Source organism: Takifugu rubripes, chromosome 21, assembly GCF_901000725.2.
Source record: "Takifugu rubripes chromosome 21, fTakRub1.2, whole genome shotgun sequence".
Classification (NCBI taxonomy): domain Eukaryota; kingdom Metazoa; phylum Chordata; class Actinopteri; order Tetraodontiformes; family Tetraodontidae; genus Takifugu; species Takifugu rubripes.
In genome coordinates, this window is record NC_042305.1 from 15,273,522 (window position 1) to 15,324,462 (window position 50,941).

General features: G+C 42.6%; 1 protein-coding gene and 1 long non-coding RNA gene across 14 annotated transcripts; one reads left to right on the forward strand and one right to left on the reverse strand.

Moving 5' to 3' along the window:
• Nucleotides 1–200: 200 nt before the first annotated feature.
• On the reverse strand, nucleotides 201–40,974 carry kcnt1b (potassium sodium-activated channel subfamily T member 1b). Of its 13 annotated transcripts, none has more exons than XM_029829091.1 (37): nucleotides 40,826–40,974; nucleotides 37,776–37,824; nucleotides 36,993–37,160; nucleotides 24,099–24,137; nucleotides 19,916–19,995; nucleotides 18,532–18,640; nucleotides 18,261–18,317; nucleotides 18,117–18,165; nucleotides 17,867–17,926; nucleotides 17,228–17,302; nucleotides 17,043–17,126; nucleotides 16,010–16,104; nucleotides 14,987–15,167; nucleotides 14,471–14,635; nucleotides 13,927–14,063; nucleotides 13,265–13,328; nucleotides 13,001–13,109; nucleotides 12,814–12,922; nucleotides 11,905–12,054; nucleotides 11,564–11,799; nucleotides 11,356–11,376; nucleotides 10,698–10,911; nucleotides 9,255–9,360; nucleotides 8,959–9,131; nucleotides 7,726–7,797; nucleotides 7,394–7,528; nucleotides 7,076–7,187; nucleotides 6,773–6,874; nucleotides 6,373–6,456; nucleotides 6,164–6,292; nucleotides 6,033–6,053; nucleotides 5,547–5,844; nucleotides 4,582–4,644; nucleotides 4,292–4,342; nucleotides 3,332–3,343; nucleotides 2,772–2,856; nucleotides 201–2,689 (listed from the first exon to the last, which is right to left on the reverse strand). In XM_029829091.1, exons 1-37 carry the CDS (start codon nucleotides 40,890–40,892, stop codon nucleotides 2,569–2,571), a joined length of 3,882 nt encoding a protein of 1,293 aa, XP_029684951.1. In that variant the 5' UTR covers nucleotides 40,893–40,974; the 3' UTR covers nucleotides 201–2,568. The 13 variants fall into 13 exon arrangements, with proteins under 13 accessions (XP_029684951.1, XP_029684958.1, XP_029684955.1 ...); XM_029829098.1 differs by lacking the exon at nucleotides 40,826–40,974 and adding an exon at nucleotides 39,527–40,249; XM_029829095.1 differs by lacking the exon at nucleotides 24,099–24,137.
• A 4,957-nt stretch (nucleotides 40,975–45,931) lies between these two features.
• LOC115247601 (uncharacterized) lies at nucleotides 45,932–47,713 on the forward strand. Its single transcript, XR_003886645.1, has 3 exons — nucleotides 45,932–46,103; nucleotides 46,207–46,957; nucleotides 47,029–47,713. It is a non-coding gene; the product is annotated as an uncharacterized lncRNA (long non-coding RNA).
• Nucleotides 47,714–50,941: the final 3,228 nt, after the last annotated feature.

A 50,941-nucleotide genomic window follows, 5' to 3' on the forward strand; every position in this document is an offset into this window, starting at 1 on the left:
CTGCTGTGACCTGCTGCACCAAGTCTTGCAGAACAGCTGCTGGACCCCAGGGAAGTATGCCAACAGGAAGTGACCTCAGAGCAAACTCAGGAACATTTAATCGAGATAAAACCTTTCCCGTTACTAGCTCATCTCATCTGAAAGCAATGTAAACCGAAATGAAATAAATTCATGACATGAAATAAGAAAAGGTTTTGTTCATTCGAGCTGGCTGCATGCAGCATTTATTTGTTCATATTTCATGTTAAAGCACATGTGCTTCCCATAAGAAATAGTACAAAATGGATCATCTCCTTTTTGACGACATTTAAAAACAAAGCGGAGGTAAACAGAAGATTTTCCTTAACACCAAGACGACATGCATGTTCCATTCATATAAATACACAGTATCAAATAATGGCTCCAACTTACAAGCAGTTGATTAGATTATAAGGTTCGTGGACATTTTAACACCGAGAAATGATCATTTTTTTCCCCCGGCGACTTTGAACATCGACACATGCTTTGAATTGTTTACATGCCTCCGCTTGGTTCTGTGTATATGGACATCGAGGGGTCAGAGGAGGGCGCTCGATATCAACATCCTCCTTGACACTTCAGACCTTCTGTCCTGTAAACTGACCTCTAAATAAGCAAAGACACCATCTGGGTAATAAAAAAACCGGACAGACAAGAATGGCAACAGGAAAAACGACAGGTCAGAGCACACGGGGACTGTGGGCGTCACAGGAATACTGTCCACTGGTGCAAGGGTTCGGTTTAAAGGGTCGTGCTGTTCTGCTCTAGAACATCCTTGTAGTGCAAAAATTGTTCAGGTCCACCTTCCTTTTTATCAAGGAACTACTTTCCAAAGAGCTTTTCTAGAGTTTCTTCGGCCTGTTGTTGACGGACAGAGGGAGGTAAAGAATCTGCTACCTTATGACTGCTTTGTTTTTTCTTCATGCGACTGTACAATAACGCGTGACCTCTGCTGTGATAAATGCGCCCTAACCTGTCGTACCTTCCTTAGACCCTGGTGCTGGACATCGCTTTAGAAGGACACTCGTTGCTAGATGAAAAAGGGACTAATTAAACATACGGTTGAAGAACTAATGAAGATACTGACCGATCATTGAGGAGGCAATGAGAGGACTGACAATTCCTCCTGCTTGTTAGCTTAGCTTAGCACAAACACAGGGAAGAGACAGAGCACCCAAAGGTGTAGCAATATGACACAATGATTTTAGTGGTGTGATACCGGTAAATGTTCACACTTGCATTGCAACTTCCGTTGCAGTTAGAAAACTGTTTTCTGGACATGGAAACTGTCCAACCCTCCAAATATAATCAGGAAATACTGGGCAATCGTTGTGTAAATAACACGGCAGGTGAACACTTTAAGTATTTACCCCTGAGTCACCGCCACAAGCTCAACTTCTTTAACTATACTGGAGAGCTCCTGTAGCTATGGCAACACCATTTAAACACCACTTTCCCTGTTTTAATTATCTGTGGTAGGATATTTTTGTCAAAGAAGATCAAATGGCTTTAAAAATGAAGCGTCGCAAGAATTGTAGCCTGCTGAAAGCTGATAAAAGCTGATGCGATATGTGCGATTCGTGGCAGCGCAGGCGCTTTGCTCACAGATGTGGGAAACAGCTGGAAGATCACGTCACCTGTGGCGCGCAGCGATTTTTGATCAGTGTTGTGTCTCCTTTAGCTTTTGTGCAAAGCTAAGCTAATGTCTCATTACGAAAGACAAATGTGAAACAATTAATGTAAAAAAGTTGTCAAAACCCTCTTACTATAAATAGAACTACAAAATGATTCTAAAACAAACCTTCGATACTGTAGAACCCAAACAACTGTTCACAAAATTATACGCGATGGAGAAGGGACAGAAATTGCACTTTAAATAAACGGCATTTCAACTCTTAAATAATGAGGCCTTCAATGGCTTTAGAGACACATTTCTAACCTAAAAAATACTTTAAATCAGGCTATAAAGTACAACACTGATATCAATTTATAAAAAGGACAATGATGTTCAAATAATTTTAACAATATTTACAAAGTAAGAAACCAAATAACAGACATCCACTCTTACGGACATGACTTTGCACACCTTAAATAGAGAAAGAAGTGAGCGACATTTGCTCTTCACAGAAAGAAATGCTAATTTTTATAAAGTGGCAATATACTCAAAGAAAACTGATACCCGTCTTCTGAGAAAGACAACACAAAATGTATAGTATATAAGAAAAGAGTGGATCTCATAGCAAATGCTAGAAATTTACGCCTACAATTCTCGTGGGGAGGCTCGAGTTGACCTGCACTTCCGCTTATCAACGCTAGGTGGCGAGAGGCAGAGGAGAAGTAGGCATGATTGAGGGGAACGTCCGTGCATGTGCGCGTGTGTGCGTGTGTAGGGAGTTGGCGTCTATCATGAGGCACAATTCATGCATCTTTCTGTAGCAGCTCTTAGGAAGTCTGTCTTTTAAAACTGACCGACAGAGACACATAATAGCACATTCAGATATGAAATGCTTGTGTGTGTGTGTGTGTGTGGGGGGGGGGGGACCCTGGGATTCAGAGGTGAGTCTCATCCCTCATCTCTGTGCCAAAGTCCTGCTTGTTCTTGCCGATGCGTGCCTGCCCTACCTGCGAGTCCTCTGGCATGTGTGCCAGCGGGTCGGACCGGATGATGTAGCTATAAAGACAGAAAAATCGACATTTAATTACCAGCATCTGCTCTGATATCAGCAGCGAAACCATGGAGAGCCAGGACTTACACGATGTCGTTGAGCTCCAGCATGGTGTCAGGAGGAGGGTTGATAAGGACGTAGGACAGCGTGTTCTGATGGTCATTCATTTCGTCTAGAAGAGGAGACAGCAGAGAGCATCAGAGCTGCTCAGGAGGCCTCCGACATCGTCCTTTACGTGACGGTACGTCAGCACAGAAACGAGCTCTCGGGAAACAGGAAATATGGGCGCTCCTCGTTGGTAAAGCAAACCTGAGGAGTGTCTGATGGGAAGCTGCAGTGGCGATCTCCTCGCCCTAGGGCCTTAAATACTAACGACACTGCAGCCTTTACTTAACACGTGGGCTCTAATTATTTTTTTCTAACTAAATTTGGGGTGATGTAGCTATCAGAGCTGTTCCTTATCTTATGGACAGTTCATATTTTAGATTGTATTTAAAAGTCTCTTTATTTGAGATTACTCCCCAAACAAGGCTCTGAAAGGTGTGTGTTGTCTCTGTCTATGTGTTTTAAAAGTGTGTTTAATGTAGTCCTGAGGTGCGTCCCACATGGCGGGCGGGGGGAGGGGAAAAGATGATGTCACCACCCACCTGCTTGTGGCTCTTTATAAAGCCAGGCGGGGAAGGGGGGGTGGAAGAAAGAGAAGGTCTAACCGTTACTACTACCACTTTGTAGAACAAGGGGGAGGCCCATGCTGCCCGCTGACTCAAACAGCCCCCGACCCCCCCCCCGCATGCGCAGCGTCAGAAAGAGGTGCCAGCATGCAGGCGGCGTCCGCGGAAACGTCATCCACCTCCAATCGCATTCCAGGCTGGAGCAGCAGGCTTGGTAAAGCCATGCCAAACGGACGACACTCAGCCCCACCCACAGTGACACACGGGGACATGCTCCAGCATCCGCCGGTCTGCACCAACGCAGGGCCCCTCGGACCCAGAGAGCGGCGCAGAACGCATCAGGAGTGTGAGAGTGGAAGAAGCCGGCCTGCTGTTGACGGCCCCATCCGTCTGAACCGGTGGGATGGTTAAAAAAATTTAAAAAAAGGATCGCCTCCAGAACGGGTAACGGTTTTGTTTAGTGCTGCTCAAGAGAAAAAAACATGCACAGAAACCTGGAGAGAAGGCTCCAGTCCAGAAGTGTGTCACCAGCCGATCAGGCTCCAATTACACCCAAGAATTGAATTACTGTTGTAAAGTGTCACAGATCCTGAGTCCTGGGGTGTGTGTGGGTGTGTGTGTGGGGGTGTGTGTGTGTCCATGGGGCGGCTCTAAAACAGCCTCTGACACGGCGCGTGTGTCAACCTTCCATCCACAGACTGAATGAGTTCTGCACCGCTCTTGAAGCCAGACTCCGATGCCCTGCGGTACTTTAGCCGTTCGGGACGTCACCTCACGGGAACACAATGCAGAGAAGGACCAGATAGAGACAGGAGACAGTGAAGCGAGACAGTGAGAGGTTGGCTGCGAAACTCCCGTTCATTCTGGCTCAACGCGCACGCTCCCTCACACTTACGCTCACACACTCATGCAGTGAAGTTGCAGTAACCAGCTAACCTGGTGGCCTGGTCCCCTCTGTATACGGATGCTCTGCAATGTCCTGCAACTCTAAGCAACGGCATTCACTGTTAATGGCCGAATCAGCTCATTTATGACCGACTATAAACACACACACACACACACACACAGGGAAAAAGGACCTTTAAAGATGGACGTCTAACAACAGTGTGAAGGTGAACTGATGGTGCTACTCTTCGGTGGATGCTGATGAAAGGGTTAAGTCCTTTCTCTACGAGATGGATGGTCACTCACATGTGTACACGAGACACACACAGCACAAACATTACCTTGCAAATATCCTAGATTTACTCGATTCATGACATCGCTCGCAGTGAGATTAGAAACATCCTCTACAACCCAAGGAGGCGAGGAGAAAAGATTAGGACAGGTAGAGAATGAGAGAAGCAGAGGAGGGGGGGGGACAAGAAAAAGAACAAAAACAAATCAGGCAGGCAGCGTTTTGCAGTTTGATGAGGAATCTAAAACGCAACGGTAAAGATAGAAGCGATGCGGATGAGCCATGCGAGCGTGCGCGTCTGTCAAGCTAAGGTCCTGCTGCAGTAATCCTCACTGACACTCAGGGTTCAATAGAAGATCTGGAGCTTTTGGGGTTCCTGAAACGTATTTAATCGACACGTGGAGCACGATGGAAGACGACAGAACTCAAGAGACAAATCAGAGAGCAGGGATGAGATGACGCTCCTGCCTCTGCATGCGTGGGGGGGTTCTCGAGGCTGGTGGTGAGCTGGGGGAGTGTCTGATGTGGCAGCTTCAGAAATGATTATTTTTTTAGTTTTTAATGGGGTTTTTTTCCCCCTCATTAAAACCGATGTGATGATAATGGCTCCACAGATAATGAGATGATATAAAAAGAAATAGATTCGAGTCATTTTGATGCAGCATTTCTGACAAATTGAAATATTTAATTGGCTGAGACCGATTAAAGCAGGCCCGTAACAGTGCATCTTAATGACGTTCTCAGAAATTGTTGCCAGTTTGAGGCTTCCGCAACTTTCCTGATTTCTTCTTTGAGTTTCGAGGCCTCAATTTTAGTTTTTCAATATTTTCACACTTTAAAGCTGAGATTCGGAGGCTCTAATCACCTACTCAACCAATTAAACGGGTCCTTTATTCTTAATATTTACACAACTACAAATCTGAATCTTGTTCAAACTAGATAAATAACTAAATAACTGCTGTCCAATATGATCCCAGACTAACAGTCTCTGGACAAACTGAAACAACGGCTCACCGTATCCGACCGTGGGCAGACCCAGGTGCTTCATGCGGTTCTTCACCAGCTCGGAGAGCTCCTGCCGTTCAGAGCGTCGGTACAGGTTGAGTCTCTGCTGCGAGATGCGCTCTGCTCTGCTGGACGGTTTGGCGTTCTTCCTGCTGAGTCGCCGCGCCCACTGCATGCTCTTCTTCCTCAGCAGCGGGTGCTCGGACTGCTCGCTGGTGGTGGAGTTTCTGTGCGCCGTTTTCTCCTTCCGGGACTCCCCTCGCTCGCGGTGCTCCGCGCCGTGTTCAGCGTTGACGGACAGCTGAGACTGGGAGAGCAAGGCAGGAGCATTTATGCTGAATACGCCATGTAGAGTATGCAAGGTGCCTTGGCCTGTTCGTTGTTGTGCACACCATCACCAGTGCTGGGTTTCACATGTGGACTATTCTTTAGGACACGTTTAAAGTGAGGGTTAGGATTAGGGTTAGGTTTAAAGTGAGGCCAATTGGATCTTACCTGTGCATAACTGTCCTTGCACTGGAAAAAGAAGACAAATGGCTGGTAAATTAGTGTTTACATGACCTAATAGTATTTAGATTATAGAAAAAAGAAATAAGGCCAAGCAGAGCCAGATCGTCTGAACTTGCCTCCGTGTTTGAGAACATGTGCGACTCGGTGCGATAGATCCCAATTGGGATCTCGGCGCTTGAGGAACAAAGCTTCTGGAAGAGTCTGCCGTAAGTCCTGATCCACAGATCCTCCTCTGTTATCTTCATCTGAGGGTGAAAAGGAAGCAGAAGCTGTCACGGCCTGTTTGTCCAATCCTAGAAGGAGCAGTCTTAGCTTTGAAACTTACAGCGCAGAGGTATCCAGATCCAGGTGTGGTGTCCAGACCCAGGAGAAGCCTCACGATTGCAATCATGTAGTCCTTAACAAAAGACTTTGAAAACATCACATGGATTAACAAGAGTAGAAAAGATAGTGTAAAAAATAATATGTGAAGCAGAGCCGATTTGATTATTATTACCAAAACAAGAGACTCATCGAAAATAACGTGGGGTTGTCGCCCCCTTCTGTTAGCTAATATAATTACACCAATAAGCAGTATTGTTTTATTTCTGAGGTGACTATATACTAATTCTTCTGCATACGTTTCAATAACACACCGATTTGCTTAGATTCTCGAGTGTTTATGACACTGTCATTTCTGTTTGTTTTAAATAGCAAACGTGACATGAATCAAAGCATCATCTCACCTGGTAAAGCAGTGTATCTAACATGCTAATGCTGAACACCCTGCCTGCTGCAAACGGCAGACGGAACATGAAAGCCAAGTTGGAGCCCTTATCGCGTTCTATCTGAAGAGAGGAATGCAAATAATATATTAGAGGTGGAACAGAGCAGGCACACGAGATAAGCCCTTATCCACAGATTTTGGTGGAACTACAAAGCCTGCTGAAATTCATTCACAGAGATGTTTCACCAAATAATCTTAGAACATCCTCTTTACGTTAAACCCAGGAGTGAGTTCAGAGTCATTTTCTGTCCAGAGGTCTCACCTTCTCCAGTTTAGAGAGAGCGAGTGAGTAGCAGTCCTTGGCTCTGAACTGCATGAACCTCATGTTGGACGGATGTGTGAGCTCAGTAATGATGCTGAGACTGGGAAACAACCTAAATGAGGGAGGTCGGCAGAGATAACAAACACCTTGTAATGACTGGAAAACGGCTGACAGTCAGAAATGCTTTTATTTTAAGCTGCTAGAACAAATACTGAAGGTGTTCTTCACAATCTCATCTGCGTTTCTGCATGCACATTTATCGCTGGCAGAATCTGGTCCAGCTTCTACAAACACCTCGTTGTGTGTCCGTGAAAGTACCTGAACATAGTCTGGACATTGACGATGGTCTTGGCGTCTGCCATGTAGTCCTCCTCGGCGCTCATTGTGCTCTCTTTGTCCACAACCACCAAATTGTCTGCGTAGATTATGCCACACTGCAGGAGGTTGTCCAAGCTGGTGCATTCAGAAAACAAGGAAATTACAAATTAACATAGCTCCTAAAACATATCTCACGTTAAACCTGTCCTGTACTACTGTAAATCATCATTAATCATTTGTGCCCAAGTCTTGTAAACGGAAGCATATCAACAACCAACACATATAGGATCAATAATACTTCATCAAATGAGTTGGTGTTTAATAATACATACTTGTCAATAGTTCCAGTCATGAAGTAAACCATAGGAAAGCAGCAAATGGCCTCTAAGAAGTGATTGTCTGGGCTGTGGGAAACGGGACACATTTATGAGAACCCCAGGCTTATTATCTCTGCAAAACTAATTTCCTTAAATCTGCTCCTCATTTGGGGCAGGCACAGTTGAAAGCAAGGCAATTAATGCTTTATGAACCTGCAAGAAAATATGTCCCTAATTAAAACACAACAACAACAACAACAACAACAACGGATGCACTCTATCGATGCGATAATGCCTGAATGCTGATCATAGCAGCGCCAAACTCGGTAGATTGGATTTTTGGGGGTTATTTCATGCTTTTACTGCTTGAAATGAATCCTTCATCTCTCCCTTTCTTTATTGTGGCTGACTGCTGTACAGCACTTTGGCAATAACTGTTGTTATTTTGATCATTCTATTAAATAAAATAATGACCTGAGTGATTTTGGGCAGTCAGAAGGTTTAACAGCTCGTTCAAACTGTCAGAACCTTCTGGCCTGTGAAGTTTCTGTTTCAGTGACCGTAAGGTTCAGTTTGAGTTAATAAAACTCAGTGATGTAGGACAGGGGAAGGTGTAAATCTCTCTCTCTCACTCACTCACACACACTCACACACTCACACACACACACACACACACACAGCATATGCAGTGTACCTTATGAATAATTTAAAAAGAAAAATAGTTGAAGTAACGCGTGCCCATATTGCCAGTTGTGATTGATTTTCTACTTGAATGCAGTTTGCATATAGACTATAACACTGTATTGCATTAAAACACATATATTTGATGCCTTGCACCTACACATGTCCATAAATGAATAAAATAACACAGTAATGGCCAGGGAGATGCACATTTCTTTGAAATTTCTATTGAGTTCTATGCATTTTCTATGTACTTCTTTATTTTTACATTAATAATGTATGTGTTATTTTTCTAGTTCTGGAGGCGCCTTGATTTTCTACACATTAAAAATATACGAATATCAGCAGAACCAGTTCAGGACATTAAAATGTACGGGTTTGTTGTCTTTAAGCACCACCTATATTCTAATCAGAATATTGGGGAGGGGAGGTCTGCTGCCTATAGCAATGGTCCCTGGTTAAGATGTAATTTCCTATAGAATGTATTCTGAACATTAAGAATATTTCAACATCCCTCTGATAAGGTAGCAAACTCATGGTTGGAAAGAGTTCATGTGTAAAACTTACGGGTAGTCCAACAGCAGCACTATTGGGTTCAGCTCCTTCCTGGGCCGATAGTAAGCGCGAAGAGGGACAATGAAATTGTAGAGACCATTTCCTGCCGTCTCAGCAGAAACTATAATCAACTTATTCTTGAAGCCGTAGGCCTTGGCATCCTCAAAGCTGTTATGCGTACAGCCCTGAATAACAAGGTAACAAAGTCATAGACAGACGCTGATCTGGTTACTCAACTTTAAGTCTGTGTGTCTCACTGTGTTGTTTCCGGTGTGTGTGTGTGTGTGTGTGTGTGTTGGTCAATTCACCTTGTCCAGGCGGAGGCAGCAGAATGGAGCTTTCTGTGGCAGGAGGTGGCACAATGTGGGAGAGCTGCCGATGTAGGGCGAGTTGGGAGGGTAGCCCTTCACAAAACTGACAAAACAAACACAAAAGCCCATCGAGCCCATATCTGGAATGATAATCTAACTTAGATGGCAGAAAATATACTGCAGGACTGTTACTGATGTGTTGGCGAGGGAATGACATGATGGTATAAATGTTGGCACTTGACAAAGAATCGATGATTGATCCCATTATTATTACATTTAGAGAACTACAGCGTTTCTCTTTTACAACAAGTTCAGTTTAGGCTGCTGAGTTGTAATCATTTTCAATTTGATTTGCATCAAAGCATGCCAATTTAGTTCAATAGCCCTCTGATCTGTCTTTTGCTATATGCAATTATCTAAATTGGTTATCAGGAAGCCCTCCAGACTGCTGTTCTACACGCTGCTTTCTGTGGAGATGCACCCACGTCCTGGCAGCCACATGATGGCGCTGTGGGATCTTCAGCTGAGCCGCACGTCTCCTGCAGACAGCCCATTGATTTCAATCCCTCCCAACTAATGAGGCTGACAACTGTTAAGAAGAAAACCCATTTCATGGCCCAGAGGAACGGAGACAGCAGATCAGGATCTGAGGAACTGTGTGTAACATCTGTGCTGCGAACAACAGCTTCTGTATAATTTGCTAAGTAGGAAAGGTAACGGTCCTGAATCCCTCTATATAGACCAGGCATGGGCAAACTACGGCCCGGGGGCCACACGCGGCCCGTTAAACGTTTTAATCCGGCCCGCCAAACTTGAAAAATTAAATGAATAAACCTTGTTAATGTTATATTTTCACTGCAATTCTGGTGTTTTCCCACTAGAAAAAAGACAGTCAGGAGGAGAGTGATGGTGATATCCTGAAGGATAACAGAACTTTCAGTGCTTTAAAATAGAAATGGTTATTAATTTTTTTTAAAAAGGCACATTTTATTCATTGGATTTTAAGTGTTTTAAGACTCATTCCAAAGATATTTTGTTGTAATGCTTCTCTTCATTTTCATTTGAAATTAAAGCACATGTTTTCTCCATATCCCAAGATGTGTATTTTTTCTCCAATGAGGTGAGGTTACCAAAGCACTCCATCCATCCATCTGCTCCTGGTCCGGCCCCTCTGTCAAATGTTAGAACCCATTGTGGCCCACGAATCAAAATGTTTGCCCACCCCTGATATAGACCCTACACACCTATCACACTCACAGCCTTCTTTTATACAACTGCTGGACATGAAGTAGGGGAGAAAGGGAAGGTTTGATCAATCATGTTCACGCTATCAAGACATTTCACCATTTAATCATCTGGGTTCATACAATTCTATACAGATCCTTTCTACTGAAGTATAGGTGGTGTTTCTAATATTCCACCCATGACGAAGTCACTTACTCAGACCCGACAGAGCCCTCCTCGTCTGACTGGTTGGCTTCATCCTCAGATTGATCACTGAGAAGGTCGCAGGGCAGAATGGCGGAGGAGTCTGCGATTTCTAGGACGGGTGCAATGCTCGGCCTCCGGCTTCCTGCGCCGTTCTCTGTCGGCAACGCCAGCTTGCCGCTTTCTTCTGGGGGATCGGGGTTCTGTAGATCTATGGCAACAGTCCCTGAAAATCACATCCAAATTAGCACCGAACTAGATGGTCGTTTAGAAGAAACATACAACATATAATGCAATATTCTGTCAGCAACAAGCATCAGCAGTCTCAGCTCAGCTTAGCATGACCTTGACAATAAAGATTCTGTCTATTCAATCTTCCTCAAATTGACATGCAAATGCTGACAACCCTTTTCATTTATATCGATAACAAACACCATAGTGGTAATACGTAGGATATAGCTAGAACAAATATATAACATATTTATACACATGTGATTGATGAAAATGTGATGGAAAAACAGCTCACTTAAAAAAATCTAATTTAGCAACTCGGAAAATAATTAAAATTACTGTGTCTTCCACATGAAATCTGTGAACTGTTCGATACTATTGAAATAATCGGGGGGGGGGGGGGGGGGGGTGATGCATGCATTCATATGCATAAACTTACCAAACGAAGCAGTCTGATCAACTTTCACAGGTCAAAGAAAAAGCACGACACGGTAACGTCAGCCAAGAAAGTAAGAATGCATGTCAGAAAAAAAGTATCATGCAGCCAGCAGAAGCATTCAGCATCCCAGAGACAGACACTTCATCCCCCTACTGTGTCTGCAGGACTGACAGCAGATATGTTTGGTGCCTCAGGTTTTCGATCTTACCCATGCTGGCAATGATGCTGTGCACTGGCAGTCTGGAGGGGGCGTCATAGAGGCCTGTGAGGGGGAGGCCCTTGTTGTGCTTTTCCTCTTGTTTGAAGATGAATGCCGAGTTCTCCTCCTTGGTGATGTTGATGTAGTAGCAAGTGTCGGTGGAGGCCATGATGTGCCGGGGGCCAGGGTTCAGGAGAATGCTCTTGTTGTCCTCTCTTTTCACTCCAATCAAACACACACCATACCTAGAGTAGGAAAATAAAATCACAGCTCTCATTGTTTTGTTCCCAAATATTAGCTACAAAGTGCCAACAACAAGACTAGATCAATGCAGTAAAGGATTTGCTAACTTCTTATGGGCGTGGAAGGATGCGTAGGTGAAGCTTTTCCCATCGTACTCCCCAAAGAACTTGCTGTCGCACAGTCGGATGTGATAGACCTCGTTTCCAGAGCAGCGTCCATACGTCCTTTGCCATTGCTCTGGTGACAGTTGTCCTTCCCTAGAATAGAATCACAAAAGTTATAGGCTAACCTGGAGAAACATGACATTTAGCTCCTTTAAGAGTCCATTCAAGTTGAATTAAATATTAAAATGAAGCATGATCTGCTTTGATTGATTGATTTCCCGTTGTTATAATGGCCCAATTCTGTTCTTTGAAGAAGCCACCATTGATTTAAAGGTATTACTAATGCAACTCTCATTTTGTCACAGACTGACAAATACGTCTGGACCTCCACAACACCTTTGTCTCCAAGAAATTGAGAGGGTGAGGTGAGAAAAAGGCTTGCATCTTTTAAGTCAGGTAGTTTTTATCCTCCCCCCACTTTAACTCGGTTTGAGTGTTTAAATTTAGAGCTGCCATAGAAAAATCTATACTCATTCCTGTCACCTTTATAGCCACTGGCCAGTACAAGTAGTGGAAATTAAAATGTGTGTGCTGACTGCAGCGGACAGCAGTGAAGATATATAAGGTGGTTATCTCACCCAGAATGCCAAATCATTACTGGATCTAATGCCTGTAGCAGGCTGATATTTATAAACTTGACAGTGATGTGTTTCTGTGGTGATAAATTTATTGTACTCATTTTCAGGACAGTAAAATCAAATCCAGTCTGCAGATGCTCTGCTAAAGGAGCATCAATCACCTCTCCCCTGTTAACCATGTGTGATGTACTCAATCCAACAAATCAATAATATACACAGTAACAGAGGAAATCATTGTCAAGTCACACAAGCCAAGAGAGAGTTTAGCACTCACTGTCCTCTGGAGGTGTGAACCAGGAGTGTGACTAAGGTAGACGTGGCCGGGCATACACAGTTCAGAGCCAACATGGCATATTTGAACTCCTCTTCGCAGACAACATGATCTAATGGAAACAATGACATCATCCATTTGATTTAGGACCCTCTATTATGCCTCATGGTGGCTGCGTGTTGGTACTTGCCTGCAAATTTAACATGGAATTTATTTTCCGGTTTGAGGATCTGGACATAAAGAGGACAGTTGGGAGCAAAGTCTTTTGCAGCCCAGGCTCTCAAAATAGTCTGGTGATCCTGCAGAAGAAGAAATGAAGAAGGAAAAAAACAATTTGTATTTCAAAGCAGAGGATACATCTTGACCTTTCATTGACTGATCTCTGCTGATTCAGGAAGGAACCACATTGTGAAGAAAACTATGTTTTTTTTTTACTATTATGAATATGACTCACAGCAGCAGTTCGATCGACCTCGTTCCTGCTGCTGAGGATGAAGCAGGCCTCAGCATCATCCATCCTGAGGATCGACAGAAATTAAAAACAGGCATTATGACGGGAAGGATCAGTTGTGTCTGCAGAACAAAGAGAATTTTGGAGGAATTTTAATGTCCCGTGACAATGGCTGAAACTCCCACAGTCGCTGAAAACAATCTGCTTTTTTCAGATGTGATAGGATCACGAGGGGGTGGCAGCAATTATTCTTGGTAGAACGCGGGTGCATTTACGGGACTGATATAGTGCCTTGATGAAGCTGGCTCCTAACACAGCAGCAGTGGAATCATTAAGGAGAATTCTGGTGCCAAGTCACATAGAGACATATTGCTGGGACAATAGCGTTCAGCTCACAATGATTTGTAGCCTGTGAGTCAAACAGAAGATTGTGTTGGATAATAAAAATCTCATTACACAAAGCACAGCACAGCAACAATAAAGGAGTTAAACATACAGTTATTTAGTTCTTAAAATACATCAGCTATAGATTTTCTGCTCAACTGAAATTGAATTGCCAGCACTTAAGCAATGAAAGAGTATTATTGGGCAAAATTGCCCAATTTTGTTAAATGTCTCAAATGTGCACAGTTGGTCGAATCAAATAACTGCACGCTTCCACTCACTTGGCCCTCATTAGATCCTGGTCTTTGAGGGCAGAACCTTGAAGGTAGATGACCCTCTGAGACCACAAAGGGATTTGGAGGATACGGCGAACCTGAATGTCCATCTCGGTTGGACACAAGATCACCACATAATAGTCCTGCGAGCAAGACATACAAAATTAAATGGAATTAAATTCTCCAGTAACAGAAGCGGCAAAAATTGAAACGTTCAAGGAAAATGCAAACGGTGTATATTACATTTAGTCCCAAATCAGATACTGTGTGGTGGTTGTGAGCATGAGAGGTCCATGTACATGCACATCAGTCAGAATTGGCAAAATATCATGGGGACATTTTTTTTCCCTTTTCTGGAACCCATTGCATGCAGCTGCTGCCTAACAGAAGAAGAAATTGCACTTTCCCGGGGCCAAATGAGTTGGTTTGCTTAAGCTTAAGAAGGATGCATCGATGCGAGCATGCAAGCAAATGAGTTCACATTAAATATACAACAGTAGCAGATGCTAATTTGTAAATACAGACACAGAGCATAGGTGAGCTTCAGTACCTGTAGTCTAGGATGAGCATAGAACTCATTGAGGAAATCCATCAGTAGGTCGATCTTCAGTGAGCTGACACATAACACCACATGCTTCTCAGTTTGAGCCCTGTGTCGGCTATAGTTCCCTCCTAACTTCTGGCTCTCCATCCAGAGGTATGCTAGTTCTTCAAACTAAAATGACGGAAAGACCGTGATGTTGTGACAAACTCAACAAAATCGGGAAAAAAAGGAATAAAAAGTTCCAAAAGTGCAGCTTGCAAAAAAAAAAAAAGGAGTAGAATTCTATTACCAATCCAATTTTCTCTGGAGGAACAGTAAATACACCAGAAGATTTGATATGAATAAATTGTACTAAAAAAACAATAACTCAAACAGTAACCATCCATGGATCACTTTAGTTCAATCTGGACATTTTGTTGGCGAGTAGAAAATTGCTGATGGAACTGTGATAGCAGCTGTAAAACATCATTTATCATTTGAAGAATAAATCCACAGAGCCAGCTCCAAATGCCCTGAGCTCACCTGCAGTGGGAGCACCACCAAGGCAACGCAAATGAGAATGACCACGAGCAGCTGGGAGGGCCAGATCTGGGGCGTGACGTCCCCATAGCCAACCGTGGAGAAGGTGACGATACAGAAATAAAAGGAGTCAAACAAGGAAAGTTGTTTTCCAGCTCTTTCCAAATGCTGGATGCCACAAGCTCTGTAGAAGAATTATACAAAGATATAAAGGCATTACTTCATCTCCTCTCTGCCACCATAGTCGCTTTACGTGAGAAATCTCCCTCATCATTTATAGTACACACTTGGGGATTACTTTTTCAGTGGAAATTCGTAATACTTTTGTGTTCGTTCATTTGTTGGATGTTATGAAATCTTGCGGCTTTGGAAATGTTCAATGTTCAAGAGTGGTAGAACAGAGGTAGCATAAAATAAAAGAGAACCTTTTTTTGCGACTGCTTTAAAAGCTCTTGAAAAATGGGAATAAATTAGAAGTGAAGAAAAATCCATTTTGATTCTTAATGGAGACACAAAGAACATGACACAAAGAGGCTGCCAAAAGTCCAAAATTCGAGTGACAGCTCAGATTCTGAGACTCATGTGTGCAGAACTCAGTCATTGTGATGTTTTTTTTCATTGCCCAACTGTGAATTCATTTGTTTAATCACCAACCTGTCTGCATTGCCATGAATAACTGGATTAAAATCAAGGCAACAAAAGAAAGAATTTGTACATCTACAATTAAAAACAAACCATATTCATTTTATTTTTATTTACCAGCCTGTAAGAGAACTCTTTATAGTATTAGCTACCATTCATGCTTTATATAGTGTTATGATTTCAAGGATTTTCCAGGCGTTTTTCCCTTAACCCAGCCAGCAAAACTGCACCGTGTGCCACTTTCAGCACAAGAAATATAATATTCTTCCAATTATACAGTCAATTACATGCGCTTAGATTGTTTCCCCGTCGGGCCAGCACACAGGCCTTAAAAGCCCCAAGGGTTAGGAATGTGTTAAATGGTGACAAGAGTGCTTTACTCACCCGGTGAAAACTAGACACAGCAAGGTGCAGATGAGAATGAACACCTGGTTGAACATAGCAGAATGGGTCCTCTGGATGGCCCGGTGGAAGTCATTCTGAGGTTATGGGAAAAGTTATTAGATTATACGGAGCCAACCGGCAGACCACTGACTGGTTTACAAAATATATGCAAGTTTTGGAGCTCTGTATTATAAATGTTGAGAAAAGTCAATTTCTTGCTCATTTGCATAATGTTTCGATATGTAGCTCATGGCTACTTTTCAGTTCTTCCACTTCCACAGCCCATCGGTGCCTGCACAAACTGTCACTCCAGTTTGACCATGTTTGGCGAGCTCTGCTTCAGACCACGCCATCTGTCAAGCTACAGCCTTGGAATGAGCCTGTACCGCTGTCGTGGGCTCATTTGAATCACAGCATACTACACCAGCTGGATGTCACCTAATTGCTTTCAATACCATGTAGCGAACATTTGGGCTTATCCTAAGCCCGGCACAATATTGATACAACACCAGACTCATGTGCAGAATTGGCGTTTTTTTTTTTTTTAATCGTGCCTTCTCTTCGAACCCCATCTGCAGTGTTTTTCTCTAAATCTAAGTGTGGACACTCACATTGACCGGCGGGCTGTCATTGTGCCTACAGAGCAGAAGGGGGCAAAACTGCCGTTAAAATCGCTGTTATGGTAACAACTCTGGCTTCTACAGCCCTGCAGCTACAGCAAGCAATTCAAGGCCTTTAGAAACAGTGAATTTAATTAGATTCATTGGCACAAGAAGGTGCAAGCTTGAAAATAAAAGAAAGTGGCAGTTAATGTAGCACACACACAGCACCCGCAGTACTTTAATAGCCCGGTATCAGTGTCAGCTGTGGTACACAATCTACTGTAGCTACAACTGGAGATCAGAATGAAGGTTGTAGATTGGTTTTTCTGACACTCTATCCTCACTCAGTGTCTGAGGACCTTCTAATTGGCTGTCTGAGGATATATCACGGAATCATGAAGCCATCGGTGGCTTTTGGACATTGCACTTACAATCATGTTCTCCAGGGCACCTTTGGCAAGCCAGCAATTAAGAAATACGGGAACAAATATGTTTTTCAAAGGATGCCAGAAAATCTGAAAGGACAAAGCCGTTAAACAATTTAATATTATATATTAAACAAATGTCCTTGGTAGGTTTATAAAGACTTTATAAATGACATAGAGTCCCCACTCACTGTGATTATAAATGGCACTGTGTTGATCATCTCCAATATGAAGGATATCTGGAACATCTGCTCGCAAATGTTCCCCTAAAGAAGTCAATCAGATGGAAAATAACCAAGAGTAACATTGTAGTGTTAATACAGCCAACGTCAAACAGGTCAGCTGTGAAAAGAATATATTACTCCATAAGAAACAGCTATACTGTGAAATATTCATTACTCAATTTAAAATATAAATCTCGTTGGTATATTTAGACTGAGCTGGATGAGAGCACCATTTAATAATGGGTCAAGAAATGGCACAGGGGCGCATCCTTAAATAGCTTTATTTCATAACATCAATATATTATTCATGATTTTATTAATCTTTGAACTTTATATACGACGCCGTGTTCTCCGCTGTGCTCTGATTTAGGAGATGTGTGCAGTACAAGGTTGCCTGCTGAATTATTTGTGTTATAAATGGAGGAAAAACCTATTTTTGTGTTCACATAATACAATATAAATTTTTTTTAAAAAGTTTGCACTGAGTTTTACAAACTTGAATGTTATCGTGTCAAAATGTCCTTTCAGACGCTCGGTAGTTGGAGAAAGTTAAATAAGCACTGATTTTAAAAATGAGAGGGTGCGTGCTGAGGACCAGGCTCTTACCTTGTAGCTCAGATAAGTAATAAGCATGGTCTCCAAAAAACTGATTAAGGCCACCGTCACCTGCAGGAGAAGATAAAGGAAACTAACAACAGCAATTTCACCACTTCGGGCTTTTCACCCGTCTCTGGGGAACCGCCGTTCTCTGTGATGTTTCATCCAATAAACGCCCCCCAACTGAATCGTTCGCTGCATTAAGCGTTGCAGTGGAATTTGATTTATGTTCAGGTTGAATGAAAGCGGAATCTCTCACCTGTATTGCCCACAGTGGATCTCGTCTGTTTACCCAGAAAATCAACTCCCTGTAAACCATGAAAAAGAACACATTTGTATGTAAATGCACATTAACACAATATCTTTCAGGCCGTCTTGAAGTGGATTTCTGAATGACACATACCAGTTTATTTTTGATGACTCTGTCACATTTAGCCCAGTGTTATTTCGGCACGCAGCACTATGTGGAGAAAGGTCGCAACCATGAAATATGAATCAAATATTAAATATAATGAACAATTATGTGATATATATGCATACATGTATGTTGCTGTGGACAAATACAAAAAAGCATTATTAATATTTAAAGCAAAATCATGCCTGACGGTATGATAACAGTGTAAGGAAATGATATATTTGTACTGGGATACGCTGTAGAGCATAAGAGGACGCACCATGCCCATGGGCTGGCGTTGAAGTTGGGGTTATCCAGGCTGACTCTCAGTATATAGAGGGCACAGGTCAGGATCTTCAGTGAGAAGTTGAAGAGACGGATTCTCAGGCCTGTGAGTTAAAATGCATTACCTGACACATCCACGTGTAGATATCTACATTTCAGACAATCCTCTTACTTCTTGTTCTACTGAGGGATACAATAGTTTAACTGTTGAAGGCCCCAAAGCACTGTGTCGGAAAACCACCTCCTATATCCTATATAGTGCACTCAGTAGGGTCTATGCCATTTTGTAGGGTGTCCAAATGTGAAGTAAGGATCAATTACTTAAGGATCATTTTTAAAAAGTATTGGCTCCCTAACAAAGCAATATAACCCACCATCCTTTGCAGATGTAGGCGAGAAGCTAGACACGATGCTAATCATTAATTATTAAGATAAGTAGTAATGACATAATAGCACATTGACAAGCGGCCAGAGAGTGTGTTATATTTATTCAATCAGTAGGAAAAAAATGAAATCACTCAAAAGGTGCATATAAGACGCACATAAGAGTCCCAATACTGAATTTCTGCTTATCAGCGAGTGCACCGCCGACTCCCTATGGAGAGAGGAGAGAATAGGGAACGAGTGTGGGGTTTCAGACACAGCCAGTAGAGTTTCGTGCTACTTTAGCTGCCTGTCACAACTGGTTTCCCCTGATGCACAACTTTTAAGTCCTCTCACGGTTGCACAGCATCACCATGGTTTCAATGCGACAAAGACCTGCAAGCAATTAACAACTGATGATGGCTGCGGACGACAAGAGCTATTGGTTATTTTGAAATCACCGTTTCCTGTTTGGAAAGTAAAGAAATGTACATATTTGTCTACCATGAAAACAGGAAGCTGTTAGCCCTTATGCTGCTTAGCCAGAGGGTGATGGTGGCTGTATTAAACCAAATTAACCATTGTGGCTCTCTAATCTGTCATGACGTGACCTATTCACCAGAGACCAGCGTCAATATCAAAATGATTTAAAGGTGGACTAACGGTTTTGCAACAGGCTACAGCGAAGATTCCCTGCAGCCAGGTCTGACATTTCCTTTGCACTCTTGTTGTGACATATCAAAGCGCAGGATGAGGAAAGACAGCGTCAGTGGGGCACCATCAAAGTCAGTTTCCTGCCAATCTTGTCAATCGACAGACAAATCCTTCATGTGGCTCTCACTTTTACTACATGTAATCGATCCACCAAAAACACTGAGCTGGACCACCAACGATTTGCACGTGCACACGTTTTCCTTTAGCCATTTATAACTATGAGGATTAGCATCAGCCAGTGTTAGGTATTCTCTCTTGGAAGAGAGAAGAATCTTCTGATACCTCCTGTCAGATGTACTTACTTGACCTTTGGTTTTTAATGAAGAAAAGCTTCAGCCTCTCCTTGAAGGTGTTTTCATTCACGTAGAACTCCACCTGCACCCTGCGGAGCACAGCCACATAGCATCAGCATAAACCTGGGCGTGCAACGCTCTCAGCCACATGCACTGAAATTTCTGAAAAGTGTAAAACAATAAATGAAAACAACGCAGGTGTTTGAGGAACGGCTCCTGTTGAGACTCAATTTAAAGCTTTAAAGGTCACTGCACATTAGCAAGCTTGGCACTGGGTGCAATCTGGCAGAGGTGGTCAGAAAATGCAAACAGATTTCCAGGATCGTGGCAAAGCTAATAGAGAGCGAAAAGCTGTATTTCCTTTTTAAATAACACAATTACCTTCCATTTAGCACTGGTCATTATCTACAGTTTCCCCTCATAGTGTAAAAAGAAAAAAAAAAAACACCAATGAAATTGAATTCTAATGTAAAAGATCCAAACAACAATAATCCAAATTACACCCATTAATGGAACACTTTATGTGATGCATATATTTTCTGAAGAGAATAGATATTGCAACCCGATGTAAGCGGTCTAAATTTGTCTCCAGGGACAGAAATCCATATTGGGAGAAAGAAGCATTGCAAATTGCAACCAGGAAACATCAGTCATCCTGTTTAGTCTAAATATTTTATACACATTTAGAACCTGCTCACAAAATAAATCACATTGCCTATTTGTTTAATGGGTGCAGCATTATCAACTGGATTAAATTCAAATGCATAAATGTGGACATTAATGAGCATTAAGACTCCCTCAATATGATTTGGGCCTTGACCAAATACCTGAGTAATGTGAATGCAAGCAGCTCTATAGGCTATTAATAGGTTCTGCAACGTATAGTGTTGACAGTAATGAGGAGGGCGAGGACTAATTGATTCAAGGTTACAACAAGGACTCACAGGGCCTCGATTCTTGTCTGAGAGAAGGAGAACAGGCAGGCAATTACAGAAGTTGATTCCTATGGAAGCAATATATGTGTAGATAAGGAGTATAGGCAGAAACTAGAACTGATGTATTTGCCATTCTGTTCCCTTCCTCCCGACCACTCTCCCTCCCTTTCTCTTTCACCATCGTCTCCTCGGTAACAGCTTCTAATGCATGAAATGTCCATGTTTTTGTGTGTAATGCTGCACAAAACCCAAGTGTGAACTGAGGCTACACATGTACAATTGCACCTACCTACTATTCAGGCACTAACCACAATTTTTATGCCGTGTGATTCCATCTTTCTACCAAGAGACACAGGTACTGTAAATGATGCTCCATCACCTGGTAATTGTGGAAAAAAGAGGGAGTAGGGAGATAATGTTCCAATAGTCTGCAATGAGACAGCTGTCATATAACCTTTTTATTTACCCAGCTTATCTACAGGCACCTGTAATTAGTTCAAACAGGAAATGTGAGCAGCTGAAACATGACTCCAAAATGAACCAAGAGAGTCAAATTCTATACAGCGAGAGCAGTTTATAGAGATATTCCCGATAACAAACATGCACAGACCCCCGAGTTTGAGTCATGTTTGTATTGCATGTAGTCGTAGATCCCTGCTCCTATAGCACTAAAAACATGTTATTACTACTTGACTATTTGCAGTCACAACAGTAGAAAGATGCCACAGGGCTTATATAACAGTGTCTTCTTTTCGTATATACTATAAATATAACTGTTTGGATTCAAAATAAAAGGAAGACAGATGCCTTTTTTGCCCCCTGCCTGAAACAAACAACCATCAAAAAGAGCTTGTTGACATGGGGATAACCTGGTTGACAGGACAGAACTATTCAAATCCCAGCATTCATTCTTGTTGGAATTGCCAAACAGCTGCTAGATGTTGTGTTCCATATGGTGTCTGTCAGAGCAGCGCATGAGCAGGTGTAGGTGAGCAGGTAGACTTAGGGGGACATCAGGAGACCTGGAGAAATCAGTGGAATACGTGTCAGGCTAGAATCTAGCATCTAGCCACTAGGTGCTGCACAACGACACATCTGGACATCCTGCACACAGATTTAGAAACTCATACAATATATAACAAGGTTGCTTGATTTATATTTTAAATTTACAATAAAAGCAGCATACAGGTGAATCATAATAAAGGGGGAAACGGGGCCCCAATTAATAGATGCAGTTAATTCTGAAGGGGTTTGCAAAAGCTTTATATCAGCAATTAATATTTCCCAAAGTAGCTGTTTTAGATATTACTGCTCCTGTTCATGCTAAGATATGGTGCAAAGCTTGTTCCACGAGTTTTAGGCAGACATGGAAGGAAACCTTAAGAAAATATGACGAGTTAAGGATTTCTGTTATTCCCCACACTCCAGTTAATATAACTTAATGAGACTGATTGACAAGATGTTCTTACATAAATAGAGTTTTTCTGTATACAGAAGCGGCTCCGCTTCCTCTTTACTCTTGAGATTGTCATGAAACTGTATCTTGCGACAGAATATGCCAGAGCCCAGAATCAGAAAAACATAAATACAACCTGTTGCCATACGGAAGTCTCTGTAGCACAGACATGCACGCTTCTAAATGTGCTGCTCACTTTGGGATATGCTGAGAATGGAATTACTACAAGACCTACGCAGTAATACACATTAAAGATATTGATCCAAAGCATCTCAAGCTTCACACCTGAGCAGATGAATGGCGCCTGACAGGGTCGAATCCTCATAAATCTCTGCTTGGAAGCGGGTCTTCGACTGCAGGTGTCACACCTGATCCATCAGACAACCCAGTGCCAATGACAATCACATGACTGACAGCTGATCAATGGAGATATCCACAAAGACTTTGACAGGAACGTCTTATATAAATGGAAAGTAAATATGAAACTATTTCCCCAAATTAAAATGGTCTGGTCCCTTTTTTCCTGCCAGGTCGAGTGGGCAGCAGTGCCAGTAAGGAAGCCCAGACCATCCTCTCCCCAGCTCCCTCCTCCAGCTCCACACTAATTCCAGGGCTAGATGGGAGACAGTATCCTTGTAGCATATCCTGCATGCGTCTCTGGGTCTCATCCAAGCTGGACATGCCTGAAACACTTCCTCCATGAGACACCCTGGGTGTAATCTAACCCAATATCCCTATCATCTCAACGGACTCTTAAATGTCAAGGAAGGGCAGCTCTACTCTGAATACCTCAATAATAATTAAAACATATTAAACTATTAAACCCCCAATTAATCTTATTACACAATGCTGCAGAAAAAAAAATGTTTGTTCTCATAAAGTTGATATTGCAGGACATTAAATACTAATCAAATAATAATTAGCCTAGAAGTGAACATCTTCTGCATGAAGACAGACAAGCAGAGAATAGGTGTTATTTTGTCTTGTGTTTCTGATTTCTTTGCGTTGACATACCACTATTACCACTGGAAACCATGATAGCTGAGGGTTGAAATATCAACAGCAGATCACCTTGTGAACCACCAACCTGCCAGCATGTGTTAGCAAGGTATAAACAGTTCTTGGGACAGTATTACTCTGAAAAGCTGAGGCAAACTTGATCTTTTCTGGATGAGAGCCCAGCAAGCCAGGAGTCTGAGCCAACTCTTTAAAAGTCCCTTTGATAAAAGAGCATTATTTTGGATGTTTACATGCCTTGGTACCAGATATTTCATCAAATCTCTTGCCCAGTCTTGATTGGATACTGAAGATGGTAAAAGCCTGACAAACTGAACATGGATTCTCTGCAAAAAGTCAAACTTTATATGGCCTACAGCATGCAGAGTGAAAGGGCAGCAGAATTGGAATGACTATTGGCATTTCTGCTTGTGATTAATGTGCCAAGACTTGATTCGACATTACACATTCAGTCAAGGAGCAGATGTGACATCCAATTGAAAGTGTGAGCTGCTTTTTCACCATTTCATTTGTGTGAGCGAAATGGAAACATCAATCTTCTATTCAGTCAGAGACCTCACCATAAAAATGTTGAAAAGGTAGCCACAAATGTTGTCTGTTGAGCATTGTGCGTCCTTGTCACAACAGGCAAAAATACCTACTGTTGCAGATGCATGTAATGATGATACAACCTTGAGGAATGTTTGTGTCCAACTGGACACTGATGGACACAGTTTTAGTGCCCACAAAAAGTGAGAATTGAAAGATTCCATGCCATGCAACCATGATGCTGCCAGGAACTTACTGGGCATTTGTTGAGTCCATACTGTACTCCTCTTGGAACCTGGATGCAGCACACATAGACACAGGCAACCACAGGTTAGGAGAGGATGAAAGCAGGAAAGGGAAAAAGAAAACAGGCAAAAAGCAAGAAAAGGTTGCTACTCAGGATGCATCAGCAAATGCCTTTTTACTCCCTCACTCAATGCATCTCGAGTTAGAATGCCGCCATTTTCCAATGTTAAAAAGGAAGAGCCGAGGACACTTTGTGCAGCAAGAAGGTCCAAAGATTTAGGTGATGATAAACACATATTCCTGGTTATTTAAACTACTAGTTGAAACTACAAATGTAGTGCACAGTCAAAGCCTACTGTCAAGACATTTTTACTCTTAACACAAATAAACATTAAATATGGAAATACAAGAAAGTCAAAGTGTATTTGTATTAAGAAAGGGGGCAGATTGTGGGGAAAATCAACTCATTGCAAACCATAGGAGACCAAGAGGCTAATTTCATTTTGATAAGAAACCTTTAGAAAAGCAACAATATGATGGGTTTTTGTGCACTTAATGTTTGTATTTGTCACTTTAATTCATCCAAAAAGGACTTCTGATGACATTATAAACTCGTAAACATTATTTTTATATTTCTTTGAAACATAAACTGTTTTATAGAAAATAATTTACAGCCAAGCAGGTATGATCATAATCTCATGTTATTAGTTACACTAAAGTACACCTGACATTTACACTACAACATACGCTTAAAAATACATATAAATACAAAATAAAAAATAAAAATAAAGTTCCAAATCTTTTCAGAAATAGTTGATGATCCAAGTCTGTCTATTAGACATCTGGGTAAAGAATATAAAGCAGAATCTGTGTGCCAAAAGATCAATATTGGAATGATAACGACTTATGAAATGGACTAATGGAATGTCCATTAAACCCAGGAAGTAGTCACAGGGGAGGACCTGTATGATTCCTGTCATAATTAACCTGCACTTTTCTGTCGAAAACAGAGCAGGGTCAGTTATTATAATGGTTGCCAGGACATAATGAAATCATTTTGGGGATATATAACAACATAAAGCTGTTTGACAAAAGAACAGAATGGAATAAAAACCATTACCTGATATTGGTCACACAGGGTGTTACCATGGTGGCAAGATTCTAATAAAATAATTGAATATTTGAAAAATATTGTTCCCTTATATTTTAGATCTGTACTGTAAATTAGAGACTAAAAAGATAGAATTATATGCCCTATAAATGTTTCCAATCTGATGTAATGCAAATAGCACCCAATCACTAAATCTGCATAAGAAGCCACAACAATTATCTTCTATCAAAAGAACTATAGCACATATAGAAGTGAATAACTGTGAAAAGATCAAATCTATGCCTTCTATCACTGCCTATTCTGTAAGCATTTACCGGGTAATAAAGATGATTTATATTAACTGAGAGCTACACATGATATTAGCGTTTGCCGTTAGCATCATGTTGCCATTTACATACCGCTGCAGTTATGAAGACTCTCAATGAAAAGCAAACAAGTTCCCACCTCTTTGCAGACAGAACCTGGACTCACAAGCAGCAGCTGAGCTGCTAAGACAGCCAGCACTTCCACATTATGTTTTCACTCAGTGCAAGTGAGAACAACCCTCAGGGACTGACTGAGAAAGTGGGAGGGCTCACCACACCAGCCTGTATCTGCAGCTTTTCAAAGACAAAAGGGTGTCGTTTTTGTAGTTTCTTAATTATTTAATGGGCATCAGTGGGCTGTCCAACATTTCAGCAAATACCAGCGTTCCTGACCAGTTCCTCACATACCACAGATGCAGCTCAAGTTCTCCTCTCTAAAAATATGACAGACAGTGAAGGAAACGTAACTTAACACCTGGACGACTGTCAAAGCCGTCTCACATGCAACCAAAACAACAAGATCTGTTGGAAATAACGGGTGAGTGGGCAACTTCAATGACACCTACATGCTCTCTTTTTGAAGAAAACATCTATTTCTGACTAACTGCTGGCAAGTGTTCACACACAGCTTGTAATAGATTACTTTTCACACAGCTGAGGTCAAGAGCTGAACCCAACATCCAAATGGGTCTGCAGGTATATTAAACTTCAGGTAGCCATAACAAAGGTACCTTGACATGGAGCTATATAAGCCTTAATGGCTCAGTGACTCTGAAAGGCCAGTATTTAAATGGAATTAAAGGAGTGGTATAAAACTATGACTTAAATGGCTAATGTTAGCATTCTCTGTATGGCTCAAACTAAAACAATGTGTGACGAATGCAGCTTACTGAGGGAGTTGTGTTTACATCAAATCCATCTGAAAAATTATAGATGGCAAGAGCGTGCTCAAGAGCTCTGCGATGGGCATTTCCACTGAGTGCTTGCTCTCTCTTCACTGCAAACAATTAACATTTTCAAGCCCCATATTGGAGCTGTTCAGCCGTGTGCACACATCGGTTTGTCAGCTTTTAGAAGAATCTTGGTTTTATCTATGAAGTCTTGAGTTCTAGACTAAAATGGCATTATTCCATTTATCCCATAGCAACACATTCATTGTATGCACTACTTGACTCTTATATCTAATGGCCTGGAGAAGAAATGAGGCATAAAACATTATTATTTTGGTGTTGTTGCCAATCAATCAATCTATTTATTCAATAAACTATATGCTGTATGTATGTCTGTATATCTATATTGTTTTAGCTAAACTGACAATAAATTTCATTGTCAGTAATGATTCTGCTAAAGGATTCTTTTGATTAATTCAAGAGCGCCTCCATAGCAACCACTTGCTATTTTTTCAGTAAAAAGCCAACTCAATAGGCCACATCCTCCAATTTCAGAGGAATAATAATGGACAATCTATAGTAGAAGTAGAAACCCTCAATCATCCTGTGGATGGATGTAGGCAGAGCACTAGAGCCTGATGCTGTACCTTGTTGGGTGTTTTCATACATTCACTGATACATAAGGAAACAATTCACAAATCAGCCCAGTTACATGTTGCCTCCCGCTTCAATTTAAAAAAAGATAGACTGGAATAACTTCTTACATATGATTTCTCATTTTTAAATTTGAAATCCGCATTTCTAAATCCCAGATGGCCTCACAGCTTAGGTTCATATCCTGAAATACCCTTTGTTTGCACGATATCCCCAGCAGTGTCCCAGATTATCCTAATCCAATTACCTTTTATGTGAGACTAATGCAACAAATGAGAAACACCTTAATGTTATATGAGTATCCGACGACCATATGGCACTTGTTTTCACCTTAATAAGCCATTTATGATTGCATAGAATGAGATTTCTACAAGCTCCCATCACAACCTACAGCTCACCACTTTAAAAACGCAGATATTGAAGCTATATTTTACACCAAGTCTTCTTCGTTGGCATTTCCTCTTTAATCACAACTAATCCCTTGTAATAAACCACACTGGTGAGATTTTAATGAGAATATGAGTCCCTCAGGTGTGCCCTGGACAGCAGAACACACCAAAGGACTGTTCCCCAACCAGATTTCTCACAGGGAGCCAGTTTGCTGGTGAGGCTGCCAAAATAAAGCTGCAGGAGACCTGACAGCCTCTCAGCTGCTGACGATATCCCAGGTCATTTCATTTCTGCCTACGGTATCTAAATGTCAACACAGAGCAGCAGATAAACACAAACGTAGAACGTGATTGTGTCGTTGCGAGTTTATTGGCCTGGTCACGCTGCTGGACGCAGTATTGACTCACTCATGACCTCACATCCTCTGACTGCTAGACCTGAGCAACAATGGTCACATTCTAGTTTGGAGAAATGCAAATTATTAAAAAAGTACTGTTGGGTCCCATCATACCGCAGCACATGAACTAATTGCTGATTTCTGCAGGCCAGCCCACACAGCGGTGAGCCTATTAAAAACATCATCCTGAAAGCCATTTTAATCCTACTGAATGCTCCCTCACAATCAACATTACATGTCTTCAGCATTGAAAACACCGTTCTTCTGGCAGCGAGCGCTCATACATGTTTTACTCCAGAGAGAAGTGTGAAGGCTTGAGGTTTTCAAAGAGAAAACTTGCATTTATGGCACATAAAAGTTAACCAGGATTGAGACCCATGCAGCAGTAAAAGGAAGCGCTGCATTAGCAGTTTATGAAACTTTAATAAATGTCATCATGTCAATATAATACGTCAGTATCAGCAGCACTGCTAATGCAAATTTGGAGTTGCGTAATTGTGACATCACAATAATGGCTTGGTTTCATTTTTGAATCTACACCTATAGAAAAAAGCATGAATGCATGATTCAAACAAGAGCAGAACAGACTGCGACACCATATTGGTTGTACAGTTCCCCCTGAAACACTGCCAAACAAGCACGATCCTTCTCATCCAACTCAACCATCAGACTCCACCTGGGCTTTAGTCGCTGCATTTCTCTACAGCTCAAATCATCATATTTTTTGCAAAGCACACACATGCAGATCAGCCATTCCAGGAATTTGTCAACCAAATTAGAGCAGTGGAAATGTGCATGTAAATTCTGCTGAGTGAGATGTGCATATAAACATGTCAACATCGGCCTCCCATGGTTTGCAGTTTGATTTTTCCTCCCTTTAAAATTGGAACGGGAATGCACCACTCCATGACTTATGTAATCGTTACATTTTGAGGGCTTTAAATAAAAATATGGGTTAGAGGAGGGAACTAACGGCACTATTTTAGCGTTTCGACATGAACCTGACACATGAAGGCGCGCTGCCTGTATGTTTGGTTTCATGTGTTAAATCAAACCGGTGCTGCTTACTATCATGGTACTGGAGTGCTGATCAGTGTTCAACTTTTAACGAGGACGATAACGAGCAGAGGTATTAAGGCGACTCTGTGCACCTTGCGTTTAGCATCGTTTCATTTAACAGATGCATGCGCGCATGCGATCTGTGTCCAGAGTCATGCGTCTTTGGTGAGGGTCTGCGGCAGCTACCTTTGGCCGGCATCGCTCTCGAAAGAACCCATGGTCCGTAGGGAGTTGGAAGGGTTTATCCATATGGGCTCGGGGGGTTTCTGCACTTCGGTCTTGACGTCCGGGTCGATCTCCGAGGGCGAGGGCGTCAGCTTTGCGCCTGCCATGGTTCTGCGCCTCGGCGGATGCTACTTCCAGCGCAGCCGCGAATCGGTTTTCCTCCTCTCGGCGTCGGAACAGGCAGGCTCATTCACAGACCCACAGCGGCGGAGACTAACGCATCTTCCCGTCTCACTGGTGCTGTGCCGAGGCGGAGGGGGCGCGCCTGCTTCCCTGCCGCATCACGGGGGTCGTCAGACGCACTCACGGAGCATCGGTCCCTGGTGTCGCGCAATCCTCCATCCCTGATTGAGAAATCGTGGATCGGTGCGTCTCTGAGGTTCGCGCGTCGTCACGATTACACGTCAACCGCTCCACCAACCGGATTTACAATGAGATTATATAATCTTCGGCTTTTAGCTCTATCGATCAGAAAACCGTGAAATATTTCGAGATGATTCAGAGAAGCCAAACGGTTCATTTCACTTTCTCTTAAATTTGTCAAGATCCGTTTTAAACGAAGTCTAATTCCAAAAAAAATAAAAAAAATTACCTGTCCTGCAATAAATAATTCAGAGCACTAAAGTTTTTAGCAAAGTTTTATCATCGAACTACTCGTATTGAAGGTATACAATTAAACTGAAAGCTTTTTAAAAGGTAGATGTCCTTCCGGTTAAACGGGCACGTCAGACACTAATTTACCACAGTGAGACATGAAATAAAGGTGAGCCAGATGTTGCTACAGAACCCACAAAACGAGGTGAGTGCTGCCATCAGAGCAGAGCGGCTTTACCAACATCAGGAATTAAAATCGAATAAGAACGGAGCAGCACTAATAGACCAAAGATGCCAAATCACTGCCCTTCCACCATTTATTACTCCGTCTTAGCTGCAGGTGCTGATTAAGTGTAGGAAAATGAAGCACCGATGAAAAATGCAAATTGGAGGGGACGACAGATGGGAGGCGTGACACTATACTGGCAGCTGATATTTACCTCAGGTGCTTTAACAATGGCGCTGGCCAGCACTAAAGCATTTAATATGGCCATTAAAAAGTGAGAGGAGTATATAAGAAACGCACCCCGCAGCTTTAGAGAACAGCCATATTTGTTCATCTCTGTTTTTCACGTCATAAGCGACCCTTTTTTATCAGTGCCAATCATGCTTTTGAAGGAAGTGGTTCATTTGCAGACCGCATTTGCAGAACATGCACACGAGCCCATAACCCCATCAGTAATGACGCCATCAGCAGCGGGGTTGCATTTAAAATCCAGACGGCTGGAAACACTATTTATCAACATCAAGTATCAGGAAAACACATCACACCGTGGACTACTGCAATAAGACTCCATAAATAATAAACTGGGTGACACCCAGTTTTAAAGTTTGATGTGAGTGCAGGTTTAGACTTCTTAATTAATGTGGTAACGATGCACATCCTTGACCCTGAGCAAGAGCTTAGATATACAGACTAGAAAGAATAATAGGACTAATTTACTGCATCGTGGCTGTACTTGGTAGAGAAGAGATGTGGGTGTGTTTAGGAGCAGCTGCAGCCGCACACATTTGAACACAGGGACACTTGGTGGTGAAGCAACGAACTGCAGAGCCACACAGCGAACCTGATCTCCAGCCCTGATGAACTGTGGACCTAATGACATAAATGGATCAGAGCCCTGAGCTGTTTCCCCTAGGAGGCTCCACTAATGATAAAATAATTCACATTAAGTTATAAAAATCAGAAAGACTGATGATGATTTGTTTTGTTGAAGGCCACATCCCACCCATAGATTTTGGATAAAGACACGGTAAAAAAAAAACAACAACTTAAGGCTCATTTTCTCTACATTTAAAAGAAACTGGTTAAATTGAAAACACATTTCTACAAAGCAATATTAAAACTTTGAAATCTAATGTAAATAAATGCATTATTATTTAATGGCCTATATAGTTGAAGAGATAGTGAAGCCAATAAAACCCTCCCAAGCAGAAAAGCTTATTGAAAAGCATAAATCAGAGAATGGACGGCTGAAGAGCTCATGGGTTAACGTTCAAGCCGACATCTGAAAGGGGAGAAACATGACTGACAACTAAATCTGCTGGAACTGAGTGAACGTGAAAGACGGGGACTAATAAAGGAGACCAACAAGTGTCTGTGGAGCAGGCAAGAAGACAGCAGGATTTGCTCTACAAAAGAACTACGACTTCAGATTAGAATTAATCTTTAATAAATCGATGAAATAATTTTGCTCTTTTCGAGCTAAATCCCAGGCTGCCATCACACGTGCAGAATTTGCCGCTGCAGGAAAGCTTATCTACACTTTCCCCTGCTATTAATTAGCAAGACCGGTTGCTTGAAAATAGCTATGTAGGATAGTACAGGATTTCCATCCATGAAAGAACAGCCTTTAATGGAGCCCTGCATACATTTTCTTCACTCCATGCAGGATTTAAAAGCAGCATGACACCAAAATGGAAGCGCTGCAGCGAAGCTCTCCGGCTCAGTGCTGGATATAGCTGGCAAAGCAAACCACTGTAAAATGCTTGGCACAAAAGCTTGAATAAATTCAATGTTCTGAGGTAATTACTTTCATCCTCTGGCAAAAGCAAAATAATAAAAGGTACCCAGTTTGACGCCAGAATAGATTAATTCAAAACAAGGCTGTGCTGTCAGTTATGTTCCTGAAAGAACAAATTACACGCAAAGAAACAACAGCCGTTAAAATCTACAGAAACTACTGCATTTGTCCTTTCTTCTCAAGGACGCTTGGGCCTTTTCCCTTCGTGGTTCCTGCTGCAGATGGGTGTCGAGAGCTGTGCTTAAGCCTCCCCTGTCAAAACATATTAAAGCAGTGAGCTGGCTCTGCTGTGGGCGAGCCGTCTGTCTGTACGCAATAAAGCCAGAGAGGAGTAGGTCTGGCCAGAGCTGCTGCAGGCAAGCCTGCACAGTTTCAGACACACATTTATTTTCAAAAGGTTTGACTTTATGCTCTCTTTCAAAAGCTGAAAGTGTCTGATGGACAGTTGGTGGCGTTTTGTCTGGACTAAAAATGTACGCGTATATTGTCTACAGACTCTCTGTGGGAAGATTCCGTCATTTCATCGTTCCTGTATATTATCAAGGTTCAATATTTTTACGGAACAGCTCACGTTCAACGGCTGTATGAACAGACACATCGGCACTCCAACAGCACGCTCTTCTCCTGTTTGTGTGGAAAAAAAAAAAAAAGATGATCCACTGTAATTTGCAGGACCGTTTAATTTGTTTTTCTGCCATCTAACAGCCATAAATAACCCAATGTCCAACCCAACAATATTGATCCCTGCTGGGGCAAACCTCATGAATTGCAAAGAGGATGAATCATGCTTATGGATTCAAGCGTTACGTTGGAGTCGAGAATCAAGGCAATCTATCACCTTCTTATGTAATCCACTTGACACATGAAAACCCAACAAATATATGCAGACTCACGTCATTGAGTTTGTCTATTCAGGATAAAAAGACATTCGATTTAACCTGTAGTCAGCTTTGACAATTTAAGGGATGCTTAAATTAATAAACATATATTGATAGTGTTAAAAGAGAATGTAGGTGTAGACAACACTTCACTGGCCGCCTGTGACTGACAGAAAAAGCTGCCACCATGTTCTTGTCTGAAAATAATCCTGTAAATCTGTCATCAGTGAACCACAAAGGTCATTGATTATGAAACATTTGGCTGATTACATGGGTGAGGCAAAGAAAATCAAAAAGGGAAATAATCTTTCACATTTGCGACTCTCCAAATGCAAATAAGAGCAGTTAGAAAAGCACTCATCTGATTGACTTGTGCATTTATTACATATCAATTTAGAGTAATCTAAAATAAGTGTTGGATTGTTTCCAAATCCAAACATTTTTTTGGGAGAGTAGAGAATGACACTTGGGAAAAATCTGTCCGTTTCTGCCTTGAGCTGCAGATAAAGTGGCACTTCTGTGCTCATTTTCCCTCCCGAGCAGGAGGCTAAAAGGATTTTGGTGGCAGGTAGTTGATAAATGAGTCGAGCCGGCTGTTGCTTAGGACCAACTCTCACAACAGTCAGTCTCAGAAATCATTAAGGCTGTCAAGTCAACAGTAGGAATTCTCATCACTCCAGGAATTTAAGTTTGTGTTTTCAATGAGACTTAATTGAGCTTAATATTCTGAGTCATGCATGTCTGATTGCATCTCCTGAAAGCTGCTAGGGTCACTAAGTTGCCACCATCATTATTGCTGTTTATTAAGTCTGACAGGGCAACTCCATTATTACTAATGAAGTTGGCAGGTAGGAGCTGAGATTCCCACCTTAAAAACATCGCAGTGCAGAACGCCACACACTGCGTGTAGAACCGATACCAAACAGCAACCTCATTTTAGCTGTTTTTTAGCTTTTAGAAGACAACTTAAGACAAGGCAGCGCCCCCGCGTAAACAGAGCCTTTACGGAACGCAAAGCCTGCAGCCTTCGTCTATTCTCACCTTTAATTCGCTCACTTTGTTGCTTATTCTCACTGGGCGCATAAATTCCAAGAGAAATTTTAAACTGTGACAGACCGTGCGGCATGTTTGGGACCTCTGTGTGATTTTGATGATAGCATTAATCCTTTAGAGTGACAAAATGTCAAAGATGCGAGGCCACTCCGGGGCTGAGGAGAACAAGTCAAGCAGCCTTCAAGTGTCGCCCACACGCGCTGTGTTGATGATGGCGGTGGTGACTAATACCACCTATGGTCTCAAATTGCGAGTTCTGGCTGCTTATCGGAAGTGCACAGCACCAGGAGATACACTCGCCCTTACAGACGAGGACGTTGGGAAACTGTAGAGATGAGATGTAACAGGCGAGAATCGAAACGCTTCTGAACTGGTCTGTATGGGAACACAGCTGAAATAGGTCTTAGTTATCAGCTGGCGAGTGCGTACTGTACATTTTATAGAACATTTTACAGCACTGAGAACAGCAAGAACATTCAATTAAATTTATTAACTTTAATCATTTTTCAGTTGAAACAAGTGGAAATTAAACAACTGCTGTAGTATGTTGGACCTAATCTTATAATTTATTGCATCTAATGAAAGACTCTCGTCCTTGGCTTCATCTCAGTCTCAACCGTCGCTGTTTCTGTGTTTCCTCCAGATTCTCCTCTGCTGTATCCATCTGGTCTCCTACCTCTGGGTATTTCTACTCCGTCTGCACCATCCTCCCTAACGTACTCCAATAGACGTCATCCAGGCATCAAATCCCAGGAGATGCTTGCGGTAGCATTAGCACAGACCAACATCTGCCTCCGACAAACATGAACAATTAGTGCTAGACACTTTGCTCTACTTGGAACTCCCTCTCATACTGAATCTATAATCAGGCAAGTCATAATTAAACACTAAAAAAGAGAGAGAAAGTAGAGTTGAGAGGTGATTTAACGACCTCTTACGACTTAATGGTATGATCACATGCTAAGGTAAACACAAGCTATATATTACATTGTCATTGGGATGGGCAAGTACCGATACCAGGTAATGGAACCAGGCTGATAGAGCCTTATTTCAAAGTATCAGTATTCTTAATAGCTGTTGATTTAATGCACCATTACTCAAGGCAAAACACACACACACACACACACACACACACACACTAAAAAACTGGCATTGAACATCCCTACATAATAAATAAGCAGATAAATACATTGCACGAACGAGACACCGCATGCCTGACAGACCTGTGACTTCAGTGTGATCGCTAATCTCCAGCTCCCACACATCCCAGCGTTCATGAAAGCCTTGTGAAGGCTGACAATAATGACAGTTCAGTCGGGAGAGACCCCCCCCCCCCACACACAATACACACTCAAGCCTTGCTGCACCAATACTGCACACCCACGCAGCTAAATGCAGACTAAGTGCCACAATGGGTCTTGCACTAAACAGGAAAACCACAGATGGATCACTAAAGGCCCCACCACAATAATAAGGAGGATTGTTTCATTTACTGTATGGCATACTTGTGCCTAGCTTTCTGACAAATAATAAAACTTTAAAATAACTCCAATGTCAGAAAAACATCTAAAAACATCTCATCTTGTACTACAGCATCAGCTTTCCTGGAGGTGAAGCAATATCTTTAGCTGAAACAAATGGGGAAAACCCAGATGCAAAAGGGAGTGGGGGGTGGGGGTTCTGAAGAGTCCTCTGAGGGTTACTTTGCTTTGTGGGTTTAAATTTGAGAATTCATACGGGAAAAGATCAATCAACATTAGAAACCGCAAGCATACAAGAGGTTGTAAACCAAGAAATAGAGCAAGGCACTGGAGTAGGAGTCCAATTCCCTTTCTGTTGACAATCAAAGACGTAGAAACTACCAATTACAGAGCAGCACTACAAGATGCTATTAATGATGGTCTTTTCCTTTGCATCCTCATTCCCTGTGCACATAATGTAGTGAGCTGAATGTCTCTGTGCCTAAGAGGCTACACTTTTCATCAAGTTACTATTTGATGAGGGGGGATGGATTGGATTTTAATTGCATGTAGTTTGGAGACACACACACACACACACACACACACACACACACACACACACACACACACACACACACACAGCTCAGCAACAAGTAACAGCAACAAGGTCTAATTACCTCGTGTAATTTACCAGTAATCAGAAAACAGCTTGAAGAGAATCTGCAGAATGAGATGCTATAATATGAACATCTGTGATCATGTGGCACAGAAAAACAACATATGTGTTGTTTATTTATCGTGTCAATAATGCTCTGATTTACAGCTACTTCATGGCGGGAGACCCAGACCCAGTGTGCGGAGAGATAAGAAAAGATAATAGCCTTTCCCTTTCATAGAGCAGATCAATAAACTAATTGCAAAACACAAAGGCTCGCAATGATTACTGAAACACACCTGGAAAACCTGGATTCAAAAGATAAGAAGCACCACCGTGAATATAGCGACAACACAACTGGAGCAGGCAGAGGTAAAAATTCAACATTGCGTTAAATTCTAGTGTGCATTGGTTCAGTAACATGAGGAACATGTGAAATCCAACAGCAGGCCCAGCAATTGTGCAACAGTAATTACCCGACACAGTGAACCACGTCTGCTTTACAGAACCACAACTGTCCGCTGACATCGGATTACAATATTCAAAAGTGCAGATTGAGGATCCCTTCGCGGCGGAATGATCTGGACTTTACAATGAGGCAAATTGCAAGGAATGGTTCACATGCAATTACTGGCAAAACCAGGTAAAAGCAGGAAATGGGGGGCTCCATTTCCTCTTCACCAAAAGTGCTGAAGTGCTGACCCTTTAGCCTGGTTTCAGTACCACGGAGAGCTCCGCGGTACTTTCTGAGACGGATGCTCTGGTAATTCCCCCTCTCCTGGGCAGCAAACAGCATTTGCTGGCCTGCTTCTCCAACCACAGCAATAATTGAACTCTTAGGAGACTCCAAAATGCTCCGGTGATCTACAGACGACAGGGAAGCGATAGGCTTTTTCCTGTACGGCTCAGATTAAATAATGCCTCCAAATATTTGCCCTGCTGCCGTTTATCATTTGTTTTATTTTTCTCATCTCTATAGATAAGTTGCCTCAGTGAAAATCCATCTTACTCACTGTCTTTAAATGGGAATGCCCAGAAGAAACCGGCCAAAATCTTGACTGTTTATTCAGTCGAGCAACACCAAAAAAGGAGACGAGCCAAATTGTATGAAAGTGTTGGTACCAATGTTAGCTGCAGTCACGTTGTGAAAGAAAACAATCCTCGGGCAACTGCTCGAATACCACAGTGTGCACGTTTTCTTCACATTACCTGTCATCGTTCTGGAATGTCTGGTCCCCCAACAACAAGTCCCTGAAGCGATAGCGAGGCGGAAGTGGAGGCACCTCGGTTTCCACCTCCGCCATCTTAAGCGCGGAGATGTCCAGAATAACGCCAGAGTTACTGCTGTTGTTCTTCTGCACCGTCTCAGCGGAGGTCCTGCAGGGGGAGTTGAGGTGGGGGCAGTAAACATGTCATTAGCGGCAGTGACTGTAATCAAGATAACAATATTAGCTGGCTGTTCAGGAGGGATTAGGCTGAAGAGGAGAAGCAATAAATGACAATATTCAGTGAGACAGGACACAAAATCTAGGAAATGTTAATTTCTAATGAAAAATAATATTGAACCCAACTTGACAGCTTCACAAAGAGAGCGCTTTTGCGAAAGTTTAAACTTACACTGAGGATCTGGACGATGTTTTCAATGTGCTATAACAGCCATTGCATGTAGAGCTGCAACTAGAACAGGCTCTAAAAACAGCCTTATTTTATGTGTTATTTAAAAAATAGTTATTTTCATTAATGGAATATGGATCAAAGTGAGTGAAAGTATATTACCTGTACCTAACAGCATCTGTAAATATATTGTGATCCAACACATAAATGCAAAGGAAAATCAAATATTTAATTCCAATTAATGTCTTAAGCCTCTTACATTAAAAGTGCTGGTTGTGACAAGTTGACCTTCAGTTAAAAAGTGAGTGAACACGTAAGTGCTTCCCCTGTGTTACTCAATGTCACATGTGCTGGAACGAAGTGCTCAGGGGCAATTACCTGTCACCATGGGAACCCGAGGATCGGCGTGGAGGGCTCATGGCTGCCTCTTGTGGACGATTTGCATGATGAGGGAAGAAGGGAGAAGTAAGGGAAGTGGGAGAAATAACAGACAAGTGAATTCAAATGGGCTTATTACGAAACCACCTTAGCCAGCATGTAAAAGAGAAGGATTCTCTGCGCCTTAACTCGGCTCGAAGTTGAGTGGCACCTGTGAAATGTGAGAGCTCCTTAAACAGAGCAAGAGCATCAATCACCCATTTAATGGCAACTGTGCAGCTTGATTAATGGGCTCGCTGCCTCGCATGTGCCAAGTTGACGTCTTCCTTACATATTCAGTAGAAAACAATGTTTAATGTGAATCGATCAGCTATTTTCCTCCAGAGGGAAAAATCTGTGTTTATTGAGGACGTGTGTAGTAATGGATGTATGAAAGCATGTTCCTTCTACCACAGCATAAGGGTCAACCATGTGTCTCCACTTCTGCTCGAGTGATCTAATGCAGCTCCTATTTCAAAGACCACTTGTATGTTCAGTCATGTGTGCATCCTGTTCAGATTGTTTTGATTTTCCTATAAATCCTCAACAGGGGCATAAGTGGCTAATACCAAGCAACATATCTGCGTGTGGTCATCAGAGTACAGTGTGGGCAGCCTAGAATGGGCTAATAGCACACAGAGACATGCTTCCCTGATTAACTGAGCACAGAGAAAGGAAAGCTGCAGGGTAATCATGTGTCGAAGAGATGAGGGGAGGAAACAGGAAATTAAACTGAAATATGGAAATATGTGTGGATGCATAAAAACATCAGCGTGCGCAACAAACTAAAAAACTGGAGGACAAAATAAAAAAGGCAGATAGGGTGGCTGCAAGTCAACCATGAAAACTAAATGCTGCTAGTCTGAAAATCTACAATCTCAAACCCTTAAGAGCTGGCTTAATGGATGCCCAGAGTGACCACAATAATGGGTAACAGGGTTGCTGAGAGGAACATGACGTCTCCATTTTATAGAGAATACCAGTGATTCAGAATATCAAAGCGGCAAAAAGAAAAAAAAATAGACCGAGGGCACAGATAAAACTGGTCTAAAAAAAAGGGAGCGATAAAAGGGTCAAAGTGAGCAAAAAAAGAAAAAATATTCAAAGCTGAATTACATGCTTTCTCCTTAAATTTGCATTTTAACTGAAAAAAATTATTAACAAATACTTAGATGAGGTTGACTGATTAGCGTCACATTTTATTTAAAGGTAAACACAAAACAACCATTTCAAAGACATCCTAATGACAAATATGCATCATCTGCAGAGGCGGAAACTTCGCTTTGGGTACTTTAACCAGAAATCCAATACATAGGTTGAAAAATAAAAGCACCATCATCAATCTAAATGTCAGGAAGATCAAGATTAAGCTCAAGATCATATGTGCATATAGGCGGCCGAAACACGAGGTTACATAACATAGCAGGTTGGTTTGCTGTATGATCAAAGCTTTTGACATTGGAAGATCAAAGGTCAGAGTCCCTCCGGAATTTCGCACATCATCCAAATTTATTCAGCTCTTTCTTGGCCCATTATCAACATCTCCATTAAAATCCGTGCGCAACTTTTGAGTTATTTTGCTAACAAACAAACAAGCAAACGCCGGCTGTCACATACTGTCCGCTGCTTGGCGGAGGTAACAAGAAAGGCTCGTATGAACTTCCACGGCGTGACCTCCATGATAAAGACGAACGGAAAAGATGCAAACTTACAAATGCACCCCACGGCGTGCAGCACCGTGCTGGTGAGGTTTCTGACCGATCCCATCACCGTAAACACCGGGCTCCGGTTGGATAACCTCCACACGCACGGTCCGCACAGCCTTCACGGTGTGACAGAGGACGTCTGGTGTCAACACGCCCCTGCAAATTCGCGGTCATTTTTCTTTTAAATGTCACTTTTATGAGATACGTCTGCTCATTAGCAGGGACGGAGATCGAGAATTAGCTTAAGCCAGGTAAAAACAAAACATGGTAAAATGTTTTTAGCGACACAAGCTAATGCTGAGTAAGCTAGACCCCCCCATCCTCAAATGCGAGACAGTAGTTCTACGGTCCTCAGTCCGTCGCTGATTGGATAAAAATCTTTTAATTTACGGAAGCGGGCACACCTGACAGCTCATTTACATATCAATGCGCGCGCCCCTGAGCGACATCCGCACCAAGGCACTTCCTCGTCTCTTAGCAACAACATTGTTTGCCTGTGTTGTGTCCAACTATTCAACTCTATCGCTTGACAGATGCAGAATGAGGCCCCCACCATTTCTATCGATCCGAAACTTGTTTTTCCTCCCGGCTCCTGTATCAATCCCCACGGTTCGACACGTCACAACATCACCGGGACCTTTCAAATTATTAAATGTCGCATCGTGGCCGAGCGAGCTGCACCCCCCGCAGCTTTTAATGCCCCCCGTCAGCATCAGCATCAGCATCAGCATCAGCATCAGCATCAGCATCAGCATCTGCGTTCTCATAGTGGCCCTTTCAGCAGGTCAGTGCGCGTCCCAACCTGGACTCACCTTCAGTTCTAGCGCCATCTGTTGGCCACCTTTGAAAGGATTCTGTGTGCTGAGGAAGCCAAATCAAAGTAAACTATGTAAAAAAAAATAAAAAATTAACAAACAAATGAATGAATAAATTAGTAATATAGAGATTGATTTTGCACCTCTTTTTAAATATAATTACACCCCTGTGTTATATGATGATATGATATGTTTTCAATAAATGTAGGATTTAAAAGAAAATACACATTTAAAGAATAAAATACATGTCAGAATTTAGGTCCACACATCTCTCCACACATCTGGCAGTGAAATTTAAGAGAGGAACTTTTTATTGTACTTGCATTTTAATATAATCCTCTAAGATAAAATATAGTGCAGGTAGACACACTAAAACATTGAATTAGAAGTGAACGCAACGTCCTTTATTTATTTCCCCCCCTCACAGTTACCAATGGAGCATGAACAGCACATGCACCACTACGTTACAGCACACATATTTGAAACATACCTGGAACAGCCCTCTCATCTGCTGCATGCCTCACCATGGTCCCCCTCATATTGAAAAAGAAATTCATTCTGTGGTCAACGGGGGACGGGTGGGAGACACCTCCGGCTCGTGTGTGCCTCCAGAATGGACGCGTTGCCGTGTGTGCCTTCCTCGCGCTCAGCCTCTCCACTTTTCAGCCTATTTTCCGAGGGGTGGGAGCGCTGAGCGTCATCGCTCTGAAGCCCACACAGCCACTCGTGCTTTTCTCATGCCAGCAGTCGCTGCTCACTCAAGATCCCGATTCCCGTATGTTTCTTTCCACTTCCGTCAGATTTTATTTTATTTTTTGCAATGGCAAAACTCCCTCACCTGTTCTCAAATGTGCGCACAAGCTGCATAACGACAGCAAATCTAAGCGTCTGTCCACGGCTGTTTACAGCATAATTGCTCTGCAGAGAATCACCAAAGCTTATTTCCAGGCACTGACAGCGCAACCAAGTTTACAGCACACAAGGGAGGCATATTTTGCAATGTTAATCAACCAAACTGCTGTTTTATCTCCCTAATTATTGAATAGTATCATATATAACGGGAATAGCGTCACATCGATCTAAAACTGCCTGTACTAAGATGACCAGGCAGCTATATTTTCTGCTGAATCATCTCTCTTTTGTGTGTGAGAAACAAAGACAGAGCCTAACCTGGCAGCCTATGTTGTGCATTAACTGTAAATATGGTTTTGTAACATCAATGGCTGCTGCATCTTGCACTGATGGCTCCTCGAACCAACCAACCACCTGGCAACAGTTCTCAGAGTTTTTGAGCCTGGCTGATCCTCAGCACACTTTGGCCAACTGTACTTCTGGAATATTTCTCCTCCAGCTTGCAAAGTGTCTAAAAACAGATGGAGAAGGAAGCGCTGAGCGTGTAGAGCGCTCAACGAGCAGCCAGGAGGCATCTATCTCATACAGGAGACGAATATGGCGTGTGAATCACAAAGCACCTGCGTTCGTCTGGCTGGAAGAGGACAGATGTAAAGTGGTTTTATTTATAAGTTTTGAGTCTATTTGAGGAGCGATAATGATAAAGACATCCAAATCACCGGAAATGCAAGCGAATGTAACCAGTTCTTTGTCCGTTGTGGAAGCCCCAGTTGTTCCCTTCACAGGACTGCCTCACACTGTGTGATGTTGCACCAATATGGCTGCAAATAACAACTGTTTCTCCCTCATAATTGCACAAATGTACAAGCAGTTACAGGTGTAATTATTGCACAACACACTCTGTTGATTAATATGAAGGAAGAGCAATTGAATTTGCAGCCTCTTTACTAGAGCAGAACACAGCAGAACAAATATTGACGTATAAAGAGCTCTGGGAATTGCATCGATGTAGTAGTGGATGAGGAGCATCATTAAGATGTAACATAACAAGCACATAACATCTAAAATGCATATTATACAATAACTAAAATAGAAACTAAACAACTGCAATGAATATATTAAAAAAAATAGGTTGTCATCTCATCTATCTCTGTTTGTATTTGGTCGTTTTATTGCTGGCCAGCCTTCATAACTGCAGCGGGCAGGCTCCAGCACCCCCATGACCCCCATGGTCAGGAATAAGCATTGATTCCCAGGCATTTACACGACTGAAAAGCTCAGACCAACCAGCGTAACCCTGCCAACCGGGTCCTTCGCCTCCTTATTTCCAATACGCACACACACTCTGAGTGTCCTGTGGCAAAATGCTGACGCCACATGATGTCCCTGGTGGCGGCGCCTTACAGTCACCGCATGCGTGAACACACCCTCGTCGTGAAAAGCTCACGATGATCAGAAGGGCGATAAATGTAACAAGAATTCAGAATGCAGTTGGATCTCTGTCCCTTTCAGGACAGACATGCTACAGATGCCATTTGTGGAGGAAAAACATGGTTAGAAGTATAAATTTAATTATCAGTAATGCATTTGAAATTTGATATCAATAGAACTGGAAACACAAGTTTAATAGGGTGAAAGGAACAGTGGTTTGCCATAGAAACAGGCTTTTTGAGGTTGACACGAGGAATCAGGACCGAGGGGGAGGGAATGTTTGGTCGCGGCTGTAAAGGAGGCGCCGAAATGTGACGAATCAAGTTTGAGTTAACCTAAAAATCAAGTTTGCCAAGTTCCGATCGGTTCCCTTCATATCTTCAATGGCATTAAGGTGTTAAAAAAAAAAAGAACTTGAATGAGCTGGGGTGGCTGTGTCACCCAACCGAGGGATTTGCACGCATTTGGAAGGAGTAGGAGTCGCGGCGCCTGGGTCGGAACATGTCAGAGCAGCCGGGAGATCCAGGCCCAGCTTTATTTAGCCACAGTCACAGGTGGCGGAGGTGCACCGGGTACAGAGCACAGCCTGGTTCTACCTGGGACGCAGCATGTGGGCGCACAAGCACCATTTATACAGTATAGTAGCACTTCACTGAGGGGCACTGAGCGCACAGCAGAAGGCAGACAAAGCCATATATATGTATTTATATATACAATACACACTTCACACACTGGATGAGTAACAGTACCTCGGAGCGAGGACAGCATTTATATTTATATTAACACGGGTCATATTGATCTGGGGCAATTTGCAGACACTAAAGACATCTGAGGAAAACAAAAAAGCGAACGTGCTTCTGCTCATGTTGAGAGACTCAGACCATGAAGTTGAAGGTTGTGGGAATTTACCAGCATTCCCTTCTCATGAACGAAAATAGCTTGTTTTAAATGGCTTCATAGCGTTGTTACTCTTTGGCAAGGTCAGGGAACGTGTGTGTGCTTGCATGCGTGTTTGTGTGTGTGTATTCCGGTAAATGCTGCGTGCAATTCCTGCTTTTGACTGACAAATAGAGGGTATTTGGGGGAAGCAAGGACATTTGTGCTCACGACTTTTAACCTTATCTGTAACAGTTAAAAACTCCAACGTCACCACAATGAGCTGTCAGTGTTCTACCGTAAAGGGTTTTTTTGGAGGTTAAGAAGTGGATTTCTGGTGTAAAGGTGGAAGGTAGTTGGTAGGTTTGAGTGTTAACTATTTTCCTGGGGATGCATTATGTTGTGTTGCATTATGGCAATAAAGGTCCTCACAAAGATAGAAAGACAAAGTGCAAGGGGAAGAGTCAAATTAATTTTTGTAAGGCCTGTCTGACGATGGTTACCTTGGAGAGCATCTGTGTTTTGAAGAAAATATATTTTGTTTTGTGATACCACTGGACATAAGCACCTTGCCACCAGACACGGCTGCGGGGGCCGCTCAAGGGTGCTACATCTGCACTCCCACTGTCCGTGTCTGGGTCGCACAAGGTAAAAAGAGTGTGAACGTGGGCAAAGAGTGCCAAAGAAATTAATATTCATAAGTTGCTTAGGTTTTTCTGCTTTTACAAAAGAAAGAAAGACAGGAACTGTGCAGAAAAGCCAAACATCTGCCATGAATTCCTCTGTCCTAAACACCTTTTTCTTTAAAATACATCACACATGTCCAAGAAGTATCTGCCGATTAAATAACCACGGTAAGAGTTGGGTGTTTGGGCCTGTCTCTAGGGCCTGTTCGCTGCTCATCTTGGGCTCACACGCCTGGCTTTCAGTTCAAGAATGCAGCCTGTGGGAAAAGGGATGTCAACTCCATATTTTGAGAGCTCCCATGGAGGAGGAGATGGATCGAGAGTTGAGAGTGCGTGATGCAGTTGCGTGATGAGAAGTTATTTCTGACTACCCTCTCGCGACATGTGAGGAAAAACAACCCAGAAGACGAGGTTGTATCATTCAGGTAAACTTGTCAACATCTAATTTGTGACTAAATGCTTCCCTCTAGTGTAAATAAAGAGAAACAACAACGCGTTCATGCGGTTGTCGTGAGTGTTGGCCTGAAAATGGTTTCATTACCATGTTTTACTATATGTTATTCCAATTTAAGTGTTTCTTCTAGTTGGGCTGACTAATAGAAATAACCATGCCGGTGTGAATCATATTTCTTCCCTCTCTTCGGAATATATCTCTACTTTCACAGCGCCAAGAAAAATGTTTGCGGGCATTTTAATGTACTTCCTTAACTTAATGCATCTTACTGATAAATTACCTATATATTTTCATATTAATTAAATGCAAAACAAGGCACGCCATCATTGCAGTATGTAATAATGATGCACCCTGTCAATACTAGATCACTAGATCTCCATTACTGCTTTGGCTCTCAAGCTATAACATAAAAGTCCTCAGTGTTCATTGAAATTCTTTCCCCACATTAAATGCAAAACAGCTCCGCTGCCAACCTTGCTCCCAGCATCAGTATTCAGCACCAAAGCCAAATGTTGCACTTGCCCCCTCGTTGCAGTATTGTCTTCATCCGGGCCTTAAAGTCATTGGGAGGAATCCTGCGAATGTCTCCCAGAGCAGCACATTATCTGCTGATATTTCAGACCATCAGCATCAGCACCTTCTGGCCTTCTTTCTTATTGTCTTGCTGTGACACCCAGTGGGAGGAAGTGAAAACGTCAGTTTGGGTCGTGGAAGTGTTCTTGAGCGACACACTGAAGCCTGAAATATCTCCCCAGGCTACGTCTTTGGTGTATGAATGTGTGTGAACATCCCGCGTTCCAGCCTCAACAAACCAAACAACCCTGTGCGAGCAAATGCAGGCGCTCCGAGGATGAGTGGGAAAGCTTCATAAAAAAAAATACAATCCATTTAAAAATAATTGTTTCTCAGACAAAACTGCATGGCGCTGCTATTGCTCCCCCCCCCCCCCCCCCCCCCCCTTTCCAAGAGCCAACCAGCAGTTTATTGCCGAAATTAAATGAACAATGACACATTAAGGTGACAAAAAATGCATCAAAAACAACTTTACTGCGATCAGGATAATGGCTGCATAAATCCGCTTTAGTATCCAATCATTGTTCACAGCCCCCCCTGGCCATGTCTTTGGCCCCTGCTGCTGCTTCACGGCTCCAACCTGCTCCTCAGCCGAGTCCCCGTTCTGTCAGAACACACCAATAGCAGAGCTGGACTGGAGGCCAAGCAGCACCAGCCACCTCCTACACAGTTCCACCTCCCCTGGATCCTGAAACCCACTTCACACACGACTGTTTCACCAAAAGAAACTAGTGAAATCTGATGTCGGCGAAGGTGTAGACGTCATCGTCTTGCTCTATAAGCGTCCTCTCTCCCTATGCAGATGCTCTGGCAGCGACATTGATCTTCAACACACCCCCCGGGGGGGTCCCTGTCCAGCAGACATCCCTCAGCAGGTGCAGTGATTCATCTCACAGGTCAGAGAAAATGCAAATTCAGATGCAAAGCCTGCGCAGCCTCTGCTGTCGGCGCACTTCTGACGAACATGTCATTAGCATTTCTTTCTTTTTTTTAAATCAGCGACAGAATAAAACGCTTGTAGTTGTGGAGCTCGTCAGAGTGAGGGAAGACCCCATGCGGCTGAACCCTCCCAAGACTCCCATGTGTCTCTGGCCTTGTCACACACCGGAGAAGGCCATCGCCCACCTGCTGACACGCTAACACACACCCTGCCAATCACATGTCATAACAAGATGAGTAAGGGATTCCCACCAACCTGTGTCTGTGTGTGTGTGTGTGTGTGTGTGTGAGAGAGAGAGAGCTGTGTGGGTGATGATGAGATGCTGGGTAGGTGTTCATTTGTGTTGCCCAGTAAGGTGTTTGATGATTAAAGATGTTTGAGGACAGAAGGGAGGGATGAGTTATTGGAGAAAAGGAGGTGCACATTGATGGATGACTAGAATATTAGTTCCTTTCATGATTGGGATTGTTGATCTCTGTCAAAGTTGTGAAAGTTTCACTTTTTCTCTTCTTTTAAGAAAGAGAGAAAGAGGGAGAGAGAAAGCTAATTATCTTTTCTGTCCATGCACGCTCCTGTGCTGCAGAGTTTGACAATTGTAGCAAGGATAGGCTTGCAGGCTAGTTACCGTGAGCCAATGCTAATGGTGCAATGTGAGTTTTACTGGAGCACTCTGGAGAACTCTAATTAGGCAGGATATAAAATGAACCAAGGACGTGGGAAATGATCTCAGGCGTTGCCCAGACTTTTGGTTTCAGGCAGCAATCACGGACTAAAATCTCCTTTATGCACTCAAATCTCTGAACTGTTCAGGTAACATTTCCCCAAATTTCCTTTTCTCACAGGTTTGGCCATTTGCAGTGACTGTGTTTTTCTCCCCACAGCACAACCAATGGCCCCCCAGGAAGAAGACCACGAACTCTTGAACTGCATTTACATCATCGTTATCTGGAAGCTATAATGTTGAATTGTGTTGAGTGTTTTACTTTGCCATTATCTCTTAAAGGGCAATCGTGCCCCCATGCGAAGGCTCGTGTCACGTGCAGAGGGATGCGTTTGTTGGTGCTTTTAAAAATGGACTCAAGACGGAGCGATTTCATCTAGCTGTTAATTGCCTGCTACCCTTTTCATTTTTTGATTAGCTATTTATGGAGTTCAAATTTAGATTTTTACTCCTTATATTTATCTAACATAACTGTTGCTCCTCCTGCTCCAGAGTTTCCCTTATAGGGGCGCTCTGGGATGTTGCCCCAGGGGGGTTTCTTCGTGCCCTCTGTGCCTAAGGCGAGACCCCCTTGGCGGTGGTCCATGGGATTTCCCAGGGTGGACGGACCCCTGACAATGTTTTCCTTAAATGGCTCCTCGGTGTCCAGCCATAAGAGCTTTTGTGTGTGTGTGTGTGTGTGTGTGTGTGTGTGTGTGTGTGTTATGTTGGGGTCAGTAATTGTTTGATTAATCTGTTTTTTTTCCCCTTGTGAAGTCCTTTCTATTCCACATATGAAAGTTGCTACATAAATAAAGTGTGAAGTTGTTTCGATATCTGTTGTGTATCTGCTAAAAAAAGACAAAATATACAAAATAAAGCTCAAAAAATCTTTGACAGCCTCTCTCTTGCACCAACATCTACTCAGCCCTACCCAGAGCAGCAAAGCCCATCACCCAATTTATTTAAATACTGCTTTATGTTTCAATTAGTCCTAATGGAATAAAAGCATAAAAGCAAAATAGTTACAAATCGCTCATCTGTGGGTTTGGCCAACAGATAAGTCCAAACAAAAGTTACATAATGTGCACTGGTCTGCAACTGTCTACAGCTGGAAACAGAACTGATCTCATCTCCCCATCAGAACCCTAAACATGAGACGTGCATAGTCTCCCAGATCTGTGCGTGTCAGTCATTTCAATTACCAAAAGCAAGGAGCCACTATTCTAATCACAGAAACACCAATCCATCAGCGAAACGCCATCAATAAAAGAACCATTACAGTGGCGTGTAGGCAGTGCTAATGCTAATTGGGTGTTCATTACTGTATCCCCCCCCCCCCCCCCCCCCCCCCCCCTTTTTTCTCCAAAAGTGTTTGTAATTTTGTGACTCTCCAGACACATCTCAGGAGAGCTGCTTCCAGCCCACATTGCGTAAATCTCAGGCCATCAGAGTGCAACCTTCATTAGGCATTTCACAGAGGGGTAATAGGGGCTCAGAAAAAGGGCTCTGCTCCTGAATTTATTAGGAGCACTGTCCATTAAGTCATCGGACTGTACTGAAGCATGTATGATGCCAATGGTTTGGGCTGACTTTTCATGTACCCTGCTCACAGAGGGGTTTGCTTGTTTAAAAGCTGAAATTCAGTCTTAGGCATGTTTTCTGGGAGAGGGGTGCATTGGTAAATCTAAAAGGGTGTCAAAAATAATTACTTATTTTACAGTGCAGTAAACTCACAACTAACGCAACTATTTTAGTTATAATCTCCAAATAAATCTGCAACTGCAAAAATTCACGAGTTTCTGTAATTACATTTCCTACCAACAGAGGGAGACAGAAACCCCGATCTAAACCAGCGTGGTGATCTTATTAGCGACTCTTGGGCTACTTAGCACCACTCATCCAATGTCGAAACTTTGTACTCCACTTCGTGGCTTTTATTGTGTCAGTTGGAAATCATATGCTGTTGTGGGGTTTGATGAGTTTACTAGATTTCTTTTCTCCCCACTCACCACGAAGCCAAAGGTTGCCACACAGGGAGTTGCTGATTGCAAACATTAAAACTAATATGAAGTTGCCGCTTCTACAATTTATCTGAAATGCTGTGCAGAATTTAAGAGAACTCTGGAACAGAAATATATAAGTTCCTCAAATCTATAAGTGATTAAAGTTTAAAAGAATTAAAAACTCAACAGATCTTTGTTTCTAAAAAGATGTTTCTGTTCCGCTCAGACACACAGAGTCAGGAGGATATTTTTGCTCAAAAGCCCACTGCTGTGTGTGATGAATGAGGGCACAGACGCGGAGAGGCACCCCTTCATGTCAGAAGCAATAATCTCCCGTCTATGGCACTGCAGCTAGGATCTACCAATGGCTCCACTTCACCCTCCATCAGGCAAAATTACCTGGGAGCTGAAATCAATTTGAGCGTGTCTGCCCTGGTTTGAGCTCTTTTATGTCTCACATATCTCAAATGATTGTAGATTTCACTCCTGACGTGTAGGGATCTGACTCTGAGCAGAATTCCTATTGATCTAAACAGCAGATTAAACCAGCCTCTCTCTGCATGTTTAGTCCCTACTGACTGGGGCTGTACGCAGTCATTATCCACTCACCCACGGTGATATCAGATCTATTTTCAAGTCTCTAGTTACTTGTTATTAATACTCAGACATGTTTATTTGTGTTGTCCTGCGAGCCACATTATCACGCTGGATAGTTTCTCAGGTGTCTTATGAACCAAGGTCAAAATTGTTGTGTGTTGTGCTTTAGTGCTGGCTGCTGTTGGTTGTTTTGGGGTTTTATTTTTTTCAGCCTTTTGCATATCTCTTTTTTTTTTTTTGATTAAATTCTTCCTTTTGCTTTCACCTGAGTCTCATTTTTCGGGATTCTGAGTGTTCTGACCTCGTCACAAAAGCTTCAGCAGAAACATAATCACCCTCTACTCTACATCAGTCGCTCAGGACAATATCTAATTCACCTGAAATGTCACCTGAGATGCTTTCAGATGTTAAATTGCCTCTCGTGAATGCACATCGGAGATGCGTTTTTGTGTAATGAACTAAAGTACAGAGAAACAAAACAATTGGTTTGATTTGGAGGTTCCATTTAAAGCAGAAGCGACTCACAAGTACAATGAATCTGTTACCTGCAACACAAAGCCTGCCACATGCAGCCACAGTTTCAAGTGTGAGATTTGGAATTAAATCTATTTTCAGGTTACTAAAACTTCCACATCAGGTTTCTTGAGTTTTGCACTATTGTACTCTCAGTCCCCGGGGTCAGGCTCCATTTCTATGCAAAATAATATACTAAAAAACCATTGTCATGCATTAAAAACAAATGAGGTGTAATGATGTGTGGAACATGGTGACACTCAGTCCTCCTCCTTTGTTTCAGCTTGTCTCTCACACACACAGGAAGTGCTGTGTGCTACCAGATGCATGGTCGGTACCACACGGCTCCAGCTGGGAGACACCATATGAGTTTCCCTATGGCAGAACAATGGGATAGAAAACATTACTGATTCTCTTAAATAATTTAAATTTGCACCTTTTTTCCAGAGAATCCAGGCTACGACCGTGTAAAGTTCCTGTGTTGACCCCCCCAAAATGTAAAAACTAGACGTTCATTAGAACCGTTTCCTTGCATCATCCGATATACAAAGACATCATTCCCCCATCTGATGAAGATGCCATTGCGGTCGCCTAGCAACAGCACTTCAGCTGCCGGTGTAATATTTGTGGGAGCTGCCAGTTAGGAGTGTGTGTCCCAATGAGCAGCCATGTGTTGGGGCTTGTGACAGCAGGGACAGATGATACAGCACTTTTGACAGAGGTAATAAGCCTCAGAGGAAAAACAGACCACCAGGAGAGCTTTGAGGGCGATTGCCAACAGCTCAGCTACGCAACGCAATTAAATGACAGTCAGATGACGTGGTAGCCTGACTGGTGTTTGCCTACCCTCCAGTGGAACAGCAGTGGCATGACAGGATGAATGAGATGAGACAGCACTGATTCTTTTCTCCTTATGGGATGCTTCTGCTTTATAGTCACTCCCATATTGGGAATTACACACAACATGTAACACACGCT

Coding starts and splice junctions, on each gene's coding strand:
- kcnt1b (XM_029829091.1), bottom strand. CDS start 40,892: ATGAATTTCTTTTTCAATATGAGGGGGACCATGGTGAGGCATGCAGCA. Junction 37,825..40,825: donor AGATGAGAGGGCTGTTCCAG/GTATGTTTCAAA, acceptor ATCGTCCACAAG/AGGCAGCCATGAGCCCTCCA. Junction 17,127..17,227: donor CAGTGCCATTTATAATCACA/GTGAGTGGGGAC, acceptor TTGTCCTTTCAG/ATTTTCTGGCATCCTTTGAA.